Source organism: Ctenopharyngodon idella, chromosome 3 (genome assembly GCF_019924925.1).
Source record: "Ctenopharyngodon idella isolate HZGC_01 chromosome 3, HZGC01, whole genome shotgun sequence".
NCBI classification, from domain to species: Eukaryota; Metazoa; Chordata; class Actinopteri; order Cypriniformes; family Xenocyprididae; genus Ctenopharyngodon; species Ctenopharyngodon idella.
The window spans coordinates 52,544,664-52,616,752 of NC_067222.1; the positions used below are offsets into that span (position 1 = coordinate 52,544,664).

The 72,089-nt window shown below is 39.5% G+C and overlaps 1 protein-coding gene, 3 long non-coding RNA genes and 1 pseudogene across 6 annotated transcripts; all 5 read right to left on the reverse strand.

The window, feature by feature from the left end:
* The window catches only part of LOC127508870 (gastrula zinc finger protein XlCGF8.2DB-like), an 8,115-nt pseudogene extending 4,322 nt beyond the window's left edge, over window positions 1-3,793 (reverse strand).
* An 8,381-nt stretch (window positions 3,794-12,174) lies between these two features.
* LOC127507965 (zinc finger protein 271-like) lies at window positions 12,175-36,068 on the reverse strand. The gene is made up of 6 exons (XM_051885393.1): window positions 34,338-36,068; window positions 29,598-29,677; window positions 27,418-27,538; window positions 20,501-21,438; window positions 15,156-15,402; window positions 12,175-14,004 (listed from the first exon to the last, which is right to left on the reverse strand). The coding sequence occupies exons 3-6, from the start codon at window positions 27,536-27,538 to the stop codon at window positions 13,073-13,075; spliced, it is 2,238 nt and encodes a 745-aa protein (XP_051741353.1). The 5' UTR covers window positions 29,598-29,677; window positions 34,338-36,068; the 3' UTR covers window positions 12,175-13,072.
* A 1,714-nt stretch (window positions 36,069-37,782) lies between these two features.
* Window positions 37,783-41,539, reverse strand: LOC127508934 (uncharacterized). The gene is made up of 3 exons (XR_007929000.1): window positions 40,950-41,539; window positions 40,706-40,738; window positions 37,783-39,468 (listed from the first exon to the last, which is right to left on the reverse strand). It is a non-coding gene; the product is annotated as an uncharacterized LOC127508934 (long non-coding RNA).
* Window positions 41,540-43,109: 1,570 nt separating this feature from the next.
* Window positions 43,110-48,194, reverse strand: LOC127508918 (uncharacterized). Of its 3 annotated transcripts, XR_007928967.1 has the most exons (6): window positions 48,083-48,177; window positions 47,892-48,005; window positions 47,593-47,736; window positions 46,280-47,352; window positions 43,907-44,021; window positions 43,110-43,124 (listed from the first exon to the last, which is right to left on the reverse strand). It is a non-coding gene; the product is annotated as an uncharacterized LOC127508918 (long non-coding RNA). The 3 variants fall into 3 exon arrangements; XR_007928966.1 differs by having other exon boundaries at window positions 43,907-47,352; XR_007928965.1 differs by lacking the exons at window positions 43,110-43,124; window positions 43,907-44,021 and having other exon boundaries at window positions 47,180-47,352; window positions 48,083-48,194.
* A 9,589-nt stretch (window positions 48,195-57,783) lies between these two features.
* LOC127509011 (uncharacterized) lies at window positions 57,784-61,783 on the reverse strand. The gene is made up of 3 exons (XR_007929094.1): window positions 60,918-61,783; window positions 60,314-60,795; window positions 57,784-57,827 (listed from the first exon to the last, which is right to left on the reverse strand). It is a non-coding gene; the product is annotated as an uncharacterized LOC127509011 (long non-coding RNA).
* Between the last annotated feature and the right edge of the window lie 10,306 nt (window positions 61,784-72,089).

The window sequence follows — 72,089 nt, forward strand, 5'->3', positions numbered from 1 at the left end:
CGATTAGGCAATATACAAAACAAGCTTACACTATATCTTAAGGTTTTCTTTTAGTTCAAAGCATTAAACAATATGTGCAAACAAAACATATTGTTACATGTGCCCTGGGTCTGTGTTCTATTATCATCATATGGACTCCATTTCCCACAATCCCCCCACCTAGGAACCAATCATGCACTCGCACCTGTTTCCCATCAGTGACACTTTATAAGCTGCACTCACACACACTCATTGCTAAATTATAGCTGTGTCTCATTTAATTTAATTTCGAAGGCTGCATCCTCAAGAGGACGAATTCTGTGAGGATGCGGTATATGGAGTGTCCTTAGCCAGAATTAAACGAGACGTCTTTTGTAGGACACACAGGCAGGAAAGGAAACAGGAAGTATATCGTTGCTATGCCAACGCGTTCACGGCAGCCTCGTTGCGCTCTCAGCCAATGAATGAAAATTATTAATAAATTTGTATGTAATTTAAAAAGAAAATGTATTTACTTGTTTTTTTTTTTTTTGTTAATGCTTGAGGAGCTGGCTTATGTACAACAGATATCCGTTACAGAGACAAAAGAGGAGGATATTAGGAAGAAAGTTTAAAACAAAAACAAACTTGAAACTACTTACATCTAAACACATCTTCGCTTGTATGTACATTTGCCGACGCCGCCATTTATTTTTTATTTTTTTCAAATAAATGACGGTTGTTAACAGAGAAGCAATGAATTGTGGGCCATCTGCAGCAGCGAAGGATACACCTCACGCATCCTCCGAATTCCTGTGAAAGGACGCATTCAAAGGTCACGTTCGGAGAGTCCTACTTACTTTTCTGAAACGATACAGCCTCAATGACGTGTGCAACCTTTGAATGTGACCTCTGGAGGACGCAGCCTTCGAAATGAGACACAGCTATTGTTTAGCCTTGTATCCGACCTTGTCTCAATGTTGCTTGATCCTTGCCTGTGTTTTTGAGTCTGGACCGTTTCCTTGTTGATGATCGTTTGCTGCCTGCCTAGACCTTTGCCTGTGATTGGATTACTCTTTTGCCTTGCCTTCTTGTATCTGTTTGCTGGTGTTTGACCCTCTGCCTGTACGACTACGCTCATCCTATTAATAAAGCCTGCATGTGGATCTCCAACTCCGTTGTCCCGTCCCATACGTTACACATATAAAGAACAAAAGCATTTAAGTTCAAGCAGCGCGAACGGGAAAAACACTAATAAAGCTCCAGTTATCGTACGAAACGTAATATACATAATACACTCGAGTCAGTATATGATTATCGTGTTTATATTGTTTCACATGTTCATGTTGAGAAAAAACTATAATATCCACATGCTCGGGTGAGAAAACGAGCTGCACTGACAGACGTTGCAGAGACACAAAGATAACGATAATACATAACCGTGTGTTAAGCTAAGTTTCCAACAGCAGCACTTTGTATTTTCTGTAAATATATCTCCCTCGATGAAACTTAAAGGAAGCATATGTCTCAAAATCATTTTGCTATCACATAAGTTATCTTCTCTGCTCACTTGGGTTACAGCTGCGCTTACCTGTCGTGAATGCTGTGATGGACAGCTGTCTTTCCTCAACATTTTGTGAATATCAAATAAAAGAAACCTTTTAAACAGTAAAATTCGAATAGTCTTTTTATTTTTTCGAATATCAATTACAGATTGCATATTCAAATATTGGACTATTTGTGCACACCCCTAACATAGACTACTGCGCAGAGTCTTGGGTGTAGGTGTGACAGAGAAATAAAAATCAGCCTTTATTGTTACATTTTGGGGTTGGGTTTATTTTTTACAGGTGTGTTTGATCAAGGATGGAGCTAAACTCTGCAGAATAGTGTCCCTCCAGGACCAGAGTTGCCCATCTATAGATCTTATACACCAGTGGTTTTCAAACCTGGTCCAAAGGGACACACCACTGTACATTTTGTATGTATCCTTTATTTTTCACATCTGGTTAAGATCATCAGCTTGTTAGAAGAGAGCTGACATTGATGGAGGAATTTGCAAACTACAATTCCTGTTCATCAATAAGGTGAGAACCGCACCCGATATAAACCTAAATATACTCGAATGATTTAAATTAATTGAAAAGTGTTTTACTATTCAAAAAGTAATAGAAGATATTTGTTGTTGTAATGTCAGACATAGCACATACAATAGTAGTAGCCATTCTGTACTCCGGCACGGTTAGCGATCTCACTGCCTCTTCAGGCGGGCCAGGGCACGATACAGAGCGATCACACTAGTGACATTAGACGGAAAGAATGAGTGCTTATGAGATGTGTTTTCCTCAGCACAAAACTATATGAAACACTAGATGTCCTGTTCCTGGAGATCTACATACATGCAGAGTTCAGATCCAACCCTGATCGAACACACCTGAAGCAGTGAATTAAGATCTTCAGGTGCACTTGATAATTTATAACTGAATGATATTATGCTGGAATGAATGAATTCTGTAATATTATACTTCTGTATATTCTCTATTTCTGTAGAACTGGACATTTTAATAATGATCAAATGACTGAGTTCAGCTGTGAGAATAAAACCAACCTGTTTGTTCCTCAATATCTTCATGTTTCACACTGAATGTTTCTTCAATCTTTATTTCTTCAAACTCCTCTTTATTAAACTCAATCTTCATGTCTTCAGTCTCCTCTTTAATAAACGCCATCTTTAAGAAGAGAATAATTAACAGAGTTAATGGTCTTAAATGGACCTGTTCAAACAAAAACACTCAAAACTAACGCTGCAAATTAATAAACTTCATATTTAGATATTTATGATCTACATTTGGTATTTAATGAGTTATAGATTATATTTAAATGATTACTCTTTGATGAAAACATGATTAGTTAGTTTGTTAGTGTTTGTTGTTGTCGTTCATGTTCACTGTTTGAGCAGCACGTGTCGTGATTCACTGAATCATTTACCAAAGTATTTGGTTCAATTGACTCGGAGTTGAAAAGTTCAGTTTCTCCATCATTACTCGCCAGAGACTGAACTCGTGTTCATGATAAACTGATTTATGATATATAGAGAGAAATGAGACGCAGGTTTACTGTTTCTCATCAGTGGATGAGCTTTACTCACACAAATATCCTTCATTACACTTAGATAAAGAATCACAATGTTACATTAAATAGTAAATAAACTATTTTAACATCGCTGGTAAAACTATTAAAACTACAACACTGTTTCTGTCGATTAAAACAGCTTAAATTCTTAAAACAAACCTTTATTCAGCAGAATCACAACAGATGCAGGTGTGCGGCGCAGTCTTATGACGTCATGTCGTCACTCCAAAATAAAAGTCATGCATTGTCCATAATCACAGAAGAAATCCAACTATTTGACCAGATAATTTTTGTATATTAAAATTAAAACAGTGACAAATATGGTACAAACAATGTTTAATATATATATATTATATATTGCGATTTGTGAAAAAAACAGAAGAAGGGATGTTTTGAAAAGTTTTTTTTTTTTTTTTTTTTGAAAATTTGTTAAAAATCACAGTGGAGCTATATACTATTTTTTGGCAGCTGTTACAGAAACATTTTTACAAAAAATCTTCTGATTTAACCTTGAGATTTGAAGTATTAGATAGCTTAGATATTTGCACAATTTACAATGACACTAATAATTCTTAATTTCTAATAGAAATGCAAAATCAATCGGTAGTTAGTAATAGAATAACGAGACACAAACCTTTACATTCAATCGCATTTGGCCCCATTTATTTTTGATCACAGTGCATACACATACAAACTTTTAGTCCAAAAGTGCGCACATTTGTAGAAATACACGTTTACCTCAGATTTCATTAGATAGAATATAAGCCGGGCCGTACGCTGGGTTTCATAATTACCCTGGTCAGAAAATGTTGTTTGTTTGGGGGGTACGGGGGCATGGTCCCCTAGAAAATTTAGATTTCCCTGGTGTACATATGTGGATTTTTAAGACATTTTAAAGGGGTGGTTCAGTGGTTTTTTTCTAGGCTTGATTGTGTTTTTGGGGCACAGTTTAACATGTCTTAATGCTTTGTTTTTAAAAAAAAAACGTATTTTTCATATATTTTACCTTTATTCTACACCTCTGTTTCCATTATCATTTGAACGGCTCATTTGACTTCCTGCTTCTATGAAGCCACTCCCTCCGAAATACGCAATGTGCTCAGATTGGTTAGGTGGCCCAGTGTATCGTGATTCACTGAAGTGTCCGGAAACGCCACGCCCCTAACCATTTGTTGTTACCAGAGCCATTACATGTGCTTCAGTGGAAATGTAAATAATGGCATCTATATTGCTGTATCAAATTGAGCCTGAATCAGACCCAGATGAAGAGGGTCAAGCAGAACCTCTGCAATCGCGGCTTTTAAAGGGTTAGTTCACCCAAAAATGAAAATACTGTAATTTATTACTTACCCTCATGCCGTTCCACACCCGTAAGACCTTCGTTAATCTTCGGAACACAAATTAAGATATTTTAGTTGAAATCCGATGGATGAATCAGTGTATCGAATCATGATTCAGATCACGTGTCAAACTGCCAACGGCTGAAATCACGTGACTTTGGCGCTCCGAACCGCTGATTCGACACCCTAATTCATTATGCTCCGATGCTTCCTGAAGCAGTGTTTTGAAATCGGCCATCACTAAATAAGTCTTTTTTTTTTTTTTTTGTTTGGCGCTCCAAAAATATTCTCGTCGCTTTATAATATTAATATTGAACCACTGTACTCACATGAACTGATTTAAATATGTTTTTAGTACATTAATGGATCTTGAAAGAGGAAATGTCATTGCTCCCTATGAAGGCCTCACTGAGCCATTGGATTTAAACAAAAATACCTTAATTTGTGTTCCGAAGATTAACAAAGGTCTTACGGGTGTGGAACGGCATGAGGGTGAGTAATAAAGGACAGAATTTTCATTTTTGGGTGAACTAACCCTTTAAAGGACGTTTATGAATGGTATTTCATTTAGTATTTGTGTCAAAGTGTTTAGATATGCTGTCACTGCTGTTTGTTAGCTTTCAATATACGGTTTTATCCTGATTAAAGTTTTACTGTAGCTGAATACATGACTGAGTAGTAGCATTTTTGTAAAGGTAGCGTTTAATTTATAGTATGAACAACTGTTTGTCTATGAAAGTAAAAGTTTGTTGGTGTTTGTAGAATTTAGCTAACTGGCTAGCGAAGCAAAAACGAGTTGGTCTTTGTTTACGTCCTTGATGCAACCAAAAATAGCAACAGAACTATACGTTTAAAAGACATGTAGAAACAATAAAACATACTTACAGTCTGGGGCAGATAAACAGCAGCTTCTGCTTTTAAAGTGGGAACTGCTCCATCTTTCAGTAAAAGCCTTTGAGCAAATCCAGCATTGAACTCATGTAGATTCTGGAAGCTGTCTTCAGCGCCGCATCCAGTGTAGAAAATAACACTGATTATAATGGGTTCTATTATCTTTTGTCGCGCCGCTCGCGTCCGGTGTACACAACTCTTCCGCTTCCATATGCTGCGCCACATGGCCTCGCCCACTTTGTTGCGTGTTCCTGAGGGCAGTGTTTTGCAGGGTTTATGATGTCACCAACCCGGGAAGAAGCTCGTTGTTGTCCAAACCAGTCGTTTTTGTAGGCATTAAACTAACTTTGAATCACTAGGCCATAGAGAAGTCACAAAGCCTGTAAAAACAGACTCTTCTGCCTCAATTTATAGACAAACTTTTCTATAAATGAACATGCACCCCAGGACATTGTGCGTATGATTATAACTGTCTTGTAAAGTGTCTTTTGTTTTGTATTTTGTTTTATGCATGTCTTATGTGCGAACTACTAGTTCATGTAACCTCACGTATATTGTGTCTCCAATCAAATTAATGCTCATTTCATGACTTACACTTTCATGTATAACTTCCTCATAGGATGCATTTTGCAATTTGTGTTTGCTGTATTAATTGGAGTATAAATGAAAACAATCCCAGGCCCAGTTTAATCATGCTCAAAAACAAGAGCCATAAACTCCCCCACAGAGGAATTTCCCACTTATTGATCAGGTTGACCCTAAGAGGTGTAGCTTCTCCCAGACTTTAAAGAGTGACACACAGCTCCCCCTCCCTCTCTCTTGCCTCCTCCGGCCAACACTCCACATCTGCTGGGTGCTCCACGGCCAGGCCTCAACCAGCACCCCATATGCTTACCTAGAAGAGAGAAAGAACTCTTCCCTACTACAAGAGTCAAACTAACCATGCAAGTTTGTCATCGTTTCTTCATTCAACACAGGAGAAATCCATGACTTCCGGGTGAATGCTGGCGCTATTAGCTGCCACTGCTCAGAGAGGGCATTTTAAAACTCTCTAGTTCTTCTAAATCTTCCTGCACTTATGAATGCATTTACGAACTGTTACAAACTATTTTAAGGACTCACTATGACTTGTGTGTCCAAGCTCTTTCCAGTTCCTCTAATAAATTTTCTACCAAGCTAATGCCCAAGTGGGAGTACCAGCTGAAGTAAAAAGCAAAACAGGGCCAATAAATTACACTGTGTGCTGAGGCAACTCACCTAAAACTGATGTATTTAACATGGTTAATCTGAAGCGTTATTACGGACACTCTACTTTGACGTCATCGCCTGGGGTTTATAAGGCTGCTTTCTAAATTGTGTATATATGTCAACTGTCTGTGTATAATTGTGTTCCCATTCAGTCGGTCACATTCGACGTACGTCGGACAGACCGACGAATAGGAATCTCGCTAGAGAGGCCAATCTACTTAGAGTGTAACTACAACGAGCCAATGCACATTGGCATGCAATCATATGCATCAGCTGCTCGCCTCGCAGCGCGGGTATATAACGAGCAGCAGGTGCGTTGCATCTTCAGCTTTTCGCTTCGGAGCCAAATGGTGTTTGTTCCTGTTCTCTGCAAGCAAGTGTCTGCTAGAAGACGAGTCAAGCTTTTTGGTTGAACTTCTCTTTTTTTCGAGTGCGGGCGAACAGCACTGCAGCGGGGTCGAAGTCCTCTCTTTATTTTCTGTTTTTTGTTTCGTTTGCCATTATAGAGCAAATAGCTGTTTTGACAGCGTCAGAAGGCTGTTCTCACGTCCGGTACGGTGCGCTTCGAGCGCTGAAAGCCGTTTTTACGGCAGGTAAGAGTGAGCGCCTTCAAAGAGAGAAAGAGCACACGACAGGCTACACACAATCCCTGTCTGTGTTGCGGCGGCCGTTCCCCTGCGTGCTTCAGCACTCTAAAAGAGTAAAGTCCCTAAAAGAGCTTACACAAGTAGAGCTTGCGTCTTTTTAAAGATGACATTCTATTTGTGTGTTTCTGGATGCGGTTGTTTCCTGTCCTCACTGATGGCCACGATCACTGTTTCACATGTCTGGGCGCGTGCTGAAACGATGTTCGTGGGTGCTTCATGTTTTCGTATGAGAACATGATCACGTCGACACACCGGTCGTGACTCTTCTTTCTCCGGGAAGCTTGAGTCCCCTCTGTTGTTGGCCAGCTGCCACTTGTGTGTAAAAGCACAGCCGCGGGTCTGCCCGACACTCTGGGAGACCGCGGAGATCAGCAAGAGCAAACCTCTCGCTCCTCTGCCTGTCGTGTGCCGTCGAGCTGTCGGGCTGCAGCGCGGGTTGTCACGGCAACCCAGCGCTCGCTCGGCACTCTAGATGCGCGGTCTCCTTGCCTAATCTCCATTGTAGCGCCACATTGTAGCACCACTTTGGTGAAATGGCTTGGGTGACTTGAGGTTGAGGGGTTCCTTCGGGGAACCAACCCCCTAGGGCCCCTCCCTCTCTAGCGCATTACATGCTGTGCAGCTTCTGGATTGGATTGCTGGTCCTTTTCATAGGGGAACCTAGCATTTCATTCAGGGCTCCAGCTGAGGGTCAGATGTCGATTGCAGCATCGGAGAGAGGGCTGTTATGCTCTGGAAATGAGGGTGACGCTGCCCACTGTAATGGTGTGTGCTTATGCTGACTCAGATTCAGAGTTTACAGCCATGCTTTCCCGGGTGTTCCGGATGTGCATGGAAAAACTTGGCAGTATGGAGCTATATTGGTGCCATAAATATGGAATGCCAAAAGTGCCAAAATCTGCATAAGTTTTTACTCTCTCACTACCCTTATGGGTGGGGTGGCTGTTCACAGACCACACCCACCCTGCATGTGAGGCCAAGGCACTCTTTATGCATGAAGGTAGTTCTGAGCCGGGGTTGAGCTGCGCTTGTTGACTAACCGTGATCAAAGTCACAGTGCAGGCCTTCGGCCAGACGATGTCCACCTCAGTGGTCCAGAAGCGCCCCCCTGGCTTACTTTGCTGAGGTGCAAGAGGTCGTCAAGCTAAACGCTTTCTCGACACTCCCATCTCACAAGGTGGCCTTTTCGGTGACACTGTCGGGGACTGAGCCCAGCAGTTCTCCTCAGTTAGTGGCAGACCGGGGAGCCTCCCCCGACAAACCATTGAGTTCCTCGTGGGCCCTCAGTCTGCTCGTTGCCAAGGGTGTTGTCCCCTGCAGAAAAAAAAAAACTCCGGCCCAGTCTGCTCTACTGTGTCCGCTGCAGGAAGATGACGCCTCCCGTCTCTGCTACTGTTTAAGTGGTTAGTGAAAAATCACCCCTGAGACGGGTGACCCAGAGATGGGTGGGGCTCCACGGCCGGGTCCCGAGATGGGCGTGGCAACGCGGCACGTTCCGGGTGGCAATCACTCAGGAGTGCCGCCAAGCCTTCAGCCCGTGGTCGGACCCCTTGTTTCTTCAGGCTGGAGTGCCCCTAGAGCAGGTGTCCCGGCATGCTGTGGTATTCGCAGATGCCTCTGCCACAGGCTGGGGTGCGGAAGGGCCCCCATCTGCATTGGCACATCAACTGCCTCGAGTTGCTAACGGTACGCCTTGCTCTGTGCCGCTTCAAAGGGCCGCTACGGGGCAAGCATGTACTGGTCCGTACAGACAACACTGCGACCGTTGCGTACATCAACCGTCAAGGTGGTCTACGCTCCCGTCGCATGTCGCAACTCGCCCGCCATCTCCTCCTTTGGAGTCAGAAGCATCTGAGGTCGCTTCGTGCCATTCATGTTCCCGGTGTGCTCAACCGTGTAGCCGACGAGCTATCACGAGCTGCGCTGCCAAGAGAGTGGCGACTCCACCCCCAGGTGGTCCAGCTGATTTGGAGAGAGTTCGGAGAGGCTCAGGTAGACCTGTTTGAATCACCAGAAACCTCCTATTGCCGGTTGTTTTACTCCCTGTCCGAGGGAACACTCGGAACAGATGCACTGGCGCACAGCTGGCCCCGGCGCCTTCGCAAATATGCGTTTCCCCCAGTGAGCCTACTTGCACAGACCCTGTGCAAAGTCAGGGAGGACGAGGAGCAGGTCCTGCTAGTTGCACCCTATTGGCCCAACCGGACCTGGTTCCCAGAACTCTCACTCCTCGTGACAGCCCCTCCCTGGTCCATTCCTCTGAGGAAGGACCTTCTTTCTCAGAGACGGGGCACTCTCTGGCACCCGCGTCCAGACCTCTGGAAACTCCATGTCTGGTCCCTGGACGAGACGCGGAGGTTCTAGGTGACTTACCCCCCGAGGTACTTAACACCATCACTTCGGCACGTGCACCGTCTACAAGACGGGCTTACGCCTTGAAGTGGAACCTGTTCGTCGAGTGGTGTTCTTCTCGTCGAGAGGACCCCCGAAGATGCTCGATCGGTGTCGTGCTTTCCTTCTTGCAGCAGGGGTTGGAGCGTAGGCTGTCCCCCTCCACCCTCAAAGTCCATACTGCTGCTATCTCCGCATATCATGACCACATAGATGGCAAGTCTGTTGGTCAGCACGACCTGGTCGCCAGGTTCCTTAGCGGGGCGAGGCGATTGAATCCTCCTCGTCCTCCCTCCATACCCTCTTGGGACCTTGCTCTGGTGCTGAGAGCACTTCAGATTGCTTCCTTTGAGCCCTTGCAATCAGCAGACTTAAAGATTCTGTCTATGAAGACTTTGCTGCTGGTTGCATTGGCCTCCATCAAGAGGGTAGGGGACCTGCAGTCTTTTTCGGTCGACGAATCGTGCCTAGAGTTCGGGCCGGGTGACGGCCACGTGGTACTGAGACCCCGGCCTGGCTATGTGCCCAAGGTTCCTACCACTCCCTTCTGGGACCAGGTAGTGAGCCTGCAAGCGCTGCCCCCGGAGGAGGCAGACCCAGCCCTGGCTTTGCTCTGTCCAGTTCGCGCTTTGCGACTGTACATAGACAGAACTCAAAGCTTCAGGACCTCAGACCAGCTCTTTGTCTGTTACGGAGGCCAGCAGAAGGGAAAGGCTGTCTCCAAGCAGAGGATGGCCCACTGGATAGTGGATGCCATCGCCCTGGCTTACCAAGCTCAGGGCGTGCCCTGCCCACTCAGGTTGCATGCGCACTCCACGAGAGGCGTCGCATCTTCCTGGGCGCTGGCTCGTGGCGCCTCGCTAACAGACATCTGTAGAGCTGAGGGCTGGGTGACACCTAACACGTTCGCTAGATTCTATAGCCTTCGTGTCGAGCCGGTCTCCTCCCGTGTTCTCACCTCAGGTCAGAGGCACGGAGAGGCCCCGGCTTAGTGTCGGCTTGCTGCGCTTACATGCGCTTTTTCTCCAGAGAGTCCCTACAAGGCAGACCCTGTTGAGTCCTCCGATCTCCCTTCGGCAGCCGACGTGGTGGAGCGTCTGGCGCTAGGCCTATACTCCGTTGTATCCTTGAGAACCGGGTTTAGGCTGGGTACCATATGTGTGACCCTACTGGGATCCCATATGTCTAGTTCCACAGTTGCTCCTATACGAAGCCCGTGTCTTTCCCTCTGGGAGAACCCGCCTCTCATCGAGTTGGAGTCCCCAGTTCTTCCATACGTAGTACAGCCTACGGGTTAGTCCATATGTACTTCTCCACATAACTCCTTCGGGGAAGGATGTGGCTTCCGCAGCGTTCCTTTCCCAGCGTTATCCAATAGAATCACTGAATGGGTTTTGGGGAACAGCAGTGATCGACACTCTCTGTGTTAGCCCTGTCCCACCGTCCGTAGGCAAGGGGGTTCAGGTGGCTTACAACAGAGCGCTGGAAGGGGGCAGCTCCTGTGGCGCTTTGGTAGGGATTCCTATTCGTCGGTCTGTCCGACGTACGTTGAACGTGACCGACTGAATGGGAACGTCTCGGTTACAAAGGTAACCCTCGTTCCCTGAAGGAGGGAACGGAGACGTACGTCCCGTCGCCACAGTCGCTGTACCCCGCTGATGCTGCCGCCTATCCGGTTCGGCTCCTCAGCGAAAACCTGAAGATGCAACGCACCTGCTGCTCATTATATACCCGCGCTGCGAGGCGAGCAGCTGATGCATATGATTGCATGCCAATGTGCATTGGCTCGTTGTAGTTACACTCGAACTAGATTGGCCTCTCTAGCGAGATTCCTATTCGTCGGTCTGTCCGACGTACGTCTCCATTCCCTCCTTCAGGGAACGAGGGTTACCTTTGTAACCGAGACGTTCACCTGTCTTTCTGTTGCCCCGTCAAGTGTTTGTGTTCCTTTTTTTTGTCTCGCGATAGTTCCGCCACAACCCGCCAGGGAATCCCTGTGACGTAATCAGGATCATGACATTTCCCATAAAAGAAGTGAACTTACTGGCATTCTGGAGCAACACTCGACATGCTCTTTTTGGATAATTAAACGCGATTGCGCCGTTCTCACTCCCTGTTTTTGTCTGTGACTGTTTTTTATTCTTGTGGAAATATCCAACCTGGTGGGATTATTTTGCCTTGGACTTCGTCACAGGACAGTGCTGTTCAACGCGCTCCCGAACTCAAAACGACTTAAAAGGACAATCTTGCACACACACACATACATTTTTTATATATTGCTTTTCTGTTTCATCTTGTATAATACACTCTAGGTTGGAATTTATTCTTTGTTTTGTGGTTATTTGTTGTATCTGCACTCATTCAAACAGTTTTAGGAGGGAAAAGAAAAAACTTTATTTGTGTAGCCTGCCTTATTTAGGCAGAGTGTTACAGTCTTCACTGCATGTATAGTTATTACCAAACAAACTATAAAACACAGTTCTTCCCTCTTTTTGTTTCCATTTTAAAAATATCAAACATATGTGTCAATATGTGCATATAGTCTGCAAATATAAACACACCCCTGACTCTTTTTGTTAAATGTCAGTTTTAATGGCCAACAATAGCCAAATACCCATTATATAAGTATAAGCAAAAGGTATAAGAAGCTACAATGAAAAATAAAGCAAATGATTCAGTCAAACATACAAAGTCAGCGCTCTAATAGGCTACAACAGTAAACTATAAGTTATGAGATTTCACTTTTAGTTCAACAAATTATAGATTTATGAGACCAAAGATCACCCGTTAGATTTACAAAAGATGAATTATATTATGTTTAAGCACTACAGAGACATCAGAGCCAGCGGCAAACGTCAGAAGGACTAGCCGAGGTAAGGATGCTCTCAGCGGGGTACATGAGCGCCCAGTGATCATCTGGATCTCACAACTCCAAATAGGTGCTACTTTTATCAATAAACCACAAATTTAAGCTTTAAACCAGTACATTCTTACATGCCTGAAAACTCTTAAAACTACATATCATGACATAATAACAGTAGTGTGTTACATGGGTTTTCTCCTCTGCTGCTGACACTTGCTGGTTAGTGCAAGATGCATTCTGGGATACCTGGCTGTCTCAAGTCCGCACAAGTCACCTCTCAATGCATCCTCGATAAAATGACGGATCAAGAACACATCCGGGGATTTGAACTGTACTTGGCTAGATGTGAACTTTGAATTGGAACAGTACTTGGACAGCGACTGATGACGTTTCAAACAAGTACAGACAAGAGCACATATTGAGAAACAGTTAACTATGAATAAATGAATGAATGAGGCATTTCGGGGTCTCTCCTCATTCACAACCTGGATAATTCAACAGCAGCCACAGAGCAACAGCGCCAACTATAGGTGGAGAGGAAAGATTTGTCTACCTTACACAGAAGAGGGATTGTTGCTCAGCACATAAAGATGAACTACTTATCATGATTGCAGACTGTGGTGATGTGGTTTCTCCACTGCATGGATCTTCATGTGTATCTTCAGCTGATTTTTAAAAGAGAAACTCTTTCCACACCGATCACACGTGTGCCACTTCTCTCTGCTGTGGATCTCCTTGTGTGTTTTCAGACATGATGACTGATTGAATCTCTTGTCACACTGTGAACACTTGTAAGGTTTTTCTCCAGTGTGAATCCTCTCATGTGTTTTCAGATGTGATGACTGACTGAATCTCTTGTCACACTGTGAACAATTGTAAGGTTTTTCTCCAGTGTGAATCCTCTCATGTGTTTTCAGATTTGATGACAGACTGAATCTCTTGTCACACTGTGAACACTTGTAAGGTTTTTCTCCAGTGTGGATCATCTCATGTGTTTTCAGAGATGATGACTGACTGAATCTCTTGTCACAGTGTGAACACTTGTAAGGTTTTTCTCCAGTGTGAGTTCTCTGGTGCTGTTTTAAATGGTTTGCTATAGTAAAAGTCTTCTCACACTCAAAGCACATGTACTCTCTCACACCAGTGTGTATTTTCTCATGTTTATGTAAATAATGCAGCTGTGAAAAACTCTTTCCACACACAGAACATGAATATGGCTTCTCCTTTGTATGAACTCTCAGGTGTTTCTTTAAGGTTGATTCCCCAAGAAATGTTTTGTCACATTGGTGACATGTGAATGGTCTCACTCCGGTGTGGATCCTCATGTGTGCTTTAAGGCTTGATGATTGACTGTAGCTCTTCCCACACTGATCACATGTGAACGGCTTCTCTCCTGTATGAACTCTCATGTGATCCTTAAGATGTTGTTTGGTTGAGAAACTCTTTCCACACTGAGTGCAGGTGAAAGATTTCTTGGCTCTTTTCTTTAGAAATGTCTTTAGTTCTTCACTCTCCTTGCTTTCTTCCATCAGGTCTGAAATGAGAGAAAAAATATTCATTTAATTTTCAGTACATCAAAATAATTTAAAGAGAGAAATATGAAGTGAAAGGTCATAAAACTGAGACTTGCTGTGATAGACAACTGCTATAAAACATTCAGATCATTTTGATGCACAGTCCAGAATGAATCAAGTATAACACTTTATTTTGCACAGATAAACAAGGAGAAAATATCTTCTCTCCTGGGGGTGTTTTATCTCAGCCTTTGTTTTAGCAGGAAAATCAAGTCTTACACAATTTATTTTAATTTGAAACATTAGAGCATATTTCTGTAGTATTTAATTTATTTTCCTAAAACTGTGTAATTATTAAGGGCCGTTCACACCAGACTTTTCCTTCCACTGACTTCCATTCATACGCATGTGAATGTGGGACACCAGAAACACAAGATCAAGTGAATTTTGCAGTAAAGTGGAGTAGATTGTATATTTTCAAATTTTGGAGTGATTATTATTTGTTATTTATGTTTTTAAAAAAATATATCACGTCATATCTTGACGTTGCCGTGCCTGTAGAAAGTTCACATGCTCAAAGTCTAGACTGACTGCATCTTTAAATGTGTTATTATCAGTGTCCTACATGATTCACTCAACCCTGTTACTTCTGACATGATTTTCCTCCTTTCAAAAACGCCCAGGAAGTGACATCATCTGGGCTCTTTTCTACAGCATGATGGGAGGACAAGAAAATAATCTCAATCCATTGTCTCAGTTTTTACACACATGAATGACTGCATTCATCAGCCCTGTTACCAAAGTTACTGTAAGAAGAGATTTTGCTCAAGTTACACTCACAACCCTGTCAGCCATTCTGGAAAGTTCATTTACTTCAAACATTTTGGTGTTACAGTTTATTCCTAAAAATAACAGTGTTGAAAACTGTATTGAAAACAAATTCTGGTAACACTCCTGCAAATTGTGAACCAGATATGAAATAAATGTAAAATGCATATTTAGTTTGATCTGATGTTGACAATCAATATGACGGTTTATCAAACCGAGCATGTATCATTTGTGTATGTATCATTTCATAGTTCTACTGTTTCTCTAAATGTGCAGAAGTGCTTAAATCTTTCTAACATGAATGTTGTTCAGCATCATGAAGGAATGAAGAATAAACACCAACCTCTTTGTTCTTCAGTATCTTCAGTGTGTTTCATTCTGCAGGGTTCTGGATCACTCATGTTCTCTGCGGTTTTCAGCTCTTCCTGATGCTTCAGTGCTCTTCTGATGGGAATATTCCAGCATTTATTGATGAACTGCTGTGGGAGGAGCTTCACTGGTGATGTGACTGCTATATGAGGAGCTTCATTAAGTAATTGCAGTGGGCGGGGCTTTGTTGACTGAACTGCAGATTGGTTGGAGGAGCCGATCTGCCCAAATCAAAAATAAATCAGTTACTGTGTTTGTTTTTATAGGGTTAAAGTCCAGAGATCAAACTGTAGTGTCTGCATCAAATGAAATGTACAAAAGTGATTTTACATAGAAAACCCATCAGGTGAAATGTGTCTGTTTTAATGTTTCAAATTACTTTTGTGAAAACAAAATGTTTTAATGTCCCATCATCATTTAGTGTAACGGATACATTTAATGCAAAAAGGAATCCGTTATTTTGACCTGTATTTAATAAAATATATATAAGAATAAGAGATCATACTAAATTTCATTATATTTTAAATGATTAAAAACTTCTTGCTGACAAACTGGTGAAAGCTAGTGGTTTGAAGGAAAGTGGTATAAAGTCTAAAGATTTAAAATGACAATTAAAGAGTATTTTGGGCTGCAGTGTGATCCTTCAACAGTGTTTGAATTTGTCATCAAGTGATTCTCCTTCTAAATATGCCTGAAAAGTTGTTTTCTTCTTTCTTTCTTTTTTAATTAATTATTTTTTGTGCTATATTAACCACTTTTTGTATTTCACCCATAAACTGCATTAGAGCATTAAGAATTTATATCGGTCTATCGTAAAGCAACTGATGCTAATTCAGAACTTTATTCAGTTGCTCCATTAAAATATTGAGATATCTAGTAGTAAAGAACTGTAAGAAAAACAGTTAAAAGCATAAAGACAAAAATAATTGTTCATATTTGAGGTCCACAAATACCCTCAGTCTGTTGACAGCAATGAAATGAGCTTTAAGTGTCAATTTACAGCAGATCTGAAGACATCAGCATAATAAATGAGGTGAAAACAGGAACTATTGACATGAAATAAAGAGTGTTTTCAGCAGCTCTGTTAATATTGATGATCCTCAGACTATCAACACACATTCAACAAGACATTCAGATCATTAGCAGATCATCTCACTTTATTCTGAGTGTTTGCTGTTAGAAACTGATTATTGGAGTCAGGATATGTGAGAAAATCCTATAAAACTTCTTTAATTAAAGACAATACTGTTATTTCTCACAACATGATGTGGATAAAACACCAATAATACAAAAAAACACTAATGACACTCATCTTCATCAACCACTGCTGCTAAATAACTACAGCAATATAATATATATGAACTGAAAGTTTGATTTTCTAATAATAAGTACACTGCAGTAGTGAAATTAGATCAGAAGAGACAATGATCACAAAACCATTCAAAATAAAGAGCAGCACAAAGCAGGGTTGTCGTCATAATACAGAATCATCTCATATTTAAGATATCAAAGCAGTGATCTGTATTAAATCCAGTATAATCACCAGTATAGGCTACATGTAGATTAGAGAGGATGAGTTAAAGTGTGAACTAAATGTAAATGAGGTGTGTGTGTGTGTGTGCGCGCACTCTCACATGAGCCTCACAGGAGGCGGTTTTAACAATAAAAAAACTTATTTTATTGGATACGAGCAATTTGTTGTTTGTGTTGTGGATATTTAAGAAAAAAGCTTGCTTCGCTTCGTATATTCAGTTTAACAGCTCTGCAACTGAACTGAATTGGTAAAACGCCTTTGCAAACCATTTGGACTGCTCTCGAATTTATAATGGACTGAATAGCTCTCAGAACTTGACGTGTGATTCCACACTGACTGAATATGCACATGAATCACGGTCACACACTCAGAGCAATATTGTTTTAGCTATGTTTTATAGTATTAAAATATTTCGAAGGACAAAAACATGAACTTTATTGGCTTTACTTCACGTCAGCTGTCACTTTACTTTAGCGTGAGCCCCTATCCACTCGCACACTTGGCACAGCTCTTGCGACGGTTCTGTCATTAATATGAATTAATATAATTAGCCTTTTGCTTGACTACGTTATCAAACAGCTAATAACGTGTTGCTAATGTTACACACACCGTTCCTGTTCTTCATCTCAGAGTCAGACAGCTGCCTTCTAACGATCAGTATCCTTACAAACACTCACCCTTATGAAACTCAACCATGTTTTTTGTAGTAACCATGATTTTTATAGTACAACTATTGTTTTACTACAGTAACCATAGTTTAACTATAGTTTTTGTAGTAAAACCATAGTAACTACATAATGAAAGTACACGGTTACTAATGTAACCTCAGTTCCCTTAGATACGGAAGGAGAACTGCGTCATTTGTCTTTCTAAAACAAGATGCTACGGGGGGAAAACTTCTTTATTTCTGATTACTGAAGCCTTTTTCACTCACGCAGTGAAACTGCATGGCCATTGGTTCATGAAGTTAAAGTAAACAAACCAAGCCAATAGTGAGCGAGCCCGCCAAAATGGGCGGGGAATCGGGCTATTTAAGCAGATTTTTTTCTGACTGAAGCAACGGCATGAGGCGTCCGCAAGTAGCGCGGCAAAGTATGCAGTACTCATTCTGTATCTAAAGGAACAAAGGTTACATTAGTAACCGAGTACTTTACCTTTCGATACTACACTCGTACTGCGTCATTTTTCTTACTAAGGTAAGACGCTACGGGACAATATAATCACACCGTGCTACTAAGGGGGGGCGACAGAGCATTCGAGCGGCGCACTGAGAAGGGCTTGCAACAGGTGCTCATAGTATAGTGCATCCCGAAAAATCGGTGACTTGAAGACACCGTAGTCATCGGAATTAGCCAACCGTGCCGAACCGTAGGCTACTGCTAGAATGCGAGTAGTGACGTCATCAATCAGAAACAGTCACTTTCCAGTCACTTTCCAGCCAGTTTCTCCGTAGCTTGCTAAACATGATATTTGAGCAACATGAACACAAATTAATCATACAATTAAAAGAAATAACTGATCATCCTACATAACGAGGTCACTATTTACATAGCATATCGTGTGTAAAATCTTGTGTTACTAAGGCAACGACTGAAGAGCACCGTTATCAGCCCCACAGTGGAAAACGAATGGCACAGAATGGAATGGGAAAGCAAAGATAATGGTTTGGCCCGACGCTGAAAAAGCTGCTAACAAGAAGTAAAAAAAAAAAAAGAGAGATACAACGCCAAAGTTGCACTGCTCTGCTCTTGCTCTGGCTAGATTACAGCCTTCATGCGGGTTGAGTCGAGAATTATACGATTATAATATAATTATATCGATCGGATGTGTATTATTATATCGAGCTACCGTGCTCACGCAGCTGCATGGTGGCACAAACACTCATACAAACAGTAGCTGCACAAAAAATGCGTGGCACAGAGAGGAACGCAGAAACTAGTCAGTGCTGTCGTGTTATTTATAACTAAAGTAGCTTAGAAACTTAAAACTCATTATATCATATATTTTTCTGCTTTTGAAGGAACTATTTACAAACCACAGCTTCACAATCAATAAAGATACGGTATGACTAATTCACACACGCAATCGCTCTCATTATGTACTGGTATTACGAACCATAGATAAAATAACTGCTGCAAGTGAGCTGTTATGTCAGATCACTCTTTCAATAGGAAAAAATATCCCACCTTTAACAGTCAATCACATTTACAGTACAAACCTTGTCAGTGAACTATGAGGGCAAAAAAAAACAACAAAAAAAACGGCCCCTTACAGATGCTAAAGCTGCAGCTGAAATTGGTAATTTCTTCACATATTTACTAGTTTCTACATGGTGAATGGCAAGTAGTGCACTGTATAGAGAGCAAGGAATGATTCAGGCAATGTAAATATGCTTTCCTTTGATTTCAAACCGCGGGTTTGAGACTTTCTTTTTTTCACTGCAGTTTTAAACAGTAAATACTCAGCAATGGTGCTGATTCTTGAATTTGCACATGTTTTGTCTTAAAGCATATTAAAAACACCACATAGACATATAAACATTAGTTAACATTAAAAATTTGATTTTCAATACAGAGAGTCTTTAAGAGTTTGGTCCGATGGTGCTGAAGTTGCAATGGATTTCTTCTGCGTTGAATGTAGAAATAATAGTGAACTTGCGGTCTGGGTTTGTCTTTGTCTTGGGGAAGAGTTCTCTCTCTTCTAGGTGAGCACATGGCTGGGGCAGGTCGAGGCCTGTGAGGCCACAGAGCGGCCAGGAGCTACAGAGAATCAGTCAGGAGCAAGAGAGAGGGAAAGAACTGGGTGGGGTCTTTTAAGGTCTGGGAGAATTCGCACCTCTTAGGGTTGACGACCAATGAGAAAGGTAGAATTTCCAAGTGGGAAATTCCTCTGTGGATTTTTTATGGCTCATTGTGTCTGTAGCAGGGTGTTTGCCTATGTATTTGGCTGGGTTATTGAAGAACAAACTGTTAAAGATTCTTGTCATTCTAATATGTTGCATAGGTATCAACATATCATATACACAAGCATTTAAATCTTCAAAATACAAACTCATAAACCCCAAACTTCATATAGAGTATGGGTTTTTCCTAAAGCCTCTGCTTTTCCAGATGATTTATCTGTTGTTACAGTTGACATCATTTTTAGTGCTTAGTCCACCACACTAAAGTACCACCTCAATCAGCACTTAAAAATTAGTCTTAGACTTTACTGAAATTTGTTTTTAGCTTCTTTATAAAAGTCTCTTACTCTTAGAAAAGTCCTACTTTTTACTAAGAATTCTTTGACACTTAAGTTAAAGCTTAAGACTATTCTTAAGAGGCACAGGTCTTTTTGATATGGGATGCTCTTCTCACACTGAAGACATGGGAACTCTCTGGTGAGTTATTACACGATTCTCATAGTTTTCCTGTCTGTGAAACTATTTCCCAGTAGTGTCAAGTATTTGAGTAAATGTAATTAGTTACTGTACTTAAGTGTCTTCTTGACTACTTTGTACCAACGATATCAGCAACTTTTATTCTCTACTTGACTACGTTTTTGAACAAGTAAATGTACTTTTTCCTCCAATACATTTTCTGCAGCAGTTTCTGCTATAAAGATGGCATTGAAGGTATTATATCTTGTATGCTTGCCTTTATCCACCCAAACTTGTCAACTAGGCTACTTTACATGAATGCGAGTACATTAGCAGGTAGTTGTGAATCAAAGGTGTTTGATTTAGGAGATGAGGCAGATAAGGTATCTGAACTTTTATTCAAGTATTGTTTTTAGGTACTCTTTACACCTCTGCTATTTCCACAGTGACGACTTCTGAAAGACTTCTCTTTCGAGTGAATCCTCGTGTGGCTCTTAAGGTTACCTTTTAATCTGAAACTCTTACCACACTGACCACAAATGAATGGCTTCTCTTCGGCATGAATATTCATGTGGTTATAAAGGGTCAATTTATGTGTGAAACTCTTTCCACACTGATCACATGTGTATGGCTTCTCTCCAGTGTGAATATTCATGTGGGCTGTAAGACTTCCTTTTCTACTGAAACTCTTTCCACACTGTTGGCAGGTGTGAGGCTTTTCTCCAGTGTGAATTCTCATGTGGATTTCAAGTTTTCCTTTTTCTTTGTAACTCTGTCCACACTGTTGGCAGGCGAATGGGCTCTCTCCAGTGTGAATTCTCATGTGGACTATAAGTCTTCCTTTTACAGGGAAACTCTTTCCACACTGTTGGCAGGTGTGAGGCTTTTCTCCAGTGTGAATTCTCATGTGGACTTTAAGACTTCCTTTTTGACTGAAACTCTGTCCACATTGTTGGCAGGTGAAAGGTTTCTCTCCAGTGTGAATTCTCATGTGGTCTTTAAGATTTCCTTTTTGACTGAAACTCTTTCCACACTGTTGGCAGGTGTAAGGCTTTTCTCCCGTATGAATCCTCATGTGGACTTTAAGGTAGTCTTCACGTGTGAAACTCTTTCCACACTGTTGGCAAGTGATGGGGCTCTCTCTAGTATGAACTCTCAAGTGGACTTTAAGTAATCTGTGTTGTTTAAAACTCTTTCCACACTGTTGGCAGGTGAAATAACTTTTAGTTCCTGTCTTTTGAGCTCTTTTTTGTGAGGAAGACTTTTTAGCCTGTGTCGCTCTTTCCCCAGTCATGAAATCATTATGTTTTTTCTCTTCTTGCATTTCATTAAGTTCATGACTCGTCTCTTTCAGTGTCATTAGGTCTAGGGCAAAAACAGACATAAAACAATTTAGACATTTAAAGCATCAAAACCAACAACATGTATGATCTATCCCAGGGGTGTCCAAACCTGCTCCTGGAGAGCTACAGTCCTACAGATTTCAGCTCCAACCCCAATCAAGCACACCTGAACCAGATAATCAGGGTGTTCAGGGTTGCATGATAATTACAGACAGGAGTGTTGGAGCAGGGTTGAAACTGAAGTCTGCAGGACGGTAGCTCTCCAGGAGCAGGGTTGGACACCCTTGATCTATACCCTACCCTATGGATCAGGAATGGGCAGCTTTGGTCCTGGAGGACCACCGTCTTTTAGAGACTTGGGGTTAAATTTTGAGGTTGGCTTAAATTTTGCATGTGTGTTTGATCAGGGATGGAGCTAAACTCTACAGAATAGTGTCCCTCCCGGACCCGAGTTGGCCATCCCATCTAAACATACTCAATACACCAGTGGTTTTCAAACCTGGTCCAAAGGGACCCACCACTGTACATTCTGTATCTCTTCTGTATTTATCACATCTGGTTAAGATCATGAGCTTGTTAAAAGATTGTTGACATTGATGGAGGAATTTGCAGCTTTAATCGCAAACTACTATTCCTGTTCATCAATAAGGTGAGAACTGGACCCGTTATAAACCTAAATATAGTTTAATTAATTCATTGAAAAGTGTACTGTTCTATTAGTTATAGAAGATATTTGTTGTTGTAATTATGACAGACAAGCACACACACATAAGTAGCAACCATTCGGTACTCTGGCAGGGTTAGCAATCTCACTACATCCATACCGAGCCTAATCCTAATCCAACTGTGCCTCTTCAAGCGGTCCAGGAAACAGTACTGAGCAATCACACAAGTCAAGCGAATCAGATTTAGGGGGTCAAAAGTGCTCGGCCTGTTTTCGATCACCTAGTGCAAGTACACCCTTAATTTCTTATTTTAAAGGGGTGGTTAAGTGTTTTTTTTATTTGAAGCTTGATTGTGTTCTTGGGGCACAGTTTAACATGTCTTAATGCTTCGTTTTTTTGAAAACGCTATATTTTTCATATATTTTACCTTTATTCTACACCTCTGTTTCCACGGTCATATGAACGGCTCGTTTGACTTCCTGCTTCTATGAAGCCACTCCCTCCAAATTACGCAATGTGCTCAGATTGGTTAGCAGGTTGGTAGCTGGCCCAGTGTATCGTGATTCGCTGAAGCGTCCAGAAACGACACGCCCCATACCATCCGTTGCTTCAGTCAAAATGTAAATAACGGCGTTTATTGCTGTATCAAATTGATGAAGAGGGTCAATCGCAATCGCGGCTTTTAAAGGACGTTTATGAACGGTATTTCATTTTGTCGTTGTGTCCAAGTGTTTATTCTGTCACTGCTGTTTGTTAGCTTTCAATATACAGTTTTATCCTGATTAAATCTTTACTGTAGCCGAATACATGACTGAGTAGTCGCATTTTTGTAAAGGAAGCTTTTAATTTATAGAATGAACAACTGTTTGTCTATGAACATATAATAGTTTGTTGGTGTTTGTAGAATTTAGTTAACTGGCTAGCGAAGCAAAAACGAGTTGCTCTTTGTATATGTCCTTGATGCAACCAAAAATAGCAACGGGACTATAGGTTTAAAAGACATGTACAAACAATAAAATGTACTTACAGTTTGAAGCCAATAAACAGCAGCTTCTGCTTTTAAAGTGGGAACTGCTTCATCTTTCAGTAAAAGCCTTTGAGCAAATCCAGCATTGAACTCGTGTAGATTCTGGAAGCTGTCTTCAGCGCCGCATCCAGTGTAGAAAATATCACTGATTATAATGGGTTATATTATCTTTTGACGCGTCGCGTGTACACAACTCTTCCGCTTCCACATGCTGCACCACATGGCCTTGCCCACTTTGTTGCGTGTTCCCGGGGTGTGTTTTGCAGGGTTTATGATGTCACCAACCCGTTGTAGTCCAAAACCGGTCATGTTTGTAGGCATTTAACTTTAAAAGACAATATCTCCGTTTGCATTGAACTTTCAGCGCTGTAACTTTGCAGACACTGTTTATGCTCAAGCAGCAACATTACACACTAACTAAAGTTAAAAAAGTAAAATCGCATTTAACCACCCCTTTAAGACACGTTTTGAGATTTTCTGTCATTTATGACATCACGCTTTCCCGTTATTGACAGTATTTTCCAGCAGTCTGTTTTCACTGGTATACGGTAGGGGTGCTCATCTGAAACAGTATAAAACCTCCATATCAAAACACAGACAAAGTAGCAGAAACAAGCCATAAAAGCTTTAATCAATTACATGCAAACTAACACAATCATCAATCATTAATTAACACTAAAATCAAAGCTTTTTAATGTTACTGAATGAAATATAGAGCACATGAAGAGGTGTAAGATAATATGTAAGGTATCAAAAGTAGAAAATGCAAGATTTGGGGGGGTTGATGGATGTGATCTATGAATCCAATCCAGACGTGGTCTTTATTTAAAAAAAAAAAAAAAAGAAAGAAAAAAAGCTTGATTTTCTGTTTTTTGTTCAAAATGTTTTTTGTTTGTTTGTTTTTTTTAAAAATAATAATAATAATGAAACATAACCACATTAAAGTGTTATTAAAAAGATTGCATAAAGGTAGAATAAAATGTTTGTTTTGTTTTGATTCTTTTATTAAAAGCAGAGGCTGTAGTATTTTTCTTGACTTATTTCATGTTTAGCTATTCATACAAAATCTTCATTAAAGTTTTGTGAAAATCAAAATGCTGGTGGTGGCTGGCAACTTTTTTTAAAAAAATTAATGCTTATGAGATGTGCTTTCCTCAGCATACAATTTACATTTTACAGTTATACTTTTACCCGTAAAAGTTAGAAAATCCTGCGAGTGTGCATTTTCTGACAACAGGCTCCATTAAACTTCACAGACTTCAATGATATTGCCAAAAGTTTTGGGACACCTGCCTTTGTGTGCACATGAACTTTAATGACATCCCATTCTTAATCCGTAGGGTTTAATATGGAGTTGGCCCACCCTTTGCAGCTATAACAGCTTCAACTCTTCTGGGAAGGCTTTCCACAAGGTTTAGGAGTGTGTTTATAGGAATTTTTGACCATTCTTCTAGAAGCACATTTGTGAGGTCAGGCACTGATGTTGGCGAGAAGGCCTGGCTCACAGTCTCCACTCTAATTCATCCCAAAGGTGTTCTGTCGGGTTGAGGTCAGGACTCTGTGCAGGCCAGTCAAGGACCTTGCTTTCTGCACTGGTGCACAGTCATGTTGGAACAGGAAGGGGCCATCCCCAAACTGTTTCCACAAAGTTGGGAGCATGAAATGGTCCAAAATGTCTTGGTATGCTGAAGCATTAAGAGTTCCTTTCACTGGAACTAAGGGGTTCAAGCCCAACCCCTGAAAAACAACCCCACACCATAATCCCCCCTCCACCAAACTTTACACTTGGCACAATGCAGTCAGGCAAGACTCATACATCGGAATACATCATACATCGAATCTGAAGGATCAGCCTGCAATAGTACAGACATTTCAAAATACAGTGTATTTCGGGCTTGTTTATAATTAAAAGTCACACGCTAAGTTTATTCTTTTTCTTTTGGGCATTATTGTTATTTTGGTTACACAATAAATTGTATTTAATTTGGTTTCCATTTAATTCATAGTAAATTATTGTAGTCTCCCCTACAGGAAGAAAAGGCTAAGAACATTATTTGACACATATATTATTCATTATATAAATTTTACTAGTAAAATCTGTGCCTTTCACTGAAAGAGACACTAATTATGACTGCAGCCATATCACCCTGTAGCCCAAGACTGGTTGCCCACTGAAGCTAAGCAGGGCTGAGCCTGGTTAGTACCTGGATGGGAGGCCTCCTGAGAAAACCAGGTAGCTGCTGGAAGAGGTGTTAGTAAGGCCAGCAGGGGGTGCTCACCATGTGGTCTGTGTGGGTCCTAACGCCCCAGTATAGTGATGGGGTCACTGTACTGTAACAAGCACCGTCCTTCGGATGAGACGTTAAACCGAGGTCCTGACTCTCTGTGGTCATTAAAAATCCCATGATACTTCTCGTAAAGAGTAGAGGTGTAACCCCGGTGTCCTGGCCAAATTCCTTCCATAGGCCCTTACCAATCACGGCCTCCTAATAATCCCCATCCATTGAATTGGCTCTTTCACTCTCTCTCCTCTCCACCTACAGCTGGTGTGTGGTGAGCGCACTGGCGCCGTTGTACTGTGGCTGCCGTCGTATCATCCAAGTGGATGTTGCACACTGGTGGTGGATGAGGAGAGACCCCTGATATGATTGTAAAGCGCTTTGGGTGTACAGTTGTACATAGGAAAGCGCTATATAAATGCCTCATTCATTCATTCACTATATGACAGAAAGGAGAACATAGGAAAAGGATTTAAATGCTGTAATTTTGCATAATTTACAATGCATAATAATGCATAATATTAGTATGTGATTAAATGTAATCGTATGCTATGCAATTAAAATTAATTTCAATAAATAAAAATACTGTTCAAAATCACACATTATTTGTCACATGTAGTAGACCATTTTTGTGCCGTGGGTAATAGGAGGATTTTTCACCTGGCTACCACCGCAAGTATGTTTCAAACCTGTGGGAAGCACTGAATATTCTAAAAGCACCTCATGTAAACACCTTAAAGGTGCCGTAGAACGTGTTTTCAAAAGATGTAATATAAGTCTAAGGTGTCCCCTGAAGGTGTCTGTGAAGTTTCAGTTCAAAATACCCCATAGATTTTTTTTTTAATTCATTATTTTAACTGCCTATTTTGGGGCATAATTAAATATGCACCGATTCAGGCTGCGACCCCTTTAAATTCTCGTGCTCCCCGCCCCCGGAGCTTGTGCTTGCCTTAAACAGCATAAACAAAGTTCACACAGCTAATATAACCCTCAAAATGGATCTTTACAAAGTGTTCGTCATGCAGCATGTCTAATCACGTAAGTATGGTATTTATTTGGATGTTTACATTTGATTCTGAATGAGTTTGATAGTGCTCCGTGGCTAAAGCTAACATTACACACTGTTGGAGAGATTTATAAAGAATGAAGTTGTTTATTAATTATACAGACTGCAAGTGTTTAATAATGAAAATAACGACAGTCTTGTCTCCGTGAATACAGTAAGAAACGATGGTAACTTTAACCACATTTAACAGTACATTAGCAACATGCTAACGAAACATTTAGAAAGACAATTTACAAATATCACTAAAAATATCATGATATCATGGATCATGTCAGTTATTATTGCTCCATCTGCCATTTTCGCTATTGTCTTTGCTTGCTTACCTAGTCTGATGATTCTGCTGTGCACATCCAGACGTCCTGCCCTTGTCTAATGTCTTGAATATGGGCTGGTATATGCAAATATTGGGGGCGTACATATTAATGATCCCGACTGTTGCGTCACAGTCAGTGTTATGTTGAGATTCGCCTGTTCTTCTGAGGTCTTTTAAACAAATGAGATTTATATAAGAAGGAGGAAACAATGGTGTTTGAGACTCACTGTATGTTATTTCTATGTACTGAACTCTTATTATTCAACTATGCCAAGGTAAATTCAATTTTTGATTCTAGGGCACCTTTAATCATAATATTGTCTCATTCAGAATAAGGTCAATAATTGTATTCGTCTGAAAGAAGAATGTCATATACACTTAAGGAGGCTTGAGGGTGAGTTAATCATGGGATAATTTTAATTTTTGGTTGAACTATTACTTTAATGTTCAATTACTGCTATGTTCAGGTATGTTAAAATGATAGTACAACACTTTTGAGCATGAACAGAAAAACTTCTTTACTTTTCCATTGTTCTCTATTCAGAAGTAGATATTGGGTTTAATGTTGCACAAAATATTCTCTATTTCTGTAGAGCTGGACATTTTAATAATGATCAAATGACTGAGTTCAGCTGTGAGAATAAAACCAACCTGTTTGTTCCTCAGTATCTTCATGTTTCACACTGATTGTTTCTTCAATCTTTATTTCTTCAGTCTCCTCTTTAATAAAATCAATCTTCATGTCTTCACTTTCCTCTTTAATGAACGCCATCTTTAAGAAAATAATAATTAATGTTATTAAGTAACGTTATTAAGTAATTAAATTAATGGTTTAGACAAAAAGCACTCAAAACTAACACTATAATAAACACTTCATATTTAGGCATTTATGATCTACACTTGGTATTTAAAGAATTATAGATTATATTTAAATTATTACTCTTTGATGAAAACATGTTTAGTTTGTTAGTGTTTGTTGTTGTCGTTCATGTTCACTATTTGAGCAGCACGTGTCGTGATTCACTGAATCATTTCTCAAAGTGTTTGATTCAATTGACTCGGAGTTGAAAAGTTCAGTTTCTCCATCATTACTCACCAGAGACTGAACTCGTGCTCATGATAAACTGATTTATGATATATAGAGGCGGTTTCCCGGACAGGGTTTAAATGAAAGGGAATGAAACTGAAATGAAACTAACCCTTTAAGCCAGGATAGGCCTTAATCTAGAATAGTTAATCATGTCTTAAAAATGGCTTTCTGAAACACAGATTAAGTACAGATGACTAAAACCTGGACTATGGAGTCTTGAATTAAAATAAACCAGATTAATTTAAAACCAACTGTGTTCATCTGAATTAGCATGAGAGAGGGTGCCTAGAAAACCTAGAAAAAAGAAAAAATACAACCTTTACTAAACAAGAGACAGTTCTTTTAAATCAAAATACATCAGCTGTGAAAAAAAGGTAATGCCTGGAAATCTGTTTGTAATGAATTATTTTTAAATAGATGAATTATATATATATATATATATATATATATATATAATAATAATAATCATATGACTATTAATGCTTTTGTTTTGTTCTTTACATAGCAACAAACTAAACATAGCTATTTGATTTACACATGTGATAATCAGTGTTGGCAGACTAGAAATGATACTGGTTTGATCTAAAGCACTATCATAGTTGTTGCTTCATTATATATAAAAAAGACAAATCTTGTTAGCAGGTCCTCAACCCAAGCACAAGCTCAACACTTTACCAACAGTAGGCTAATCTCCAAAAAACACTAACATAACAAAAACTTTTACTTAATAGAACATTAAATAGTAAGAAGTCTCTCCATATTCTCGTCTTTATAAAAAATGCATAAAATAACACTTTTTCAACATTTACTCTCCCAGTTGAGCCCGGTGCAAAGCATGATGGGGAGTGAAAGTCTTGTTTGATTGGGTTACTTGACTGAAACATGTTATTTCAAAATGAAAACATCAAGTGAGTTCTAGTAACCATTTCAAGTCAATTTAACATGAAGCAATCACATTTGAACCAAAAACAATGGTGTTAAATCAAAATATAAAAATTCAGCATAAAAAAATATATATATATATATTACACACACACACACACAGTGTATATCAATATTGATATATATCTCAAGAAATACATGAGTCTTCTTTGAAACACAATGATAATCTGAAGTTAAACCTCCTCCTGGTAGGTTTAATTTAAGCCTCAATTTAGTCCTGCTGCAGGGGCCAGTTGCATAAACTTAGTCACTATATTAAGACTGTGTCTTAAGAACTAGTTTGACCATCTTGCAGTTAACCAAGGGGTAATCAATGTTATTTTTCCAATTCAAATTACACCAATCTACCTTTTTATGTAACAGACTTTAAAAAATTAGGACCACTCTTCAAGATAAACATTAGTGTCTTAACTTTTAAGACTAGTCTTAAGTGTTTTATGTAACAGCGGAGTAGCTCTAGTCTTCCTCCAGGAAATAAGCATCAACTATATTACAATATTTTAAACCATGTCAGAGAAAGCAGATTTCTGTTTATCTGGTTTAAAGGGCCATTTTATTCTAGGACTAGGCTTAATCTCTGTCCGGGAAACCGCCCCATAGAGAGAGAAATGAGACGCAGGTTTACTGTTTCTCATCAGTGGATGAGCTTTACTCACACAAATATCCTTCATTACACTTAGATAAATAAATACATTAAATAGTAAATTAACTAATTTCACATCGTTTGTTAAAAAAAACACATATGTAATTCATTGAACTGTTTCTATCGATTAAAACAGGTTAAATTCTTAAAACAAACCTTTATTCATCAGAATCACAACAGATGAAGGAGTTCGGCGCAGTCTTATGACGTCATGTCGTCACTCCAAAATAAAAGTCCTGTTCACACACACACACACACACACACACACACACACACACACACACACACACACACACACAGCATTGTCTAAAATCACAGAAGTGCATAGAAATCTGACTGTTTTACCAGATAATCTTTGTATTAAAATAAAAAGAAACATGTTAAAAAGGTTGTACATGAGTTAATTCATGTGTCCATCTAAATTGAAACACAATTTTCTTTTTAAATTGTAAATTAAGTATACATATAAAAACAACAATGAGAGAGGAAAAAATACAATAAAATAGGGGACATACGGACATCACAAAAGATTATAATAATTAAATCAACACAGTATTACATTTCATCAATGTAAATAAAATTATAAATTTAAAGGTTCTTCACAACAGATTCAAGGATGTTAAACATTTCTGACACCTTTGATTTGAAATGTTTTGACATTTTCTTAAAGTAAAAACTAAAATTGGGTTTAAAGTGGATAATTCTGGCTTTGTAAAGATGAAATTTACCCAGAATACAAAGTAGTAAAACAGTGCAATCAAGTATAACATCCTTAGAATGAAAATCAGACAAGAAAATGATAGATTCAGTTATTTGTACCAGTTTGTTACAGCAGAAGAAAACTAACATGGTAACTTCTGACCAAAAGGACTTAGAGAATGGGCACTGATAATACAAATGTAGAACTGATTCTTCTTCAGGATTACAAAAGGAACATAAAAAAGACACATTCTCAGAAAACCTGCTCAAAAATAAATTACAAGGGTAATACCTAAGAGCAATTTTAAAATGGAGTTCTTTAATTTTACTTTTAATCAAAAAAAAAAGAAAAATCATTACTAATAAAGAAGTTATTGCATTTTTTCTCTAATACATGAACACCATTGATTGCAAGTGAAGGAATATGATTGTTTAAACAAATCTTTAATCAAAATTTTTAAACTGCCAGGAATACTTTTATTAAACTTTTTCATTAAGAGACTTTTATTAAAGTCTCTTAATGAAATTGTAGCACCTTTCAAAGACACAAAATCAGAAAAAGAGAGAAGGACTCCTTGAGCACTAAACAAATCAGAAACAAATATATTTTGACTCACCCATAACTTTAAAAAAAAAGGGACTTGTTACATTTTCATTATTCCACAAAGATTATGTTTGAAAGCAATCTTCCAGGAATCTAGAGCTTGTTTGTAGAAATTCGAGAGTTTGATAGGTAATTTTCTGCGCTTAATATTACAAGATAGTAAGAATTTAAGGCCACCACAGTGTTTGAATATTAGGTTAGGGATCCAAAACCAGGTAATCCATTATTGGAAACACAACTCTTAATCCAGTTAATTTTGAATGTTTAGTTGATAGTTTGTAAATCTAAAGCATTAAGACACCCTCCTTGTAACTTCTTACTAAGGATTTCCTCTGAACACATTCCATTTTATTTTTCCAAATAAAACAGAACAACAGAGTCAATAGATTTAATAGTTTTATTATCAGTATCAATATATATGGAAAGAGCAGGGTAAACTAGGCGTGATATTCCCTCAGCTTTAGTCAGCAGGACTCTCCCGTCTCTCTGCAGCCAGCATATTATTTTTTTAGTTTTATCTAACCTTGGCTGAAAATTGTAATGAAGACGCTCTGAACCTGATCTGCAAATATCGACCCCAAGATATTTTACACGCCGTTTAACTGTAAAGCCATCGACAGAAACTTTATCTGAATCATGTACATACAAAGATTAAAATTACTTATGGCAACATAGACTTGTGATTAATTTTTAAGAAAAAGACTAACTGCTAACTGACTAATTATTGAAGAATTCTCTCCAGTTTTTATGCCTTCAATATTTGAGTGTTTTATGTGCAAGCTTAGTAGCTCGGCAGCCAACAGAAAAAGAAAAGGTGATGGGGCATCCCTGGCGAATACCTCGACCCACATAAAATCTGGGGGAAGTGCCGGAAGCTAAGGAGACACAACTATTAATTCCATTGTAAAGAGTACGAATCATTTTAATAAAGGATCTACCAAAACCAAACTTAGAAAGGGCTTCAAAAATAAAGGAATGCTCAACTGTATCAAAAGCTTTATAGAAATCGAACCAAACAAAATGAATGCCTCTTCGTTTATAAATTCAGAATAATCTAGGATTAATCTAATATTATTAGAGATATGTCTACCTTTTAAAAAAACAGATTGTTAGAAATTACGTCTGCTAAACAAGGTTTGAGCTTTTCAGCATATACAGAAGCCAATAACCTATAATCAGAATTCAAAAGGGTGATCGGGCGCCAATTATCTAAAAATTTGTTATCCTTATTAGGCCTGGGTATAAGAGAGATGAGGCCTTGTTTCATTGATTCTGCCAATTCACCTTTCATTGCACACTCAATAAGGGCTTCGTAAAGAAGATGCTTAATAGAGTCCCAAAAGACTTAAAAAAATTCAAAAGGTAACCCGTCCGGCTCTGGGGATTTGTTATTTGGCATTCTTTTTACTATATTATGAAGATCATCTATATTAAAGGGTTCCTCACAAAGTTCTCTGTTGTGGTCATTTATTTTAGGAATCACAGATCCAATTTTATGAAAAAACAAAGATGAAGCATTAGGGTCAAAAGAAGAGGTATAAAGATTTTGATAAAAATTAAATACAATGAAAGAAATCAAAAAAGGGTCATTAAATAACATAGTATTAATACAAAGAGAAGAGATTTCTTCTCTAGTTGAAAACGAGGGCTTTCAAAATCTGATTAATGTTTTAGAACCACGCTACATAATGGCGACACACAAGCACCTCAGTGAAATGGCAATACCGAACATGTTTGCAGAGGTTAAGAGCAATGTCGCAGCATCTCTCCTGTCAGCAGAAAGAGTTGCCCTTACCTGTGACAGCTGGACATCCAGGGCAACAGACTCGTATGTCACCATCACGTGTCACATGTTTAATTTTCTTAAACATGTTTCAATGTGTTAATGAATTTCACTGTTGTCACAATGTTTGTTATTTAAACAAAAAGTAATTAAACAATTGTGCCCGGTTGTTAGTGTAAATGTGTATTTCATTAATATAGTTAAGTAGGAGGGTTTCAGTTACCAGCATTTATATTAAAAATGGATTACAAAACTAACATTTTAAATTAAATATTTATAACTAATCGATATCGAATCGAGTCGAAACCATACAATACCCGGTCACAACACCCAGCCCTAGTTGATTGTTGTCACGAATACGGCTCCCGCGGCTCCTCCTCCCGGCCGCCGGAGGGAGCCATCACCTGAGTTCTGAGTCACTTCCTTCTGGACTACGTTACCCATAGGCCCTCATTCCTGGGACTGATTGCACACACCTGCATTGCATCACACTCACACTATTTAAGACGCACACACGCATCCATACACTGCAAAGTCTTGATTTGCCCCGGTGATTACTACTGATCACTATGGAGGTGATCAGTCTGTGACACTGCTGAGGCGTTATTGAAGCCCAGGTTGCTTTGATAGCAACCTTCAGCTCATCTGTATTGTTGGGTCTGGTGTCTCTAATCTTCCTCTTGACAATAACCCATTGATTCTCTATGAGGTTCAGGTCAGGCGAGTTGGCTGGCCAGTCAAGCACAGTAATATTATGACAGGCAAACTAGTTAGTAGTACTTTTGGCAGTGTGGGCAGGTGCTAAGTCCTGCTGAAAAAAGGAAATCTCCATAAAGCTTGTCAGCAGAAGGAAGCATGAAGTGTTCTAAAATGTCCTGGTAGATGGCTGCGTTGACTGTGGACTTCAGAAAACACAGTGGACCAACATCAGCAGATGACATGGCAGCCTAAATCATCACTGACTGTGGAAACTTTACACTGGACTTCAAGCAACATGGTTTCTGTGCCTCTCCACTCTTCCTCCAGACTCTGGGACCTTGATTTCCAAATGAAATGCAACATTTACTTTCATCTGAAAAGAGGACTTTGGACCACTGAGCAACAGTACGGTTCTTTTTCTCCTTAGCCCAGGTAAGACGCTTCTGACGTTGTCTTTGGTTCAGAAGTGGTTTGGTACATGGAATGTGACAGTTGTAGCCCATTTCCTGAAGACGTCTGTGTGTGGTGGCTCTTGATGCACTGACTCCAGCTTCAGTCCACTCCTTTTGAAGTTCTCCTAAGTTCTTAAATCGGCTTCGCCTGACAATCTTCTCAAGCCTGCAGTCATTCCTTTCACTTGTACACCTTTTCCTACCACACTTTTTCTTTCCAGTCAACTTTCCATGAATATGCTTTGGCACAGCACTCTGTGAACAGCCAGCTCTTTCAGCAATGACCCTCTGTGGCTTACCCTCATTGTAGAGGGTCTTGATGATCTTCTTCTGGACAACTGTCAAGTCAGCAGACTTCCCCATGACTGCTGTTGGGATTACTGACCTAAACCCAGTATTTATACCCTGAGAATGGTCATTTAATAGAACTTGAAATTAAATATTCTGATCATTTGAGATACTGATTTTTTTATTTTGATGAGCAGCAAGCTGTAATAATCAAAATAAAAACAAAAAAGTCTGGAAATATTTTACTTTATGTTTAATACATCTAGAATACATTTAAGTTTTACTTTTTGAATTAAATTACAGAAAGAAAAAAAAACTTTTCATGATATTCTAATTTATTGAGATGCACCTGTAGTAATAATAAAAGTTACCTAATCCCTTCTCTGTCATTTGAGCACATTCACTGGCTGAAGGCAGTCTGGAGATGTCTGGTCCTGGAAGCAGAAATATGCTCACGTGCCATGTCAGCCTCAGTCATTGAAGTTCACTATATGGAGATAATTCCTGAAATGTTTTCCTCAAAAAAAAAAAAAAAACAATTTCTTTACAACTGAAGAAAGTAAGACAGGAACATCTTTGATGACAACAGGATGAGTGCATAAAAATATATTTAGTTACCACTTGTAATATGTACTATAAGTGATATCTAAATACATTTTTTAAATACAGAGATAGTACAGGTGCTGGTCATATAATTAGAATATCGTGAAAAAGTTCATTTTTTTATTGTAAATTATTTTAAAAAATGAAACTTTCATATATTCTAGATTCCCTACATGTAAAGTAAAACATTTCAAAAGTTTTTTTTTTTTAATTTGTTGATTAGAGCGTACAGCTCATGAAAGTCCAAAATCCAGTATCTCAAAATATTAGAATATTTACATTTGAGTTTCATTAAATGACCATCCCTACAGTATAAATTCCGGGTATCTTTTGTTCTTTGAAACCACACTAATGCGGAAGACTGCTGACTTGGCAATGGTCCAGGAGACAATCATTGACACCCTCCACAAAGAGAGTAAGTCACAGAAGGTCATTACTGAATGGGGTGGCTGTTTACAGAGTGTATATCAAAGCATATTAAATGCAAAGTTGACTGGAAGGAAGAAATTGGGTAGGCAAAGGTGCACAAGCAACAGGGATGACCGCAAGCTTGAGAATACTGTCAAGTAAAGCCAATTCAAACACTTGGGAGAACTTCACAATGAGTAGAATGAAGCCGGAGTCAGCACATCAAGAGTCACCACACTCAGACATCTTCAGGAAAAGGACTACCAAGCCACTTCTGAACCAGAGACAACGTCAGAAGCATCTTACCTGTGCTAAGGAGAAAAAGAACTGGACAGTGAACAGTGGTCGAAAATCCTCTTTTCAGATAAAAGTAAATTTTGCATTTCATGTTGAAATCATGGTCCCAGAGTCTGAAGGAAGACTGGAGAGGCACAGAATCCAAGCTGCTTGAAGTCTAGTGTGAAGTTTCTGAAGTCAGTAATGATTTGGGGGGGCCGTGACGTCTGCTGGTGTTGGTCCATTGTGTTTTATCAAGTGCAAAGTCAATGCAGCCATCTTCCAGGAGATTTTGGAGCACTTTATGCTTCCATCTGCTGACAAGCTTTATGGAGATGCTGATTTCCTTTTCCAGCAGGACTTTAGCACCTGCCCACAGTGCAAAAACCACTTCCAAGTGGTTTGCTGAGCATGATATTACTGTGCTTTATTGGCCAGCCAATATGCCTGACCTGAATCTATGGGATATTTTCAAGAGAAAGATGAGAAACAGTCGATCCAACAATATACAGATGATCTGAAGGCTCAATAGTGCCTCAGCAGTGCCACAGGCTGATCACTTCCATGCCACACTTCACTGATGCAGTAATTTGTGCTAGGAGCAAGTCATTTGCTGTAATATGTCCTGCCGATCAAGTATTGAGTGCACAAAAGAACATACTTTAAAGAACTTGAACTTTTCTGTTTTGCAAATCCATTTTTTGATTGATCTTAGGAAATATTCTAATATTTTGAAATACTGGATTTTGGACTTTCATGAGCTGTACGCTCTAATCATCAAAATTTAAAAAAAAAAACTTTTGAAATGTTTTACTTTACATATAGGGAATCTAGAATATATGAAAGTTTCATTTTTAAAAATAATTTATAATAAAAAAATGAACTTTTTGATGATATTCTAATTATATGACCAGCACCTGTATATTAAAAGCACATTTTAGTTCATATTTAATGCTGTCTCAAAATAGCACAGTTGAGTACACTTAGATGTTCTTAAGATGATCTTAAGAAGTACTAAAGAAGAATTTTTAGTATATTAAGTACAAAATTAGTGCGCAAAAATAGAGCACTTTAAGTACATTATAGAAGTGTACTTTTTTTTCACCTGGGTGGGGAGGATTCGAGACAGGATTGACAGCTACTGCATTGCTCTGGATAACAACCTTATCCCTTGTCAGATGGCTGGTTCTCTGGGTGCTTTGGATGAGCTCTTCAAAGTACACTACATTTTTAACATATCCTACGACAATGCTCTCATCAGCTTCTACACTTTCCTGAAGACCACAGTTTATAACATTGATGTTGGAAACTCAAAAGTGTCTCCAAGAGTGAAAGAACTGTGAGCTAAACTGCTGAATAGCACCAGAGCTGAAATCTTGGAAAAATGTTGCTCTGCTTTAGATGTGAAGGGTTGTATGCCGATCACTGATTTCACATTTGAAGTGTGAACATGCCTTCTAACCCACTTTTAAATGTAGACTTGTTCGCAGTCAACAACATTGCCAAAAGCAATTTTCCACATACTCTGGGTTTAGAAAACATTTGGACAAAATTCATGTTCCTTGTTCAGTTTTTCAACCTTTGTGTCACGATCACTGTCTGTTCCTGTCAGTTCCTGGACTCCATTTCCCATAATCCTCCCTTCCAATCACATGCACCAATCATCAGTTGCCACACACACCTGCAGATCATTACCTGGACTATTTAAGACACACACACACACACACACACACACACACACACACCTGATCCTTGCCTGTACCCTGATTCTGTTTGTCTGCCGCCTGCCTCGACCATTGCCTGTCCTTGTTTATGTTCCTGCCTTTGCCCCTGTCTACCTGTGTAACTACTGTTCTTAATAACATGCCTTCTAACCCACTTTTAAATGTAGACTTGTTCGCAGTCAACAACATTGCCAAAAGCAATTTTCCACATACTCTGGGTTTAGAAAACATTTGGACAAAATTCATGTTCCTTGTTCAGTTTTTCGTCCCACTGATTTTTGTCAAGTTGGAACATTGTGGAAATTCCATTGGATTTAATTCTATACAGACACTCTGTTTGGTGTGAAACACACCCTTACTTTTTGGTGACCTTGTGCCTCCAGGAAATCCAATCTGGAACTTGTTGTTCATCTTACTGCACATTATTAATATTGTCTTTTCCCCTGTTATTACTTATGGCATGACTGTTTTTTTGAAACACTTGATTTTTAAATTGGTGTACCCTCAGAAAAGGTTAACACCAAAGCATCATTTGATGGTCCATTATCCTTCGTGCATAAGGAAAATAGAACCTTTGTGTCACGATCACTGTCTGTTCCTGTCAGTTCCTGGACTCCATTTCCCATAATCCTCCCTTCCAATCACATGCACCAATCATCAGTTGCCACACACACCTGCAGATCATTACCTGGACTATTTAAGACACACACACACACACACACACACACACACACACACACCCACCCACCCACCCACACACACACCCCCACACACCCCCACCCCCACCCCCACCCCCACCCTTTGCGAAGTCTTGATTTGCCCCGGTGATCAACTCTGAGCGTTTTCTTGTGGACTGTTTACCCTGGTACCGTTGGATTGTTTATTCTCTGTGACCCTTGCTGCCTGCCCTGATCTTTGCCTGTTTCCTGGACTGTGATTGTTTGCTGCCTGCCCTGATCCTTGCCTGTACCCTGATTCTGTTTGTCTGCCGCCTGCCTCGACCATTGCCTGTCCTTGTTTATGTTCCTGCCTTTGCCCCTGTCTACCTGTGTAACTACTGTTCTTAATAAAGCTTGCAAATGGATCCCCGCTCTGCCGACCCATCATTACACTTTGTTTGCACTTTTGGAGCACGTGATTTGAGGTGATAAACTTTTCAAAAACATGCTAAAAGAACATCACAAAGTCGCTTGTGAAAAAACATCAAATGGCAATAGGAAGTCACTGGGAAACGCTCAGTTTACAGCGGAAAGAATTTGGACCAATGGACTATTTGGACTATTTCTCTCTAAGTGACTATGAAAATGGTGAAGACTTGGCAAATGCTTTGCAAATCACAGTACAGACAGACATTTACTCTAGCAGTTGGACTAAACTTGATGACACTGAATATAGAGCTGATCTTGCTATATGCACAGAGATAAAAGATGAGCTGCCAGTATTCTGTAAAATCACCAACATTCTTGTGTCGGGTGAAAATGTTTATTTTGTGGTTAAAAAACTTGTTACAGAGCTCTTCATTGAGCATTGTTATGCATTCAGAGTTGTTGATGGAAATGAGTTTGATTCTGTTGTGAAAGCTGATGATTTTAAGCATTATAAACTTTATAACATTCAAAATGCATATGGGCCAAACGAGGATACATATGTTGTGCCTTTCCATTGTTTTGTCTAGGCAATGCTTTAATTACTAATTTAAAAAAAAAAAAAAAAATTCTGTACACAAGTTGAAGGTGCAATATGTAAGATTTTTGCAGTAAAATATCCAAAAACCACTAGGCCAGTGTTATATATTTTGTTCACTTGAGTACTTACAATATCCCAAATGTTTCCAACTATTTGTAAATCGAGAGAGAATTGCAATTTTAACCAAGGCTCCGGGACGTGTGAGGAGTCGCATGTCAATTGCGTCATACCCGCGTTATCCTCGGTTTCCGGTTTTATTTTGTAGAAACCATGGAAACACCAAAGATGCTTTAATATTTACACGTTTTAATAGATGAGGGAACAACTGTTTTGATATATTTATAGACAGAAAACAAATGTTTGTTATATAGCTCAGCACGTTTAGTCTTATTGTTTAAATCTAATTTTCTTGATTTTGTTCGAGTACCATGCTTTACCATGCCTCAGAGAAAAACACTATTTTGTGAAGTAGTTAACATAGCATAATCAGATGCAGCTTTATTTTAGTAACAGTAATACAGAATTTTCTCCATCATACAATAAGTTTTTAAATTAATTGCAAGCCATTTATCAACACAAGCCATCCAATATTTAATATGATATTCTAAAATTGATCTATCTTATTGCAGTGTGTAACAGTGTCTCACAGCAGCCGTTATAATGTTATAACATCATTTTCAACACACTCAAATGTATCTAATATAATAAACAGAGCTGTGTTACCTCATACTCATGACCGGAAAAGCGGAAGCAGCGCCGGCGACACATCCATGAACATAATTTCTGCCCGAGTCCAATCCCTGCACTGTAAAAAGAAAACTGTAAAATGTACGATAACTTGCTGGCAGCAATTAGCAAGTAAGTTGCCGTGTTCTGTTCCACAGTATGTTTACTGTAAATGTAATCACAGTAACTATTTTGTTACTGTTTATTATTATACAGTATAATTTTACTGTAATAATAAACACAGTAACAAAATAGTAACTGTAAATCGAATCACAGTAACTCGTTTTTACTGTGTTTATTATTACAGTAAAAAACAGAAAGTAAATATAATTCAAAAACTGTAGAATTTTAAGCTTCAAAATCCTTAATACCGACTTTATTCCTGAATGGGAAAGTTCCTTCCCCTTAACGGAAGTTCTGAAGCGTGAAACTTCGAACACATGAGCCAACTCGCTACACATAACGACACGAAATAGATGTTTGTTTGTTTGTTTGTTTTTAAATACAAACCATTATGTTATTATATTTCTGCATAAACGTAAATCATTCTCAGTCTGTTTTGATTAATCATTCTGTTCACCTGTTGTCTCATTAATTATATTAGTAGGTCCCTTTGTTTGTTCATGCTTATAAGCCCTCAGTTTACCCTTAGTCTTCATCAGTTCTTGTGACGGATAGCATTTCTTTTTATTCCTGTTTTCTAAGCATCCATCATTAAAGTCTGTCCTTGAATGTTTCCTCGTCTTTGTGACTTTCCTAACCACGTATTGTAACAATTATACAATATTATTGTCACACAATGGGTGTGTGTGCCGGCAGACAGAAAAAGACTACTGCAGCATTAAATATAAATCCAATACCAAGTTTAATAAATCCCTCAAAGGCAAGCCTATCCACTAAACAGGCAGTGTGACACACCTTAACATAATTGTAACACCAAACAGAGAATGGAGACAAGGCACAACTTAACTAGTTAATACAAACGAGACTAATAAATCAAACACAGCTGAAACCAAATGAATTAATGACAGTTACTATAGAAACAAATGAAAAGCATGTTGCTATATGGTCATGTAGGTTTTTTTACACTAAACTTTTGGCCTTGAGAACATATGATCTTGAGGTCATGACAACACATCGATTGGCCACAACACAACGATGTACGTAGTTCATCATATCCATTTTATATCAATGAAGTTCCATATCGATCAGTTTCCACGACAAAACTCGCTGAACCAGTCACCATATATTATAATGCTCATTTCTCTTCTCTATAAAGCACGACTCGACATATCGTATGCATAGTTAGTACATACCTGAAATGACTGTCGTGGTTTCTTTGATGCAGCCTGAAAGAAAGGAGTTAAACAGTAAATGAAGGGTCCCGTGACAGTTAAAAACAAACACAATGACAATACAATAGCATATTATGCTTCCACAAGGTAGGAGTTCACTTAAAAAAGCTAGCATCTATTCTATGTAGCTGCTGTATTTTGCCTGGCAAAGAAGCTCAGAAAAACATGATTCTTTGAAAAATGTTGTGCTGTTTAAAATCCTTACCTGTTGCTGCGTTTTACTTCAGCCCGCTTCAGTTTTTGATTCATCATGCCATAGCTAGAAAAACAAGAAGAAACGGCTAGCGCACTTTGCTAACACACATGCATGTGCATGTGCATAGAGTTCCAGTTTACTTTTATCCAACAATGTTACTCCACCAAACTGATGACGCTATCAAATATTGACAGATAAAAAAAAAAAAATCAAATTTACATGAGCAAACAGTTGTTTGTAATGATATGGATTACTAGTGCCGCTCTCTGCATCTCTCTCCTGGTAAATTAACCTAACATTGCAAAATATGAGCAAAGTTACCTTGTTGAAGTCAAATCCTAAAGAAATTGTGGAGTCTCCTCAGTTTCTGCTGCTGAAAAAAGTCCTGCTAAAAATTTCTTTATTGTGATTCACAGCAAAAAATTAATTTACTGTAGAATTTACCCACCATTAAAATTTAACCATGATGCTTTGCAGATTTACAGCAACATGCTGTATACAGGTTCTACAGTAAGGATTTATTCATTTTACAGTAATAATGCTGTGAAAACTACAGAAATTTGTTACAGTGTGATCATCCAGACAGATTTGATCATTATCCTCAGGTGTTGTGTAGAGAGAGTGTGTGTGATCGACGCTGTTACTGGGAGATTGACTGGAGAGGATATGTGCATATATCAGTGTCATATAAGAGCATCGGCAGGAAGGGACGGGGTGATGAGTGTGTGTTTGGATATAATGATCAGTCCTAGAGTTTGTACTGCTCTTCCTCCAGTTATTCATTCATACACAATAACAAAGACACTGATCTCTCTGTAAAGTCCATCATGAATGTGAATCACTATAGAACAGGAGTGTATGTGGATCACAGTGCAGGAACTCTGTCCTTCTACAGCGTCTCTGGAGACACAATGAGACTCATTCACACAGTCCAGACCACATTCACTCAACCCCTCTATCCTGGGTTTAGGGTTTATCATACTGTATCATCAGTGAAACTGTAGATGAATCAGAATAGACTGTAGAGAGATTCTTCCCATAATGCTTTGAGCTGATGATGAATCAGTGACAGTGAGATGTTATAGAGTCTCTTCATTACATTAATACTGACACTGAAATATCATGTCCGAATAAATGTGTGTAATAAAAGTGTTTGTGTGATAAATCCTCATATAGATAGATATATGAGTGAAGTTGTGAATCTGTTCTTTTCTCAGCCTTTACTTGTGCTGATGGAAATCAGTTTTTATTGCAGATTCACATCAATCTCTGATATTACTGTCAAAATCACCTTTCAGTTGAAAAGTGCCTTTCACAAACATGATTCATGAAAAACATGTCATTGTCATAATTCATGTGATTTTTCTCTGTTGTTTGTGCTCAAATAATAAAACACAAGAGATCAGATTGTAATTGATGATGAATATTTGAAATGTCTGAATGTTGAATGAATCGTCAGCTGCATGTGAATATAATCCATTCCTTCAGGAGAGTTTCTGACATTTAATAACAATACTTTAATTACTAAAAATACATGATCTGATTGTCAGTTATGTTTTGTTATTCAGAGACTTTTAGTATGTTTTCATGAGTCTCCTTTGTTCTCCTTTGTCTTTGTTTCACTTCACCATTTCTCCAGAATCCTCCCAATTCTTGTCTTCCTGAACCTCACAGACATTATACCTCCTGAGTAAATGATTCAGTCATATACAAGGTTAAAATTAATACTTCTAATCTCCTTATACTCTACGCCATCAGCTCAATTAATGCAACAATTCCTGAATGAATTTCTAAAAAAGCAGTTTTTCCAAATCCAATGAATATTCCCTCTGTGTTCACATTACAAACTAGTCACTACCAGTGTTAATGAGTAAAATATAAACATTTACACTAGTCATAATCACCTTTTCAAACATCCAGGTATCAAATCTGTCACATTCCCAAAGCAGAGGCATGAAGGTGGAAATACTGAAACACTGAAGCCAGTGTTAGCTTTGCTGTTGTTTTTAACCTCAAAGTGTCCAAATATGCATTTATCACCTTGACAAACAATAAAGAAAATTAGTTTTGAAGATTTCACTAACCTTGTTCCTCCCTGATATAAAACTCTGAGCCGATCGTCATACCTGATTCTCCCTGATCATTGAAGCAGTGCGTGAGGATGTTTCAGAGATTCAGAATCACCTGTCCAGATACACACAATCTAACTGCACTGTCTCCCTCAGCAATGTATCAATACTCAAAACCACGATCAGCAATGCAATGATTGGCTGGTGGCAAGACAGCAACGTAACATCATATAATTAGAAAAGACACCTGACGAAAAACTTTAGGACCTTTATAATGAAACAGCCAAGCGAACAACATGACATTGCGACATAAATGTTATAAAAGATAAATTTAAGATAAATTAATTTTTTTTTACATGATTCCCAATTATTTAGATTCACAACCATTTGTACAGTCGTACATTTTTATTTCAATGTTGCAATTCGCAATTCTTCTAATTTTATCTGTGAAGCAGATTTTTTATGTGACAGCATTAATTAAAGTTTTATTTAAAAATTAATTCAAGTCCAGATCAAGTTATCTGCATCTCCTGCGCTGCATCAAGCCACTCCCATAATAGCGTCACCCGTTCAAATGAATGCACGGCTCAGAATAACTGTACAGCATGTGTGAGACTCATGATACAACTGTAAAACAATTATTCCATCACGAATAAATCTTTCAGTGAGTATAACTAGCTGTGTCTATTATAGACTACACAACATTATAGTATTATTTTCAAATTAATTTGTAAATTATTATAATTTTAAATTATTGTCCCCAGATAAGTAGAGTACTCTTGAAATAAAGTAGCAGTGGCTGGGACAGATTTTAAGTATCAATTCCACTTAAAAAGACGCAATCTAATCCTGTTTACATGAAATAAGCTGCTCATGAGCAGGTTTGAGCTTACGGACCTGTTGCTACGGCAGCAAGTCCAGGATGAGCGTTGAAGAACTGAACAATCCAAGATCATGCCAGATCTTCATCAATCAAATCCAAGTCATTTGATCATTATTAAAATGTCCAGCTCTACAGAAATAGAGAACATACAGAAGTATAATCTTACAGAGAATATTACAGAATCCATTCATTCCAGTATAATATCATTCAGGTATAAATTCCTTTTTAATTGATCATGAAATCATTTAATTAAGGTTTGCACATGCTAGTTTTCATGCCAGAGTTCAATATAAATATTCATTGCTACTATAGTTTGCTAAGTTACAAATGATTAGTAAACAGCAGCACAAACTATGTGAAATCGGCAGCCCTTCCGGCGCACTCAGTGTCTGAATTCACTCAAGTTTCATTCAAGTGGACTTACTATAGAGCTAGGGTTAGGGTTAAGACAGTTCCCTTCAGTTCACTTTAATTCATTTTTCGTTTGAATTCAATTTCTCTCAGCACTCAGTTGTAAAACCTCACTTCTTTCTGTCATTTTTTCAAATGAAATGAAACCAACCGTGTCTGCGTGAGAGACTGTTGCTTACCTTCCTAATTTCAATGATGATAAAAATACTAAACTGTGATATACTAACCATCAGAAACTGCATCATGGTTTATATGATGTGTTATATTATTGAAGCACCTGTAAGATTTTAGCAGTTTAATTCAACAGTGAGCAGTCAGAGATGAATTTGTCAAGGAGCTAAAAACTCCATTTTGGTGTCTTGAAAGTTTTATTGCCTTTTCTTATTAAATGTTTATTTAGTCCATTGACTGTTTTTCTCTTCCAGCCAGAATGCCAGAGGAAGTAGTCAAACAGTACAAAGAAGTGCTGAAGACTTTCAAAAAAGTTAGAACAATGTCTACAGCCTTCCATCAGCATGGGGTGATAGAGGAACCATTGCTTCAACGGCTTCAATTGCAGATCCTGGTTTTTACCAGGAGATTAAAAAATCATCTAACAAGGAAACGCTCATTGAATTTGCAAAAGTGTGCAATGCATTGATGTCTATTTCAACAAAGCAAAAACTGAAGAAATGAAAGAAAATGATGAGCTTCTACCCTTGCAGCGTAGCTTTGATTAAGGCTTGGCGGAAGCTCCATCTCTGAAGTTTGCTTGTTTAAAGCAAACCTTTGCTTGTTTGTTTAAAGGTCTCCAATTCCACTCTTCTGTTTGAAATACTCGTTCTGAACAAAAACATCTAATGTCGAACTGTCTTATTACTATTGTTTTGTTCTAATTGTTCTGTGTTCTTCACTATTTGTGAGTAAAAGGATAGTGTCTTTTTATTTTTTGTATGAAACATAATATGGCATTTTCTTGTTAGTTTAATGAATCTTAGTATTATTTGCAATTTCATTTATAATTACAATGTTACTTGTTCAACCAGCATAAAAATTCTTCTAAAAAAAGCCCTTTCTGTATTCTTATTTTGTGACTCATACATGTCCTATACAAATTTCCTTTATTACTACTGGCAGTTTAGCCTTAATTATTGGCTTTTTCTGGTCAATAAACTTGAATATCACTAATAAGTGTCATAATTAAGGAGGATTTAACTTTCACTTTAGAATAGGGGGTCGAATTGCCTTTATTAGTACTGTATTGGTGGCAGTTAGCCTTTAAAGGAACATTCCACTTTTTTTTGAAAATAGGCTCATTTTCCAACTCCCCTAGAGTTAAACAGTTGAGTTTTACCGTTTTCGAATCCATTCAGCCGATCTCCAGGTCTGGCGGTAGCACTTTTAGCATAGCTTAGCATAGTTCATTGATTCTGATTAGACCGTTAGCATCTCGCTCAAAAATGACCAAAGAGTTTCAATATTTTTCCTATTTAAAACTTGACTCTTCTGTAGTTACATCGTGTACTAAGACCGACGGAAAATGAAAAGTTGCGATTTTCTAGGCCGATATGGCTAGGAACTATACTCTCATTCCAGCATAATTTTCAAAAAAAGTGGAGTGTTCCTTTAAATGTCTTCATGGAACTGCCCTGTTCTTATTTGTTGACTAAATGTACTCCAGCAAGATCGATCTGAACATCAAATAGTAATTTGTTTGTTGTGCAAAAAACTGGTGAGTCACCCTTTAGTTATTTCAGTCCTAAACTATGAAACTCTGTGCACTTTTAAAAAGCATCTCAGAACACATTTGTTCACTAGGGCTGTTCCTTGATTTATTTTATTGTTCTATTTTGTTTGATTTTATTTCTATATGGGTATTTTTTTTTTTTTTCTGAGTATTTCTCTTCTGTAAAGCACTTTGTAAACACAGTTTTAAAAGGTGCAATAAAAAAGCTTTACTTACTTCCTGTTCATACTGGTTTAAAATCACATCTTACCTGAAAGTCTCTGTTCTTAGTATGGTAAGAGATGAAGTCTGAAGCTGATCAGAGATCTGTAGTAATATTCGTACAGGTAATGTCTCATAAAAAGTGTGAAAAATGTTTCTTAGAGAAAATGTTCCGTCATTAATGAATAACTACACAGGAAAAAATTATTTATACTCTAGTGAAGCACTATTAACTAACAAGAAACTGGACAAATACATTTTAAATGTACTGACAAATGTCTCTGGACAAATGTCTTTTTATAGGCTGAATGTCTTAAAGGTAAATGTGAGCACTTGTGGATTTTAGTGGTTTTGTTTCAAAGTAATTCAAACCTTTGATTGATTAACCTACTAGTTGAACAACCAAAAGCCCAGATCCAGCCCACATCTGGCGCATGCAATGTGTTTACTTCTTTCCTTCAATGATTCTGCTTGTTAATGCTGAGATGACTCTATAAATAATATATAAGGTTTTGTGGATCAGATAAGGTCCAGTTCTAGTTTATTTCTTTGTTGTTGGCTGACATGTGGCATTTCTATGGCCTGCTTGTGGCCCAGATCTGGCAATTAGGAGCGGTCCACCCAAGTGCCATCATTCACGCCACATGTGGCTCAGATCATCATTCCACATGTGCCAGATGTGGGCTGGATCTAGGCCGACACAAAGTTGCTATCTGGGGCACATTTTCATGATTTACAGATAAGTGGGTTTCCAAATGAAAAAGCATATTTTCTCTTGTACAGTCTAAAAGTATGTAATTTTCTTGTTAATGAAGGAAATGTTTGCGTTTTGATTCTTTTATCAATAATTATTTGGCTATAAAGAGAACCTGCTCACGATGATACAGTATATTTGTTTAATATTAAAATGCATATTTTTGAGTTGCTCAAATCATGCTATCAAAGAACATCAGAGCAACAAACAAGCTTTATTCAGTAAAGTATAGCAATGCATCAGACTGTGTATCATATTGAGTTTTTGTGATGGTCTGTAGAATCTGAAGTGCATCTGGACTCACTGAAACAGGAAATAGGAGAGCAGAGGAGAGAAGAGCAGGAGGAAGCTTCCCTTATACACTCCATCTAATTAAGATGACAAAGAAATTATTGTTAATTAACACTACAGCACCTGAGTTATTCATAAGCTTCTCCTTTTCATTCTGTTCTAGCTTTAAACTTTTCAGCTATCTTGAAATTTGATATTGTGCTCCTTATGAACAATCACTTGTGTTTGATAACATAATAATTGTTGTGGAAAAAGGCAACTGCTATATGAATAGGCCTACATGTAAATGTAAATTAGCACAGTCAAAAGGCCAATACCTGCTGCATTGCAAAGGTCAGTGTTACAGCAGTGGGTGTCATCTGCCCCTCCAAAATAATGTTCAGTCCCAGGTGTACACCAATATGCACAATGTTTAGATACAGACTTCACAGGGTTAGCTCCAAAAAGGTTTGCAAAACTATCTTTATAAAGGAAAAAAAGAAACAAAGAAAACATGTTCCTCTTGAAATAGGCAAATAATTGCAATTATGTGATGAGATTAACATATATACTTCTACTACAAATTATAACTTTGAGTAAAATACAACAGTAAATTTCCACTTTATGCTTGACTTACGTTCTATGTGATCTATTTTTTTACAGGAAGAAGATCCAGCTGGACATATTTGCTCTGTTGCTTCACAATAACCCGACCAATCAGGTATGCACGAGAAACACCTGAGCGAATATCCTTTAAGACAGAGAGAGAGAGATTCAGTGACCTCTGTGTACCTAATAATACAATCAATACTAGCTGTTTTTTTGTACCTCCAGTGAGAAAAACGAAAAGAAGAACGACAGAGATTCGCAGATCCATTCTGTGTCAGGAACAGAGTGAAATCACAACGTTTCTGTTCCTTTTATGTCTGTTCAGAAAGGGGTGGGTTTAATGAGAAACCTTTGTGAAGTCCTGCACACAGGGGAGTTGTTTGTGGGTGGGAGGAAGCACTGCCCAGCAGACTATATTGCATTGCCTAACGAAGAGGGACAGTAAAAAGAATAAAATATGCACTGAGAAGGATGTATGATAATATTGTGTAATCTGTAAAAACACTCCACATATATTTTAGCTAGCTAGCTAATTCATTAAAATTTAACCAAAACTATTTGATTGTCAGACTGTATGAACATGATCCTCATGTCACAGTGTGGGATCTCAGCTGTCATTTATGTCAGACTGTACGACTGTCAAGGCGCGTTAAAAACGGACGCGCATGAAAACTTGTCCGGAGTTTTACATCATCAACCCACACGTTCGGTGACTGTGAGCTGCATTACATGTGGGACTGAAGTGGTGGCTAAAGGCCTTTGCATACTGAGCCCGAAATTTTCACATGCGTTTTTTCAAATTCGTGATCCTAAAAATTTGCCACACACAGAGACCTTGCACACTGAGTCCGATGTGTATTAATGAATAGCAAAACAACACAAAATGAAGTCTTCAAGCAGTAAGCACGATTTAGTTGTCCTCTCTCTCTTCTTGGGTCCATCCAATCCCGAGATTGCATAGAGAGAAATGAGAGTTCACCTCATCAAGGAGCTGTGTATTTATCCTGAGCGTTTCAAAGTTTACTTTAGGATATCAGTGGTTCAGTTTGATGCTTTGCTACTGGCACAATCTGTCTTTATATTCTGTCACTTTGTATTCCGCTCTTTGTTTGTCATTCAGTGCTGCTGTCTTGTGCTGTAGACGACATGGATCAACTTGCCAGATGGCATTCTGCATTTTTATGTTCGCATACGGTAGCTCTTAATTGTCAAAATGTCTCACAAAATGTGTGCCACGGATGCGAAAAATGCAGAAAATTGAACTTGATCTGAATTTTTTTTTACGACGGACGAAGCTTCGGAGGCAGTGTTCAAACGTGATTGACATAACGTGAGGACAAATTTATTTTTTAACATGCGAACATTTTGCTTGCAAATTTCAAACTCAGTGTACAAAGGCCTTAACAACGAAATCTCTAGCATTAATTTTGATCACGGCTTGTCTTGAAAAACAAAGACAATTTAATGTTCGTTGTAGGAGAAGTCACACTGCAGGACTGTGTGCCAAATCTTCGGACACTGTCAGAATTTCATCAGAGGAAAAATTTATCGCAAGTGTCAATAACCGGCTGTCTGTGGACATGTCAAACTAGCGATCAAAAGAATACAGATTTAAGCCTAGGATTATAAGAATCTTTTAGGATTCTCAAAATTCGTTCGCTTTGTAGACACTGGATCTGTACTTTTGCCTACGTCACGCGTGACACCAAACATTTTTACATGCATATTCAGATTAAGGTGAAACCTTTATTTTGAAGATGTTTACAGCTCCACGCCTAATAGAGTACCTCAGGGATGACGTGTTTTTGTAGGCCAACCCGGAAGTTAGCGGCGCACGGGTTCCCTCGATCGAAAGCCTATGCATTTTTCCCATAGACTTTTGGAAAATCGCAAAAAATAAGCTCTGTGTTGAACAAAGGGTTATGACACTTACACGTTTTGTCTATCAAGATCATCTTTACAAGTTAACACAACATTTATACATTTTGAAGCCTAAATAAAGTGGTCAGATATAAAAAGCTAACAGTAGGCTATAAACGGACTACAGCACACCATGGTCGCGGATCAACGTCAGCACCACCAAGCTTCCTCAAACTTTGTTTAAAAAACAACTTTATTTAAAAACATGCTCGCTGATTATGATCTGTGCTGTGTATGAATACTTGTCATGTAGCTTCAGTAATAAGAGAAAAAGGAGTTTCCCCCGTGGCGTCTTGTTTTAGAAAGACAAATGACGCAGGTTACATTAGTAACCGAGTACTTTCATTATGTAGTTACTCTGGTTTTACTTCAAAAACCATAGTAAAACAATGGTTCTTTTCTAGTTACTATGGTTTTACTACAAAAACTATAGTTAAACTATGGTTACTGTAGTAAAACCATGGTTCTTTTGTAGTTACTACAGTTTTACTACAAAAAACCATAGTTTAACAATGGTTACTTTAGTAAAACCATAGTTTTACTATAAAAATCATGGTTACTACAAAAAAACATGGTTGAGTTTCATAAGGGTGAGCGTTTGTAATGATACTGATTGTAAGAAGGCAGCTGTCTGACTCTGAGATGAAGAACAGGAACGGTGTGTGTAACATTAGCAACACATTATTAGCTGTTTGATAACGTAGTCAAGCAAAAGGCTAATTATATTAATTCATATTAATTAATGACAAAACTGTCGCAAGGGCTGTGCCAAGTGTGCGAGCGCATAGCGGCTCGAGCCAAAGTAAAGTGACAGCTGACTTGAAGTAAAGCCAATAAAGTTCATGTTTTTGTCCTTCGAAACACTGTAATACTATAAAACATAGCTAAAACAATATTGCTCTGAGCGTGTGACCGTGATTCATGTGCATATTCAGTCAGTGTGTCCTCGCACGTCAAGTTCTGAGAGATATTCAGTCCATTATAAATTCGAGAGCAGTCCAAACGTTTTGCAAAGGCGTTTTACCAATTCATAATTTAAAACACAATTTAACTAACTGGCTAAAGTACCTCCCAGATGATGCCTCACAACTGACAACAGCAACAAGTCGCTCATGGACAACATTAGTCACATAGCGGAGGATGACTGAACATTGGTCTTTTCCAGAGATGTCTTGTGTTGTATCTATTTGCACCGAGAACATTACAGCTTGTGTAACTTCACAGCTAATAGATTTTTGAATAATGCATCAGATGGCATCTATTACATTATTGACTGTATGTTTGGAAATCAAAGTGAGAAGGGATCCTCTGCCTTTCCCTCCAGTCTAATGTAGCCTCTTGCTTTTCTCTATACAGTCTGCAACGTGTTCTTGCAGGCAGGTGTCATACTTGCTGATTAAAAGAATAAACTCCAAAAAGTTTCCGTGATCTACAGAGATGTCCTCCAAAGTATAAGCGGCCTCAGACCTGGACCCTCTGTAGCTAAGTCCTCTCTTGCCTATCAACTTAACAATATCTACAACAGCACCTGACGCCTCTTACGAACCTGCTCTCTGTGTGCAGACATTTGCTGACCACAAAGTAAATGGTTTATGTTTACTTTGCTGGCACTTAAGGAGTATGTTTCTGCGCAATTTCTGTGGACAAAACTTTGTTTATGCTCTCCGATTCTCTGATGGATATGCCTCCAATCTCTCATTCCAACAATAAATGAATTGCCACGATCACAGGGCTTGGCATGGGCAATACAAACTGAACAATATAACGTATGTGTCTCCTCACAGTATGTCAGCCACTTCCGATTTGTGCCATCCTCACACTGAAATACTTTCTTCACAACTGCATTTTTGGACATTTGCCTGGGATGGTACGTGAAAAACAAGTCATGATCTGTTGATTTTGGCTGTGTGAACCAGTCAACATTTGACTTTCCTGCGTGCTTTGCCTCTCCTGCGTGCTCTGTCTGTCCCATGTGCTCTCAAATTCAATTCAATTCATTTGAGCTTTATTAGCATGACTGTGTATCACAATGTTGCCAAAGCATTAACATATTAACATATTATATATAAATAATAAAATAAACAAACAAACAAAACATATATGTATACATCATGTCATGTAGCATAGTAAATAAAACCATCTAAGTAAATGAATAAATAAAGCAGGTCTCTCTAGAGGGTTATCCGTCTCTAATGTTGTGAATGGCTAACACATATTTTGCAGCTAGTGTATCTGTGTTATCATCTTCACCAAGTATGAAGGACATTTTCTCAGTATCACTCAGTTCAATGAATAAAGGAATCAGTGTTTCAAATCTGGGGAGAAATGTTTCTCTTACATCATGAGTGTTTCTCATCCTCTATTTGCTGTAGATCACAGTGTCTACAGATCCTCTGCTCTCTCTCTGTCCATGTTTGTCTATGTCTTCCTCTCTCTATTTCTAGATCATGGTCACTTAATCTGTATTTGGAGAGGATTTGTCTTTCTTTAAATTGTTTCATTAATAGATAATTTGCCAATTTAGTGGTTCTATTTAGGGTTGAGTAACATTGGAGTTTATTTTGCTTTTAGTATTTTATCATGAGTATCTTTTAGATTTTTGTCAATTTCTTTAATAATAGTTTTGGGGTTGTAGCTGTGGTCAATTGGGAATTGAGTTTCATGGACAAGTTGAAGAGCGAGTGTGTTTAGAGGATGAGATTCTGCTGAGGTTTCATTGGCGAGGAGGGCTTTATATTGGACTGAATCAGGATCAGACTGATGGAGGTGATGCCAGAACTGAACACATCTCTTCTGGACCTCAATGTTCAGCGGGTACAAACCTAATTCACTCTGTGTGCTGTAGAGTGAGGCCGGGGACAGTAGAGTGACCTCTGACCTCTGTGTGGTGTAGAGTGAGGCCGAGGACAGTAGAGTGACCTCTGACCTCTGTGTGGTGTAGAGCGAGGCCGGGGATGGTAGAGTGACCTCTGTCCTCTGTGTGGTGTAGAGTGAGGCCAGGGACAGTAGAGTGACCTCTGACCTCTGTGTGCTGTAGAGTGAGGCCGGGGACAGTAGAACGCTCTAGCACTGATGCCAGATCATTTATGTAGATGTTAAATAGAGTCGGACTCAGACTGCATCCCTGCCTCACTCCACGTCCCTGCTGGAAAAACGCTGTTCTGTAGTTATTGATTTTCACCACACACTTACTGTTGGTGTACAGGGATTGTATTGTATCAAAAGTTTTCCCACCAATGCCAATTTGTAGGAGTTTGTACAGTAAACCATCATGCCAAATTGAGTCGAATCCTTTTTTAAAATCTACAAAACATGCAAATATTTTCCTTTGTTTGTCCTTGAATTTTTTGTTAATTAGAGTGTGAAGAGAATAGATGTGGTCGGATGTCGTTGTTTTGGGAAAAATCCAATTTGTGCTTTATTTAAAATGTTGTGTGTGGAGATGTGTGTGACAGTCCGGCTGTTTATGATGCTGCAGAACAGTTTTCCTAACGCATTGCCCACACAGATGCCACGATAATTATTGGGGTCAAATCGATCACCTTTTTTAAATATGGGGGTGATCAGTCCCTCAGACCAGATCTCAGGGAAGTTACCGGACCATAAAACCAGATTAATTTAGCTAGAGCTTCATTCATGCTGGGACTGCTGAGTTTAGGCATTTCATTGCTAATGTCATCTTAGCCACATGCTTTCTTTAATTTAAGTCTTTTAATGTGTTCTGTTATTTCAGATATTGTTATAAATTTATCTAATCGATTTTGATCATTTTTAATTGTTTTCTCCAAGTCTACAAATGTTTTCTTTATTATACCTTGAGGCTGGTTAATGTCAGTATGTTCAATTTTTTTATAAATTTCGAGGTAAGACTTCCAAATTGTGCCACTCTGTAATGATATTTCGGTAACACTTTACTTGAAGGGGTGTGCATAAGACTGACATGACCCCTTCATAATCATGACATGACACATGTCATGAATATGAAGGAGGATTTATGCATGTTTATAACAACTGTCATTAAATGTCATTCGCTCAATTATGTCATTTTTAAGGCAAAGATGAAATTGTTTGAGATGTCACGGAGCAGATTAGCAGAATTAGTGGATCTTTTGCGGAGCGATAACTGAACGCTTTTATGGGAATCCTGTCAATTTGTCAGGGAAGAGGAGAGAGGCAAGAGAGGACCTCAGCCGATGAGGGCAGAGGGGCAGTGGCTCTAGCCACCGGGCCACCCCCCTGTGCATGGCCACTTGTTACAAGTGATGAATAGTTTACACTTTAGAATAGGGGATGCAGAAAGCTTTGTGAATGATTTATTCATGCGTTTACACATCATCTATAACAGGTGTTGAACACTTTGTAGTGTGTACTGCAGTGTGAGTGCTGACTGGTGAGGGCCTTCTCTGACACATGGAGTGTTTAACTCTGTGCACCTGATGTGAGCTTCAGTGGAAGGTAAAAGCGGTTCAGAGGTTGACTTTATCACTAGATCCACACAGAACACAAATCTGTGCTGATGAGTGAAAGGATTTAACACAACCCACTGGAATCACCTGACTGTAAGGCATTTATAAATGTTTATCAACTTCAAAACAAATAAATTACTCTTCTTCATGTTTGTGCTTTTGAACACAGACCAGCTTACAACTTCATCAATAAATCATATATTGATCATTTACTAATGGTTTGTTCATCATTTGTTCATGATTAACAATTGTTTATTGAGATAATGATAAAAAAAAATTAAGTGATAAATAATTTATCAACTAATAACTTATAAACCATCTACTAATGATCTGTTTGATTTATTTCATGATTTACACGTTTTTTAAATATAATTTACAACATTTGTAAATCATTAGCATACCACTTATTAATCATTTTGAATGTATAGTCATGTTTTGTAAATCATTTGTTCATCATTAACTAATAACTTACAAGTGACTTATAACTGAATTAATAAAACATTGATAAAATGTTAACATATCACTTATTAATCATTTATGAATGTATAGTCATGTTTTGTAAATGATTTGTTCAGAATGATTCATATTTACATTTTCCATTAAATCCAATCCAGAAACCCAAGTTAAATAATTATAATTATAATAAAAATAATATACAGTACAGTAACTGGGGTCAGGGAAGATTGATTATGGTATCATTTAAAGGTGCCCTAGAATCAAAAATTGAATTTACCTCGGCATAGTTGAATAATAAGAGTTCTGTACATGGAAATGACATACAGTGAGTCTCAAACACCATTGTTTCCTCCTTCTTATGTAAATCTCGTTTGTGCAAAAGACCACTGAAAAACAGGCGAATCTCAACATAACACCGACTGTGATGCAACAGTCGGGATCATTAATATGTACGCCCCCAACTTTTGCATATGCCAGCCCATGTTCAAGACATTACACAAGCCAGTATTAATGTCTGGATCAGCACAGCCGAATCATCGGAAGTTCTGCAGGTATTGTGAAGCAAGCAAGGACAATAGAGAAAAATGGCAGCTGGATCCATAATAACTGTTCATGATCCATGATATCATGATATATTAAGTGATATTTGTAAATTGTCTTTCTAAATGTTTCGTTAGCATGTTGCTAATGTACTGTTAAATGTGGTTAAAGTTACCATCGTTTCTTACTGTATTCACAGAGATCAGAGTCATGTCGTTATTTTCATTTTTAAACACTTGCAGTCTGTATAATTCATAAACGCATCTGCATTCTTTATAAATCTCTTCAACAGTGTAGCTTTAACCACGTTAGCTGCCACATACTATCAAACCCATTCAGTATCAAATGTAAACATCCACAAAATACATGCCATACTTACGTGATCTGATATGCTGCATCACGAACACTTTGTAAAATCCATTTTGAGAGTTATATTATCTGTGTGAACTTATTCTATTGTTTATGCAATGTTTATTGGAAGTCGCGAGCTTGGGGGCGGGGAGCATGAGCATTTAAAGGTGTACACGCACTGAATCGGTGCATTTTTAATTACACCCAGGCAGTTAAAACATTGTATAATAAAAAATCTATGGGGTATTTTGAGCTGAAACTTCACAGACACATTCTGGGGACATCGTAGACTTATATTACATCGTTTTTATTTTTTATTTTATGTTTTATCTGAAATGCATTTGAAAAAGGGTTTGACCTTTTGATAACATACACTGTAAAAAAAAAATCCTGTAAAAAATGGTAAAAAGTCTGGCAGCAGAGTTTCCAGAGAAATTGTTAAATTACAGCAAATAACCATTTCACAAAATTACATGCAAAAACTGTAAAAATATAGAACAGACTTTACAGTCAAAATTAATTGAATTACAGTATATTACTGTTGATAATCATTTATTAAACCGTGGAAAAACTGATAAATTATGTCAGATTACATAGAAAATGACTAACTTTCAGGTTAATCTCTGCAAATTTGAGGTTTTTATGAGTGAATTTATTAAAGCTGCTCTGTCCATCTACAGTTATTTACTTTTAACATATAGATTTTCCATGTATAATAACTAAGAAATTATTTATAAAAATGCAATTAGCACATAAATTCAAAAACAAATGTTTGCATTTTACAGTATTAATCTTTATTTTTACAGAACCACTCACAACTTCAATCAATCTATAAATTAACTACTTAGAAATGCATAAAAATAGCAACCTTTACAACCAATTTCTGTTAAATTAACAAAATATAGTAACAAATACATTAAATCAAAGGAACATGCACATGTACAGTATTAGTCATTGTACATAAGACACTGTATGTCAAGTTACTTAAATTATAGGAAATACAAGCTTAGTATAGAGAACATCTACATTAAAAGACAATTTCTGTAAACTTTTGTACTGTAATATTGCTGTTATTTTATACATATATGATTACATTTTATCCAAAGTGACTACAAGGAGTACAATGGAAGCAACAATAAGCACAATGTCAATTTCCAGTTAGTCTAGCACAGTATGCATAGAAATTATTATTATTATTATTATTATTTTTTTTTTCAGTTAAACAGAAAGATAGTATTAACAGGTCAATTGTTCACAAAAAAGATGCATCTTTAGCAGTCTGTTGAACATGGTTTGAGTTAGTCAGGTTATTCCACCAGCAGGGAACAGTCCAGATAAAGGCCGGTTAAAGTGAGTTTGAGCCCCTTTGGGATGGCACCACAAGATGCTGTTCACTTTCAGAGCGCAAGCTTCTGGAGGGCGTATAAGTCTGAAGCAGAGAGTTTAGGTACAGGCTTGCAGAGCCAGTTGTTGTTCTGTTGTGTAGCATGTTCCGATAGGAATAGCTTGATCTTCCCAATGTTGTACTGGGCAAATATGTAAGATCGGGCAGTTCCAGCACTGTGGTGTGTGAAGTTTAACTGATCGATTATAACACAAAGGATGGGTGGCTGAAAACACGAGCACTTCTGTCTTGGCAAGGTGGAGTTGAAGGTAAAGGTCATCCAGGTGAAAGTCGGAAGTTTCCATCAAGCAGGCTGAGATGTGAGCAGCTACTGGACTTAGGTAAATTTGGTTTTATATTCACACATTCGGACTTCCGCATAGGCTACAATAACTTTGTACACTACATTGGACATTCAGTGGACGTTCGCAAGTAAGTATGCCATTAAAATAATACTTGCCCATTTTGATCGATTGTGAAAAATGTTGTAGGTTTACAATCGTTGGTTGTAAATATCGTGTCGCTGTTTAGAGTTTGCAAACATTAACTTTATTGCACATTATTAGAACGTTCTTAAACGCGTCCGAATGTGCGAATATAAAACCAACTTTACCCAAGTAGCTACTGGTTGATCATCTGGCTGGAATGAAAAGTAGAGATGTGTGTCAGGATAGCAGTGATAGGAAAAGCCATGTTTCTGAATGATTCTAGTTACAATTACAACAAAAAATACTGTACAGAACTGCAGCATGAAAAGATATAAAGAAAGAATTTGCTGTATAAGAATAGTACTCTTTCCACACCTGGACTGCAATGCTGCTGTAGATCTCCAGTCTTTCCACATGACCTGAAATCATAAAAAAATAAAAATTAGTTGGCTATTACATTCATTCAAACATGCCAGCATATGTTTTACTGAGACAATGCAAAACCTCAACCTTCTTTGATCTGGAATTTTTATATCCAACTATCCGATTTATCTTATAATTCAGTACCGACAATTTACTCAGGCCATGTAAGATTTTTTATTATTATTTATTATAACACTAATATATGCATACTATTCGTGTTTGCAAGCAGATGCGCTCAGAATATTTAATTTATTATGTTGTTCATATTGTACTCTCATCTGCTTTCCTGTATAGGCCTATACAGAGCCGTTGAAAAACAGAGTTGCGACACTCCCATAGACTTCCATAGGAACTTTGGAATGCGGAAGTAACGCGTGTCGTGGAGCCGATAGTTCCAAACACTGATATTTCCAGCACTGAACCCCATTCATTTTCAGTGACTCTGAAGTTCGCTCGCTGATAAGTTTATGAAATTTCTGCATTTTTGACATTTGAACGCATTACCTGACCTCTCATGAATCTAGTCAATAGTTGTATTTTATGTAACCAGCTTTAGTTAATGTTTATTGGAAGATAACGTTAGTTAGACTCTAATTGCAGCTAGCTTAAGTGACCTACACTTCACCAACTTTAGCTATAACCTGACGTCAGTTAGGCTACATTTACCTTTACATTTACAAGTTTGTTGTCAAACAACTTTTAGCTTCGGTTATTCGATTTGTTGTTAATATTAGCAACACTTAGTTGCCAGTTCATTAAAGTACCAGAGAATAACACAGTAAGAAGGCTGCATACACTTAGTGGCCACTATATTAGGAACACCTTTACAATCTAATGTAATTCAATACAACAGCTCTGCCAGGAATTCTACTTTAATGAAGTTTATAATCGGCCAGAAATGTGTAAATTCAATACTGAGGTCATAGTTAAAGATGATGTTGCACTACATTGTGTTCAGATGGGTTTCTTATTTACATACATGAGGTGGCCAGAATATTAAACACATCTGGATATGAAGCAACAAGTGCAAAAACACCCCCACAAACTATGACCTCAATGCTAAATCATCATTAAATTTAATGATAATTGCTGCAAATATAGCTACAGCTGTCTGTCCTGCTTAAAACCATTCAAACTGGTTGACAGCGCGGATTTGTTTGGAACTATTGAGAGCTACACGAACCACGTGACAGCGTGGCGGCAAGATCAAAGAGTGTCGCAACTCTCATATTTAACGGCTCTGGGCCTATAGTATAAGTTGTACAGGCTGCAGAGTGGCAGTTAGCACTTGGGGAAATTTGGTTTTATATTCGCACATTCGGACTTCCGCATAGGCTACAATAACTTTGTACACTACATTGGACATTCAGTGGACGTTCGCAAGTAAGTATGCCATTAAAATAATACTTGCCCATTTTGATCAATTGTGAAAAATGTTGTAGGGTTACAATCGTTGGTTGTAAATATCATGTCGCTGTTCAGAATTTGCAAACATTAACTTTATTGCACATTATTAGAACGTTCTTAAACGCGTCCGAATGTGCGAATATAAAACCAACTTTACCCAAGTCTGCGAGGACTGTTATGGCGTATTCCTTACTGGTAAGTTATTTGTTTAATTTTTTTGTAATTAAGAATTGACCTCCCCAGCAAACAAAGTTATGTTCCGAGAACATTTTCCTGACGTTCTGTTTTGGTTGTGGGAACGTTATTTGAAATGTTCTAAAAACATGTAAATGTCCAGTTTGCTTAACGTTGCTGGAACGTTATCTTAAGGTTAGCATAACGTTCCTGCAACGTTCTTTCCACCTAAATTTTATTAACAATTCAACATTCAAAGAACGTTTATTTGGAACATTCCAAGAACGTAAAAATGTCTGTTAAAATGTTATGTTAAGGTTAGAATAATGTCCCTGAACCATTCTTTTCAACATTCTTTGTTTTTATTAACACCATACACAACCATTTCAAGAACATAATGTGAACCTCAAAATACAATGATTTAACTGCTCTTAAAAAAGTTTACATTTATGATAACTTGAGAAGAGGAACAATAGAAACAAATACTCTCAACATTTAAGCTTGTACTGTGAACTCAATTAAGTGTTGTGAACAACAGTTAAGATGGCATTCCAGGGACCAGTTTACGACAGGGCCCCTCTCTAACTGCTGGTGTGTAAGAAGATGTGCCACACTGTGATTGGATCTCAGGTGAATGAACATGAACAAATGTTCAGCAACATCAGATAAGATGTTAGGACAACTACTAGACACCTCTTCCAGAGCAGGAAGGGGAACCTTCTGCACCCACCAAAACCAAGGAGAGGACTTCTCATTGGACGACACATTGACTCTAACCACCAAACTCATTCCTAAGGTTTAGGCAAGGACTGCCATATAAATTCCTTCAGGACCCCCTGGATAGAGCAGCAGTGACTGAAATAAAGAGAGGCCACAGAGATCTATCTAAATCCATTCATACCTATGTTTGGAGGCCATAATTTGATTGAAACTGCATCACATCCACTCCGTCTTCACGCAAAGCACAGTTTATGTTAATGGTCACTGACTGTTAACACAACAGGTCATGGGACAGTCCTGTTAACAGATAAACAAATGCATGGACGATGATTTAATCATTTCATATCGTGTTTGGTGTCTATCTGTTCCCTATGATGCCTTTAATAATTTGAAAGAGGTTTGGTAAAGAAATAATGCATGGGTAAAATGTTAAAGACACTATTTTAACACTGTACTTTATGCTATGCAAATGAGTTCCACACTGGGGTTGCTTCAGATAACAGAGGCCAATCACACTCCAGGATCAGCAAGGCGCCACATTTCAATCTCCTCCTCATCGGAAAGGGATAAATATGTCCCCCGGGTAGACACACCCTTGTTCTGCGTTTCCAGCTCTACGGGGAAGGAGACATTAACAGACACCCCACGTCCTGAGTTTCTGACCTGACGAGGAAAGAGACTACAAGACGGTTAAGGTGAAACTTTTGCGCGCAAAGCCTTTTACATTGCTTTCAGCTGCACTCTAGCTGCAAAAAGGGCCCCAGCATTGAGGGACTTCATCTGACCTTTACGGCTCCTACAGCAGCGCAGCTCAGTCCACAAAGGATCTCTGCGTCGGCAGACATTGCCTGTACCACACGGCTCCTCAGCGACACAGCCAGCCTGCAAAGGAACCTGTGAAGATTCATCTGACCCAGCTGCCCAGTCCATCCTAAGGACCCTCTTGGCGCAACCGACTCTAATTGCAGCTAGCTTAAGTGACCTACACTTCACCAACTTTAGCTATAACCTGACGTCAGTTAGGCTACATTTACCTTTACATTTACAAGTTTGTTGTCAAACAACGTTTAGCTTCAGTTATTCGATTTGTTGTTAATATTAGCAACACTTAGTTGCCAGTTCATTAAAGTACCAGAGAATAACACAGTAAGAAGGCTGCATACACTTAGTGGCCACTATATTAGGAACACCTTTACAATCTAATGTAATTCAATACAACAGCTCTGCCAGGAATTCTACTTTAATGAAGTTTATAATCGGCCAGAAATGTGTAAATTCAATACTGAGGTCATAGTTAAAGGTGATGTTGCACTACATTGTGTTCAGATGGGTTTCTTATTTACATACATGAGGTGGCCAGAATATTAAACACATCTGGATATGAAGCAACAAGTGCAAAAACACCCCCACAAACTGAGTTTCTGACCTGACGAGGAAAGAGACTACAAGACGGTTAAGGTGAAACTTTCGCGCGCAAAGCCTTTTACATTGCTTTCAGCTGCACTCTAGCTGCAAAAAGGGCCCCAGCATTGAGGGACTTCATCTGACCTTTACGGCTCCTACAGCAGCGCAGCTCAGTCCACAAAGGATCTCTGCGTCGGCAGACATTGCCTGTACCACACGGCTCCTCAGCGACGCAGCCAGCCTGCAAAGGAACCTGTGAAGATTCATCTGACCCAGCTGCCCAGTCCATCCTAAGGACCTTCTTGGCGCAACCGAAGTTCAGCATCCTCCAGCCCAGCGTGGCACGACTACTGGATCGCAACTCCGCGCCATCCCACTGCACGCAGCCTGCATCATCAGTGGAAGACGTCTCTGCTACCGGATTGATCACCCGACTGTGCGGAACGTAAATATAAACTTATCAAACCTCTTTCTAGAGACCTTGGCATTAGTTTATACATGCAGCATATGTTTTTCTAACCTGTTTAGATAACAGTTACTTGAGGTCAGCTTGTTACAAATAATAGGGATATTACTTGTTGAATGATAAATAAGCAATTATTTATCACCATTTTACCAGAGCCATTAGGTGGCTTCCATAAGAAGCATTCCCATACGATTCTCTTCCATTCTACATTCAGTTCAACAGCATTGCATTTATCCATTCTGTGTTCACTTCATTTATTTTGATTTAATTCAGTATTTTCCTTTGATTATTATTTTACTATCTTTTAGAAGTGCATATTCATTATTTCATTATTAATCGTTGTGGTATTTACTCTTGCATGTCTATTGTTAATAAATTTCATTGATTTTTATTATAACTGTGTTTTCCTTGTGTTGATGATCAAAAACTCTACTAGTTGATCAGACTCTCACAAATCCTTCAGACAAATCAGTTGACTGACTCCCTCCAGTTTATATTAATTCTGAATTATTGAACAGCTCTTTTGGAGTGTTCTTAAATTGTTAAGATAGTATTCTTAACTGGTGCCCCGTATTACAAAAGGGGGGAGGGGTCATCTGATACACTCATAACCACACCTTAAGTGACACGTGATCAAAAATCACTACGTCACCGGTGAATGGAGTAAAAATCACTACATAAGCTTAATCAGTGAGGACAGGAGTGTGTGTGGGGGTGGATGCCAGACTAGCAGCTCCAGTCTCTTCATGCTCCATCTGTAAAGTGAACAGATTGACTGATGTTACTAATGGTTATTTATTATTTCATAAGCATTTAATAATAACAGTGTGGCTACTCCATACAAGTTAACCCTTAAGTTATTTAGCTTATTTAAGTACTATAAATTTGAACTATAAATATTAAATCACACAAGATTCAAAGGTAGCTTACAAATGTTACACACTGTAAAGTTCATAACACATTGTAAAGATTACACTTGAGGTAAAGTCAGGTAATATGCATATGTACATATACAAATAAAAAAAAAAAACACAATGATACTTTTAAATTAAACTGCCCGTAGGGAGTGGCTAGTGACTGTCGTAATGAGTGAATCAGTAGGTTCGACTTGAAGCAGTGCTGTGCAATACAATTGGTGTATGACATCAAAGTACAGCAAGAGCAATTCCACAGCATACAGAGCTGTCCGCTCTCTAATCATTCTCGCATTACTTTGTCTGATGTCTGTGCAGCGCTACTTCAAGTTGAACAGACCTGTATTCATTCAACCAACTGTTCAAAGCTGATTCATTCAAGAATTAGGCATGGGGATTATGAATGGGGAGTGTGTATATACAGTGCCCTCCATACGTTTTGGGACAGTAAAGACAAAAATGCTCTGTTAGCTGTGGTGTCAAGATATCTATAAATATGATTAAAAGATTAATATGATGACATCACCAGACTCTTGTACAGAAAAAACATTAATGTCAAGCTCTGTATACATTTTCATCATTAATATGTCATTCCTAGAAATGCATTGTCAAGTTGACATAAATTGACCATATTTATTAACTTGATGGGTACACAAACACAAACTAGAAATACAAAACAATAGAATAAAGTCAATTGCAATTCATTTCATGCCAACTTTAAACAGGGAACACACTAGTGGTGAAACGGTTCTCGGTAAAAAATCGAACTGTACCATTCTGCACATTTGGTTCCGCACGCACTTGATCCGCGGTTCATCTCATATCTGACGATGCATACACATTTATAATATGGTTTGTAGAAAATAAATATAAAACAAACAGAGTTAGGCTAATGTATGTTTCTGTCGATGGATACACATTCTGGCTTCCCCTTAAACTTTGTTCAATGCGAGTGCCGTATCATATACATATCCTAGCAAGCATAGTAGGTTATGTCTTAAATTAACTTAAACACTCGAGAAAGAACGCTTGTGTTCAGAATCAGTGTACTGATTCGTGTATTATGTCTTAAAGAGACAGCAGCCCTTGCATTCCTGCTGTCACGAATGTGGCTCCCTCGCCTCCTCCTCCGCACCACCGGAGGGAGCCATCACCTGAATACTGACTGTTTCCCATTCGGACTACGTTTCCCATAGGCCCTCATTCCTGGGACTGATTGCGCACACACCTGCACCTCATCACACTCACACTATTTAAGCCACACACTCACACATACACACCGCGAAGTCTTGATTTGCCCTGGTGATCATTACTGAGCGTTTTCTTGTGGACTGTTTCTCCGTTACCGTTGGATTGTTTATTCTCTGTGATTCTTTGCCGCCTGCCCTGATCTCAGCCTGTGACTTGACACCGTTTGTCTGCCGCCTGCCTCGACCATTGCCTGTCCCTGTTCATGTCTTTGCCCTTGCCCCTGTCTACTTTGGTGATTGTTCTAATAAAAGCTGCAAATGGATCCCCACTCTGCCGACCCTTCATTACAGAAGACTTCGCCAAACAACGATCCAGCAGCAATCCCCCAGGGAACTTCATTCCCTGTTCGTCAACCAACAGCCAACTCTCTACCCCACCGAGTCCAGTCGGATTTCCTTTGTCTGTTCCCTGTTGACGGGTAAAGCGCTGGATTGGGCCACGGCTATATGGAGAGAGGATAGTTCTGTGTTTCCCACCTATTCGACCTTCCAACAAAGCTTCAAGGAGGTCTTCGACCACCCGGAGGGAGGCAAAAGCGCAGGGGATCAGTTGCTGTTGCTGTGTCAAGGTAAAACTACAGCTGCCGAATACGCTCTTCGATTTCGAACCCTCACCGCTCAAACAAACTGGGTCGAGGACACATTGAAACTATTGTTTCGCAAGGGGCTGTCCCTGGAGCTTCAAGCCGAGCTCGCATGCCGCGACGAGGGAAAATCGCTTAATGACTTTATCGAACTAACCATTCACATTGATAATCTCCTCCGGTCCCGACGCCCTGTCCGTCTCTCCACTCTGACCAACCCCACATCAGAACCCATGCAGCTCGTGTACACCCCGCTTCGTCCAGAGGAGAGAGAAAGGAGACGACAACTTCATTTATGCTTGTACTGCGGTCAGGCCGGTCACATCAAGATCAACTGTCCCATTCGACCCAACCCATCCAACCCAAAAGCGGTGAGTTCTCCACTCTCTACCGACTATTCTTCTAACTGCCTCAAAATACCCATTCAAGTAACAGCGAACGACCAATGCATCACCACGCACGCACTTCTGGACTCTGGGGCAGCGGGTAACTTCATGTCGGATACATTCATCAGCGAACACAATATTACATTAACGGACTGTAACTCTCCATTGACAGTGGAAGCGCTAGATGGGAGGCCTGTCGGAGGAGGAAGAGTGGCGCACATCACCACCGAACTCACAATGCAAGTGGGAGTCCTTCCTCACGAACGCATCCGATTTTATGTAATCCACTCACCCAACAACCCAGTTATCCTTGGTCTCCCGTGGCTCAGAACTCACAACTCGCTTATTTCCTGGAAGGAGGGCCAGATCGCTCAGTGGGATGCCACCTGTCACGAGCACTGCCTGAAACAGATCACTCCCATACCAGTTCAGACCGTTTCAGTTCACGAGTCTAACACTGACGAGCCCGACATACCTGCGGAATATGCTGATCTGGCGGTCGCTTTCAGTAAAAGCAAGTCCACGGAATTACCTCCTCACCGTTCCAGTGACTGCGCCATAGATCTGCTACCTGGTACCACGCCCCCCAAGGGCAGAATATTTCCCCTGTCTCAGCCCGAGTCCGCAGCTATGAAAGCATACATCGAGGAAGAATTGGCCAAAGGTTTTATCCGACCTTCCACGTCCCCGGCAGCATCTGGTTTCTTCTTCATCAAAAAGAAGGACGGCAGCCTTCGGCCCTGCATAGACTATCGGGGACTGAACGACATTACTGTTAAATTCCGCTACCCTCTGCCATTGGTTCCCGCAGCCCTGGAACAACTAAGACAAGCCCAGTATTTTACCAAGCTGGATCTCCGGTGCGCATATAATCTGATTTGTATCAGAGAAGGTGATGAATGGAAGACGGCCTTTTCCACTGCCACTGGCCACTATGAGACCCTTGTTATGCCGTTCGGACTGTCCAACAGTCCCTCCATCTTCCAATCATTCATCAACGATGTCTTTCAGGATATGCTCAACCGCTGGGTCATAGTCTATATTGACGACATTCTCATCTACTCCAAAACCTTCGAGGAACATATCCAGCATGTCCGGGCCGTACTGCAGCGACTCATTCAGCACAGACTATATGAAACGCCTGCCTCGACCATTGCTTCATCGCACCTCCACATCATTCCTGGGCTATGTCATCAGTCAGGAGGGAGTGGCGATGGATGACAGCAAAGTAAGGGCGGTGCTCGAGTGGCCTCAACCACGCACACTGAAAGAGCTACAACGATTCCTGGGGTTCGCCAACTTCTACAGGCGATTCATCCGAAACTTCAGTGGCATTGCAGCCCCGTTGACTTCCATGACTAAGCGACAATCCACACGCCTCTCCTGGTCCCACGAGGCGGTGCACGCCTTCCAAGAGCTGAAGGAGCGATTCACCTCCGCACCCATTCTCCGCCACCCAGACCCAGAACTCCCTTTCATAGTCGAGGTCGACGCCTCCAGCACAGGCATCGGGGCTATACTCTCACAGCGCCAAGGTAATCCAGCAAAAACGTACCCATGTGCATTCTACTCTAGAAAGTTGTCGGCAGCAGAGCGCAACTATGATGTAGGCAATCGGGAGCTTCTGGCAATGAAGGCGGCGTTGGAGGAGTGGCGCCACTGGCTGGAGGGAGCACAACACCCATTCACCATACTCACGGATCACAAGAATCTGGAATACCTCCGGTCGGCCAAACGTCTGAACCCCCGACAAGCTAGATGGGCCATGTTCTTCACTCGTTTCCAGTTCACGGTAACCTACAGACCCAGTTCAAAGAACGTCAAGGCAGACGCGCTGTCTCGTCAAGCAGAGGGGGTGGAACGAACAGAGAGCGAGGAGAACATTATCCCTGTCAAACTGCTGCTCGCTCCAGTTCAGTGGGACGTCATGACCGAAATCACCCAGGCAAACGAACAAACAACACCACCACCCGTCTGCCCACCAAACCGCACTTTTGTACCCGTACAGCTCCGCAACAGATTGCTTCACCAAGTTCACGATTTCCCCAGTTCAGGCCATCCGGGCATCACAGCCACACTGCACCTACTACAGAACCGGTTCTGGTGGGACACCATGGTAACAGACACGACCCAATTCATCAACAATTGCACAGACTGTCAAACTTCCAAAACTACACACCAAGCCCCAGCAGGCCTACTACAGCCACTGCTCATCCCTCAACGTCCTTGGTCCCATATAGCCATTGACTTTGTCACCGACCTCCCGGAATCCCGTGGCCATACCACTATCCTCACAGTAGTCGACCGATTCTCCAAGGCATGCAGACTCATACCACTTCCCAAGCTACCCACCGCGTTTGAGACAGCGGAGGTCTTATGCAACTACGTATTCCGCTTCTACGGTCTTCCGGAGGACATTGTGTCTGACAGGGGCCCACAGTTCACATCCCGGGTATGGACAGCCTTCTTCAAACAATTAAACGTCAACATCAGCCTCACCTCAGGGTACCACCCTGAATCCAATGGTCAAACTGAACGCATGAACCAAGAACTCACCAGATTCTTACGCACATACTGTCAACGAAATCAGTCAGAGTGGAGCCGCTATCTGTTGTGGGCTGAGTATGCTCAAAATTCCCTACGGAAACCTGCCACGGGTGTCACGCCCTTCCAGTGCGTCCTGGGTTTTCAACCGCCACTCTTTCCCTGGACCGGGGAACCATCCAACCTACCATCGGCAACCGAGTGGATGCAACGAAGCGAGGAGACCTGGGACCTGGCCCATCATCATCTACAACGCGCTGTTCGAAGGCAAGAGACACAGGCCAATCGACATCGTCGCCCCAATCCTGAGTACTCCGTGGGACAGTGGGTCTGGCTGTCAACTAGGGACCTGTGTCTACGACTTCCATGCAGAAAGCTCAGTCCCAGGTTTGTAGGGCCTTTCCAAATTCTCAAACAAATTACCCCTGTATCATTTCGTTTAAAATTACCCGCTAACTACCGTGTTTCTCCCACTTTCCATGTGTCGTTGCTGAAACCCTCTGGTGGTCCGAGAGGAGAGCCGGAGGGAGCCGAAGCCCACAACCCCCCACCCTTGATGATCGAAGGCGAGGAAGCCTATCAGGTTCGAGAGCTGCTCGATTCCAGGCACCGGGGGAGGAGACTACAGTACCTAGTCGACTGGGAGGGGTACGGCCTGGAGGAGCGATCTTGGGTCAATGCGGATGATATCCTGGACCCTTCACTCATAGACGAGTTTCATCGGACGCATCCGGAGAGACCGGCCCCTCGACCACGTGGTAGACCCCGGCGCCCGCTTCCTCGCGTCTGGAGCCGCTTGCAGGGGGGGGGCTCTGTCACGAATGTGGCTCCCTCGCCTCCTCCTCCACACCACCGGAGGGAGCCATCACCTGAATACTGACTGTTTCCCATTCGGACTACGTTTCCCATAGGCCCTCATTCCTGGGACTGATTGCGCACACACCTGCACCTCATCACACTCACACTATTTAAGCCACACACTCACACATACACACCGCGAAGTCTTGATTTGCCCTGGTGATCATTACTGAGCGTTTTCTTGTGGACTGTTTCTCCGTTACCGTTGGATTGTTTATTCTCTGTGATTCTTTGCTGCCTGCCCTGATCTCTGCCTGTGTACTGGACTGTGTTTGTTTGCCGCCTGCCCTGATCTCAGCCTGTGACTTGACACCGTTTGTCTGCCGCCTGCCTCGACCATTGCCTGTCCCTGTTCATGTCTTTGCCCTTGCCCCTGTCTACTTTGGTGATTGTTCTAATAAAAGCTGCAAATGGATCCCCACTCTGCCGACCCTTCATTACACCTGCTGTCTGAATGTGTTTTCAATGTTAATCAAACAACAAAAGATAAGGAAATCACTCATTGCTCATGACTGAATAGTGACTTAATAATTAATAATGACTGATCTTTATTTAATTTATACAGTGAAGATTACATGCAATGTTGTTTTACATTTTATAAGATACTTTATTCAATTTCTGTACCTGAAAACTGGATACATGAAAAACCTGAAAAGTTTTATTTATTTGTGTCTTTGCTTTACTGTATTTATTCGTACTGTTTGATCATTTGTTCTTATTTTTCTTTATTTTTATTTGACAGTAGTCATTTTTTACCTGAACATAGCACTTACCGAGCTGTACCAAAACCAAGCCTAAAACCGTGATACAAACCGAACCGAGAGTAATCTGAACCGTTGCACCCTTAGAACATACCAGCAAATATAGTAATATGTAAGTTACCAACATTTAACTACAGTTTTTCTCACAAAATGTTGCCATGTTACATGTTGTGAGCTGATAAACTGTTGTATGACCTAAGTCAGGGATGCAAACTAAGGTAAGACAGTTAAAGCAGGTGTTATCATAAAGTACACCTTTAAAGTAAAATGACAATGTAGAAAATGTTACTGAACTATTTAGGTAACAAAACAAAAACACATTCAGAAATCCCATCCCAAACCTCTGAAATGTTTGTATCCCACAGGATACAAAAAATAAAAAACTTTTAGGGTTAAGAAAACATGCAATAATTCTGGAAAGTTACTCCTTGAATCGCGATGAGGAGCGTACTTCAGTGTTTCTGCGATGCATTCCTCAAACACCTTAACTGGCATCTTCAGATGTATCCTTTGGCAAGCCTCTAAAAAAAGAAGTTTACAACATCTTGGTTTAGTGGAACTTCAGTAAAAATGTTGTGAAAACCAATATGTCATGACATCTTAAACGAACATTAATCCCTATTTACACCTCGATTTAACATTTGCTAAATACATGTGCTATCCCATGAGGCCACAGGAGAGGATTCTTCATATTCGAAAATGACAGAAAGCGGCAATGCGGCGCTTTTCAAGTGTAAGTACCTCAGGGAAAAACGGTGTTCATTGTGGTTAAATTGCACTTGTTTAACATAATGTAAGTAAACGGCTGACTTATTGAAAGTTTAAACAATGTAAATCGATGAGAAGATTTTGAGAGTCGGCTGTAAAAAATGTTTAATCACTATTACTGAGAGCACATCAAGCTAACGAACAGATCGAGACACATCAGCTTGTTAACACTGTTTTATTTAACGGAGACGTTGTTGTTAAGCAGTTTAATGAGATTAGAAAACGTTTCCGTCTTTCCGACTTTCCGTCAGAAAGCTCAGTCCCAGGTTTGTAGGGCCTTTCCAAATTCTCAAACAAATTACCCCTGTATCATTTCGTTTAAAATTACCCGCTAACTACCGTGTTTCTCCCACTTTCCATGTGTCGTTGCTGAAACCCTCTGGTGGTCCGAGAGGAGAGCCGGAGGGAGCCGAAACCCACAACCCCCCACCCTTGATGATCGAAGGCGAGGAAGCCTATCAGGTTCGAGAGCTGCTCGATTCCAGGCACCGGGGGAGGAGACTACAGTACCTAGTCGACTGGGAGGGGTACGGCCTGGAGGAGCGATCTTGGGTCAATGCGGATGATATCCTGGACCCTTCACTCATAGACGAGTTTCATCGGACGCATCCGGAGAGACCGGCCCCTCGACCACGTGGTAGACCCCGGCGCCCGCTTCCTCGCGTCTGGAGCCGCTTGCAGGGGGGGGGCTCTGTCACGAATGTGGCTCCCTCGCCTCCTCCTCCACACCACCGGAGGGAGCCATCACCTGAATACTGACTGTTTCCCATTCGGACTACGTTTCCCATAGGCCCTCATTCCTGGGACTGATTGCGCACACACCTGCACCTCATCACACTCACACTATTTAAGCCACACACTCACACATACACACCGCGAAGTCTTGATTTGCCCTGGTGATCATTACTGAGCGTTTTCTTGTGGACTGTTTCTCCGTTACCGTTGGATTGTTTATTCTCTGTGATTCTTTGCTGCCTGCCCTGATCTCTGCCTGTGTACTGGACTGTGTTTGTTTGCCGCCTGCCCTGATCTCAGCCTGTGACTTGACACCGTTTGTCTGCCGCCTGCCTCGACCATTGCCTGTCCCTGTTCATGTCTTTGCCCTTGCCCCTGTCTACTTTGGTGATTGTTCTAATAAAAGCTGCAAATGGATCCCCACTCTGCCGACCCTTCATTACACCTGCTGTCTGAATGTGTTTTCAATGTTAATCAAACAACAAAAGATAAGGAAATCACTCATTGCTCATGACTGAATAGTGACTTAATAATTAATAATGACTGATCTTTATTTAATTTATACAGTGAAGATTACATGCAATGTTGTTTTACATTTTATAAGATACTTTATTCAATTTCTGTACCTAAAAACTGGATACATGAAAAACCTGAAAAGTTTTATTTATTTGTGTCTTTGCTTTACTGTATTTATTCGTACTGTTTGATCATTTGTTCTTATTTTTCTTTATTTTTATTTGACAGTAGTCATTTTTTACCTGAACATAGCACTTACTGAGCTGTACCAAAACCAAGCCTAAAACCGTGATACAAACCGAACCGAGAGTAATCTGAACCGTTGCACCCTTAGAACATACCAGCAAATATAGTAATATGTAAGTTACCAACATTTAACTACAGTTTTTCTCACAAAATGTTGCCATGTTACATGTTGTGAGCTGATAAACTGTTGTATGACCTAAGTCAGGGATGCAAACTAAGGTAAGACAGTTAAAGCAGGTGTTATCATAAAGTACACCTTTAAAGTAAAATGACAATGTAGAAAATGTTACTGAACTATTTAGGTAACAAAACAAAAACACATTCAGAAATCCCATCCCAAACCTCTGAAATGTTTGTATCCCACAGGATACAAAAAATAAAAAACTTTTAGGGTTAAGAAAACATGCAATAATTCTGGAAAGTTACTCCTTGAATCGCGATGAGGAGCGTACTTCAGTGTTTCTGCGATGCATTCCTCAAACACCTTAACTGGCATCTTCAGATGTATCCTTTGGCAAGCCTCTA

Excerpts from the sequence above, each read along its gene's own strand:
- LOC127507965 (XM_051885393.1), bottom strand. The coding sequence starts at position 27,538 with ATGGCGTTCATTAAAGAGGAAAGTGAAGACATGAAGATTGATTTTATT. Across the intron at positions 21,439-27,417 it reads AGATACTGAGGAACAAACAG|ACCTAATGACACTGAAAGAG; the intron begins GTTGGTTTTATT and ends TTTTTGCCCTAG. Across the intron at positions 15,403-20,500 it reads ACTGTGGAAATAGCAGAGGT|ATCGGCTCCTCCAACCAATC; the intron begins GTAAAGAGTACC and ends TGATTTGGGCAG.